Here is a 72,089-nt window from a genome sequence, read left to right as displayed (position 1 = left end):
TTGGGCCTACCAAAGGTATAAAATACTATTTGGTATGTACAAAGGTATGATGAGGTCTTGGCCTTACAAAAATATTGAAACACATAATCCGCCACTCATTCTTTACATACATCCAAAATAATATTAGTTAGTTGCACACAACTGATTAAACACATTAATCATGACCATATCATACCAATACACACAGCTTGATTAAACACATTAATCCTAGTAAATGATATAAATAAAAGGTGCATCTAAAATAAAATATCATGAAATAAAATAATAGGCATCTTCATAGAGGTTACACTCAATTTTGGAGAGACTTATCCAACTGGATGACTGGGAGCTTAAGAGCCCACACTCTCGAACTTGAAGAGGAGGAGGATGAGCCATGCTACTACACTGAGAGCTCGTCTTTTATACCCAAGATAAAAGGATATCCAAAAGTACCCATGAACAAGCTGGAACACTACTTTGAAAACGATGAAATGAACATCAGGTTACCTATCATTTATAAAGGCACAATGGTCTTCGCAATCTTGAATGATGGTGGTGCTAGTGCCTCTTTTTCTTTGATTGCGAAGATGGTGGTGCTAGTGCAAAAAAAAAAAGAGCCACATGGCATCGTAGGCTCCTCATGTGTGCCACATGGCAACGAAAGAGCCATGTGATGATGTAGGCTCCTCACATATACCACGTGGCAACAAAGACTCAAGGGAGCCATGTCATCGCAAAAAAATCTATTGTTTTTTTGGAAAGAAAGTACCACATTTGGTGATGTAGGCTCACGTATGCCACATGGCAATGTAGGCTCATGGGTGACACATCGTTTTTTTTTTAAATCTTAGAAAAAATTTGAAAAAAAGTTCCATGTGGCGACGTAGGCTCATGTGTGCCACCTGGCACCGTAGGTTTATATATGCCATGTGTTGAAAAAACCAAAAAAAAATTAAAAAAATAAAAATAAAGCTTGTTTTTTAATATTTATTATTTATTGAGAGAGAGAGAGAGAGAGAGAGAGAGAGGTGAGGAGAAGAAGAGAGAAAGAGGGCGAGATAGAGTGAGCATGAAAAACTCCCCCAATTGGGAACAGAACCTACGGGGAGAAGAGTCAGTAATGTAACTGGAGTCGGCAAAATGAGGAGAAGAAGAGAGAAAGAGGGCGAGATAGAGTGAGCATGAAAAACTCGAACCTACGGGGAGAAGAGTCAGTAATGTAACTGGAGTCGGCAAAACCCCAAGGATCAATTGGGCTCCACATGTTTCTCTAAGGTGTAAAAACATTCCTCCAACCATGCTAAAATCAAGCGAGGTAGAAATGCCCAGAGGTTGCATACCATGGTCAACATCATTTTTCACCTTGAAGCCGCCGTAAGCTCTACAATGCTTTGATTCTTTCCATCGCCATCGCTATGGTTTAAGCAAATAGGCCAAGTAGTCACCAACTTTTCAAAAAGAGGCCGAAGCAACAATGTTGGCATCTATTTGGCCATGTTCAATAGGGCCATTCATTGCTCATAGTTTACCAATGTACATGCCATATTGGGTGTCCTAAATTATTCTATTTTCATGGATAACCCAATCGAATTCACACCCACCTTGTTATCCATCCTCGCTACTACTATAAAACAACACTTAATTCCCTATTTTAAACCAAATAAGTGTCAAAGAAAGTGGTGTGTTGGAGTTTTCACCAGAAGGAGCTTCTACATAAGCCTACTTTTTACTCAATGCCGATACACAACACCTGCAATATACACACGGAAGGAGTTTTCACTGAAAGAAGCTTCAACACAAGCCCACCTTTTTTTCTAATGCCAATGCACGAGGACACCTACAATATACACACGGGCTCTACATCTAGTAGACACATCAATAGGCATTGATATCTCAAACACCTGCATTAAGCCTCATCATCAATAGGCATTGATATCGCAAGCACCTGCATTAAGCCTGATCATCAATAGGCATTGATATCTCAAGCACCTGCATTAAGCCTCATCATCAATAGTTATCCAAGTATGTTTGTGGACAGGGGGACTATGGTGGGTGCAATCATGGTCCATAGTATAATCACCTTGACCTTTCTCAAATCAACATGAACCTTCCGTGGCCTCTTCTTTGGCCCCATCACCCATTGATTCACATTGCCTCTATCCCTAGTGCTCGTTAATGCCAAATCTCTCGAGCTAGATACATTGTCCATCTCCATTATAGCTTGGGCAAAGCTAGCTTCCATGCATTAACAATCTAATGATCTTCACATCCCAAGAAAAGGGATATCGAGAGAATATCAAAGAAATCAGCAAAGAGAGTCAAGGCAATTAGTTGGGTTAGAGAAATCTTCAAGTTGGGGGAGTACACACATAGGGGCACACCTTCTATTTGTGGCCCATGCACATCACTTGTATATTTTATTCTGGGCATCCCTTGTATATTTTATTCTGGGCATCCCTTGTATATTTCACTATGGGCATCACCTGCATATTTCACTACGCACATCACCTGCATATTTTAATATGCACATCACATGTATATTTCACTATGGGGGGATCATGGTGACGGTACAAGCTTGGGCCACGGTATAATCCACCATCGCCTTTAGAATCCTCAAGGCTTGACCTTGTGTATGTACCTTCAACGCATGCAACCTATGCTACTCCAATTCAACACCAACAAAGCCTCTCCATGGTCGTATTTGCCAACGAAGTAGCCCAATCTCTAGGCATCATGCTATGGGCTGATATCACATGCTAGGAAGATCTAGACCACCATCTACCTACTTAAATCATTCTATGGTGGTCATGGTGCACTCATTACTCATATCATAGGCTAGTGTGCACACTGCTTCTACCAACTACCTAATTTTGAAGCAAGTCATTTTTATAATAGAAGGAGGCCTCACCATGAAGACCTTCTACATCACCATACCTTTTATGCCACCTCGACAAGCTACCTACTACCAAGGCTACCCAAAGTTTCTCATTAATATGCCTTGCATCTGGATCGATCCTAAACTATACCACTTAACCTCGCATGCTGAATTCATGGCGTATCCTAGACAATCCATACCTTTCTACCCGACAGCAACTTCGCCACACATTTACCATAGGGAAGGGGGGCATGTTAACCAATCCGTAGGTTAACATGGTTTCACCCATCGGATCAACTACATAACCTTAAGGCGCTTTGCCATTTTACCCGCTCATAAATGGGCACTTATCTTTTGTAAGACGGTGCTGAAATATATAAAGCGGCCTTACCTAGTGCTTAATGTCACGGGACTTCGTGTACAAACTTGTTTAAGACTAGTAATAGAGGTTGGACCATTTTTAAGTTTGGTCGGCTTAGTGTGAAAACTAGTCACTTGTATATGTCATTTTTGACAATAAGCAATACACAATCGTGCCCTTGTAATATGCTCACCGATTTGGGAACACTTGAGCCTTGCACCATGGAGAGAAGAAGATACAAGGATCTTGTAGGCTTGCACCTCTAGCCAGTCTTGATAGAGCAACCCTCTCTTGAGGAGAGCTAGGTTAAGAATATACTATTGGCATTACACAAGTTGTAACTTAATTATTGACTATCTTCTTTCGGTATTATACAAGTCGTAAGCTCGAACATTTCCCATAATCACTTATATGAAAAGCACTTTGGGCAGTACAATAAGTATGAATTAAAAAGTGATGTTGTGCATTTGGAGTAATGTTAATCAATGGGTCAATGCATGCTTGGGTGTAGCCATTTTTGGTGAGGTTAAGGGAATTTTTTGTATATAGGTAACTTGCCCGACCCATAACTTATACATTGCTTAATGGAATCTGACAAACTTGGTATCCAAGCAGTAGTACACATTCCAATCTTCAATATGAGACCAAAAAAACACAGAAGTAAAATTTATAATCTGATCATTAAATTATTACAAGTTCGATGTGCCATGTGAGGCATGTGTTCTAAATAGCATATGTTGTAACACTTTATGCAAAAACATCAAAAATTTGTCCTGCACATACATGCAACCAAGTAATCATTCTAAAGTACACTACGTGAGCTTCTCCTCAACCATAGGACACATCCAATTGAGAACATCTAAAGGGACCTCCAATGTTGGCTAAAATTTTGCATACCCATTCGAGGGCACGCTCCATAACTTTTTTTTGGTTTGTTGAAAACCTAAACGGATTGAAAAAATGGAATCCACACTAGTGGGACTAGTGCATGGTGGTCTTAAAACACTGATAGTTGGTGATATCGGTATCTTGATTCACCCTGGAATGGAAGAAATTAAAAATGTTCAATTTTTGCATGTGCAAAGATCTTTTAATAAATCCAACACTATTTACAATTTTTCATTGCTTCTTTTTCCCTACAGTTCCTTGCTATATGATTCATAAGCATGTCAAGGGTCATTGCATTTCACATTGCACACCATTAAATCCAATAGCATGCCCTTTGGCCTATTGGTGTTTTGAAGCATTTTAGGCCACATTCTACTTGCTTGGGGGCAAGATTTTGTTGACGTGTATCGCTGGAGGGGGGAAACCACGGCGGTGAAAATTTCAATACTCCGCGGACTTTCAAATTTTCAGGCCTCCCGCTCTGGCAAATGTTTGGAATAAAGTACATAACTTGCCACACTGTGTCAGAACCTACCGCCTCCTATGTTGTAAGGTATTGTGTTTGTTTTCTCTGTCTTCTTTTCTTTACTCTGTAAGACGTCTCCTTTTCTTTACTCACCTCACCAGCTAGCTGGTCTTTGTCTAATCGTCTCCATGGAAATGGCAAGATGCAGCTCGTCCCCTGCCCTATAAGCTGCATGATTTGGTGTGGCATTGTCTTCTTTACCCTGGTAAGTTGTCTTCTTTGCTTTGCTCACCTGACGAGCTCGGTGGTCTCTATCTGATCGCTTTGCTTTGCTAGCCTCACTAGCTCAGTGGTCTCTATCTTCTTTGCTTTACTCGTCTCTTAAGCTAGATGATCTTTGTGTGATCATCTCCATGGCAATGGCAATATGCAGCTGTTCATGGCTTGCAAGAGAACCAGACAAAGGCAGTGAGATAGGAACGCTGAAAAGCTTGGTCAAGGCACAAGGAGCAGATTGCAAGACGAGGAAAGAAATGGCACAGACGAGGAAACAAGCTTAAAGTGGCAACGTAAGACACTTTTGCAACGTATGCAGAGGGAGAAACAACAAGAAGACATGGTGGCACTGGGGCCATCTGATCATGCATTCATCTATGATGTGCCCTTTGCACACAGAGCACATAGGAGCATTCATTTGCATCGCAAAACAAAAGGATATTAATCCGATTTAACTATTGCGGCTATGAGTATCACAATCTGACCAGTCTGACAAGCAATCTGCGTCTTGATTCTTGCCTCTCTCATCCTGAGGGTGCGGATGTTCTCCTTTAGCTCCTCCACTTGCTCCTGACTTTTGGCACAAGCTGCATCTGATTCTACCAGCTCGGCTGTTGAATCTCCTCAAATTCTTTAGCAGTGTCTGCGTAGGCCCGTTCCAAGACATCATTTCTATGTTGGGTTTTAATCAAGATCCGAGACTGCTTCTCAAAACTTTGAAGAGAAAAGCCAAGCTCATCGGCAGCCGCATTGTAGGGTCAATTTCAGGGAATCGAACCTGTCTCGCCAGTATTGGGCAGTCTCATTGTGTCGTTCACTATAGCTGCTTGTTGCCTCTTCTGCATCCTTCCTCGCATTGAAATTATTTTACAGTTCTTGCATCAGTAGCTTGGTTTCTGCATTCTCCTTTCTCAATTTCTCTATCATATCATCTTTCTCAATGTTCAATGCGTTCTGCATGCTATAGAGCCGTTTGTAGAGGAGCTCCTTTTGGCTGTCTGATTTGCAAGTGTCTACTTTGTCCTTTCTAGCTTTTCCTCTGCATCGTCCCCATCTGTTCGAATATCTCGAAGCTACTGATTTAGCTCCTCGATGTGCTTCTCTGCTTCTTCTCTTTTCTAATTTTCTATCTTTGCTAATCTTTCAGCGGCCTCAGCTTGCTCTCGTGCCTGCAAGGCCTTCGCTTCTGCCTCCTCTACCCTCGCTTCTGCACCCTTCCTGAGGGTTCTCATGTTGGGCTACGTATGCTGCATCGGTGGCTTTCATGTTTAGAGTTTTGATATGCTTCTTGACTTGCTCAACGCATTTTTTGAGGTGATTCCCCATCAAGTACATTCCAACACTCATTGCTTGAGGTGATAATTGGGATTTGCCATTCAAGAAATTGTGCAAGTTAAGTCGCACGCTCTTGGAGATCGCCTTCAAGAAAGAGATCGGATGTTTATTCACTATCTCTACTACTGCTTGAACATGCCAGAATTTCATTGTTTCCCTTGTATCAGGAAAGAACTGCCTTATCTTTTTCAACTCTTTCTGATAATCATCAGACAAGCTCGAAACCTTGATTCCATCATCTGCACTAATGTAAGCGTCCGGGAATAAATCTAAAACATCCTTTTTCTTCCACTTCTTCTCCAAGAATTGTGCTTGCAAGTCGCCTCCACCCATGAATTTTTAGCGCCTTTTCAATCAATCCTTCATCGATGTTGATCCTGTTACCTTTACAGATGATGAATCCATCCTTTGTGTCCACTGAATCTATCAACTTGGTGAAGTTGAAAGAGATCTCTGAGGAGGAGCTCCCGTAACTCACGATATCAAGACCGGGGGGATCATGTGAGAAGCTCTCAGATTGTGAAGAGGGGTTCTGAAGGCTGTGTGAGGAGCTCTCGGGCCTGTGCAGAGGGGTTTTGAAGGTTGTGTGAAGAGCTCTCGACCTGTGCAGAGGGGACTGATATGTTTTGGAGCTCGGTGCGTCTGGGGGGATCCATTATGAGAGGGGATAGAAGTTGCAAGAAGAGTGCAAGGGAGTGTGAGAGGGGATAGTTGTTGCAATAAGAAGAGTGCAAGGGAGCAAGGAAATGGAAGAGTGGAGGCTTAAGTAGAGTGGGGAAGGTAATTAGGCCTTAGCCAGCCACCGTGGTGGCATATTGAGGACAGGCCCATTGAATATAATTCACCTTGATTGAAGGTGGCTCATGATTATTTGGACATCTGCCAGCCACCACCGGGCTTGCATGTGATTGAGTGGCGGCTCAAATTTGGCATGTGAAATTAAGTGGCGGCTCGGATTTTGATTGATTGAAGGAATACCACCACCAGGCTTTGATTGATTGATTGATTGATTGAAGGAAGACCACCACAGGCTTTGATTGATTGATTGATTGAAGGAAATTAAGTGGTGGCTCGGATTTTGATTGATTGATTGAAGGAAGACCACCACCAAGCTTTGATGAGACCACCACCAGGCTTGCATGCGATTAAGTTCAGTGCAGTAAATGACCAGTTGCTCAGATTATTCAGACCACCACTGGGATTCCAACAGGATTTGGATCAAAGGTGCAGTCGGCTACATGAGTATTTGGATTTCATTAAGATTAGAGTGCTATTAATTACCTAATACCAGTCATGATCATTTGGAGGGCACCATAGAGTTGATTCGATCACCTCGTGCTGGCATGTGAAATTAAGTGACGTCGGCTATCATTTGGAGGGCACCATAGAGACGATTCAGTCACCGCACTGGCATGTGAAATTAAGTGGCGGCTCGGATTTTGAGTGATTGAAGGAAGACCACCGGGATTAAGTGCCACCACGGTGGCATCCGAGACTTCATTACAAGGCATGTGGCATGGATTTTGATTGATTTCATTAAGATTAGAGTGCCATTAATTACCAGTCATGATCTTTTGGTAGAGCCGATTCAATCACCACGCTGGCATGTGAAATTAAGTGGCGGCGTTGATTCAGACACCGTGTTGGCATGTGAAATTAAGTGGCGGCTCAGATTTTGATTGATTGAAGGAAGACCCCCACCGGGCTTGCATGCGAGTTCAGTGCAGTAAATGACCAGTCGCTCAGATTATTCAAACCACCACCGAGATTCCACCAGGATTTGCATCAAAGGTGTAGTAAATTTCCAGTCGGCTACATGAGTATTTTGGACATTTGCCATCCTATCGAGCTTGCATGATTATTCGGACCACCAGTTTCCATCCTATCGAGCTTGCATGATTATTCGGACCACCAGTTTCCATGAGATTAAGTAGAGTACATAACCAGCCCAGTGGAACTAGTATTATTTAAGAGACTCCTACTTGGCTATTTCACGATACTGCATCACTTACTTTGTGCTACCTCTGCTCTTCACTCTCCTCTACTTTGCTTCATTGCTCATCCTCTCCCTCCATCGCCATGTGCCCATTCGCTCCCTCCATCGCCACACCCGCTCCCTCCACTCCCTCCAAAGCCACACCCTTTCCCTTCAATGACACCATCGTCACGCCTTTTAACTCCACCCAAATGCCTCCTCGTATCACTCTGCCTCCTACTCCTCGTATCAACGTCATCCCCATTTTGTCATCTTCTGCCTACAAGGTGGCCATTTTGCATTCAAACCGGCTCTTGCTAAATTCACTTGTGCACCATCTTTGGACTCTTAGTCAGCTCCCCACAAGACTTTACATCGCCCATTTATGGCAGATGCATGAAGCAGGCCTCTATTGTGTCGTCCTGTATGGATGCCCTGTGGATGTTGACAAAGGGGTAGCAAGATTCATGGAGGAGTGGTCTCGTCTCACATCATGAGACTGTATTGTACATCCATTTTTGTGTACAAATACATTTTATGCTCGTCTCACATCATGAGACTGTATCGTAAATCCTTCTCTGTAAATCCTTTTTGATGTACAAACACAAGGCCAATTTTGCCAATTGTGCGACTACAATATAAAAAGGACAACATTTTGCTGCATCTTTTGTTTCATGCCTGTACTCTCGTAAATTGTTCACTTTGAATGAATCTCTCAAATTGTTACCTTCTGATGAATCTGTATCTTTTGTTCTCTCAAATTGTTAACTTCTGATGAATCTGTATCTTTTGTTTCATACATGTCCACATGTGCGAGAGATAGTATAGTGTTGGCCATCGCGCTGGCGATTGAAGGAGCTAGGATTTATTTGACCCTATGTAATGCCACTGTGCTGGTGAATCATGCGACCATGCACAGTTTTTAAAGAATTGAATTTAATTAATTTAGGAGTGTAGTATCACAATTGATTGATTGAAGGTGCTGTGATTGGAGGTGGCTTGAAAGAGGGCTCCATCTTTGATTGATTCAATTTTGATTAAAGTACCTTCGCTGAAGTTTGTTTTTTTTTCCTGTGGGGCAAAACACAAAAGTTTATTTATGAGAAGAGAAGTTGAAGTTTGTTTCTAAACGAATGTAGAACAACAAATTGAGTGCAAATTTATAAGTATAATGGCGGGAGAGATGGAGATATGCGGAACTACGCGGTGGTTGAAATAGTACTTGAAAATATCACCAGCACGGTTGGAATAGAAGCGTGGTTCATTATTTAAAATAGACCAAGCGCAGTGGAATTACCTGTAATAAACACCAGCGTGATGGTCATTTTCATTAGATTGCATGCAAAAATCAGTGCAGTGGTGGAGAGAGTTAACCAGTGTGCTGGTGGAGAGAGCCATGTAGTGACACGTGTCTAGCTCTGCACAATGGGAAAGACCACTGCGGTGGAGAGAGTCGTTGGTGGAGAGAGCCATGTAGTGACACGTGTCCAGCTCTGCGCGATGGGAAAGACCACCGCGGTGGTCTTTTCTAGCAACAAAGAGCGAGACTAGCGAGGCGCGCGGGCTGTATAGTGACACGTGTCGACCTCTGTGGTGTTGAGAACAGGGAGTTTTGGCAGATTGCATTTTGCATGACGACATTAACTGATGACAAGGACCGTAAAATGTGCACGGAGTAAATGCACATGGTGACGCGTGTCCAGGTCTGCAGTGTTCAGAGCAGAGTCATTAATATGCTAGTATGCCGAAAAAAAACTGGCGAGAGCGCCAGCCCACTCTAAATCCAAAATCTCACCCCCCTGCGCGTCACGTTGCGGCCCCAAAAGTGCCGCGAATGGCTACACCCGATCGTGCATTGACCCCAATGTGGTTACCCTCCTTAATCATAGAATCAGTAGTGAAGCACAAGCTCATGAGTACCTGTCAAAGTGTGGGGCCTTTGTTGATTCAAAGGTGAGGCCATCAAAGTTATGCTAGTATAAAAATTCCACCATAAGGATGATGATGAGGTGGCAGAAGTGAATGGTGATGACAATGTCAGGTTCGGGCACTTAATCATAATCTTGGATAAATTTTCGTATGGTGTAAATCATCCATGTCTTGTCAAAAAAGATGGGTGGCCGAGGTGGAGGTATCCATGGGATGTTGAACTGTAGCTTTGGGTTCTTCTCCAACTCTTTATCAAAGAGATCTCAGGACCACTATCATTCAATGGGAAAATAGATGGGGTTGACTTGGAGGTGTCAGGGTGTATAATAGAATTCTTTAAACTTGGGGTCGAGAAGGTATGGCCCAGTACCAAATAGGTTTCTCCCCCATGAGGATATGCATGATTAGATTAGCTGTTAATGGTGGTCTTCTACATCCACCACCACGGTTCGTTTTATGACATGCCCTTGGCCAAGCGTGATTAGTTAGAGGTCTAGGTGATCCGTGATCTTGTTAAGATCTAGTGTAGGGTTTTGCCTATGCTCCAGAATCCAAATGGCTTGGTCGATGTAGAGGGCATCCAATTGGGTCCCACTAATTGAAAGGATGGTCGGGGGAACATCTACTCATGCTTCCCGATTGGAGGTGCTAGGATTTCTCCTTCTTTGAATCCTCCCAAAAATGAGCCTATTGCTTATGGGGTAAAAGGTGGCATGTGGTCAACTTGCAAGGTGGATGCTTTTGTGAGTCCACTTAGGATTTCTCCTAAGTGGGGTAAAAAAGGTGGTCGTCAATTTGCAAGGTGGAGGCCTTTGTGAGCCCACTTAGGACTAAGGAGGTAATGGGTGGGGGTGGTTTGGGAGATAGAGGTGGGGATGGTGGTGTTGTAGATGGAGGCCTTTGTGAGCCCACTTAGGACTAAGGAGGTAATGGGTGGGGGTGGTTTGGGAGATAGAGGTGGGGATGGTGGTATTGTAGAGGTAGGGGGTGTCACCATTGGTGGACTGGTAGGTGTCAAAGTGGAGGCGATAGGGGGGGGGCGAGGTTGGTTTAGCTTGAAGCTCTTGGGTTTTTCCTTAGGGAGAAGCTTTTGGAGTTGGTGTATTGGAAGATGGGCCTGACGGGGTGAATGGTCCTGAGGTGCCTCACTTGGGCCACTAGCTTTTGAACCTGTAGGGTGCTCCTTTGCTGTTTGCTCTTTGTTGCCTAAACTAATGCATCATTGTTGTCTTTGTCCTTGTCCTTGGTAGTGTCATTGTTCTTTTCATCCTCTTTGCTGCCTAAACTAACGCATCACTGTCATCTTTGTCATGTTCTCCTCATCCTCTTCCTTCACAGAGGGTATTGGTCTCATCGACGTGTAGAACTCATGGGCCTCCCTCTATTCATCATCCGAGACATCTTGGGGCTAAGCCACATGGACTGTGTTAAACAAGTGTTGCTACCTAGTCTTTGTGAATTGGAGTTACTTCCATATTATGTGGTACAATACCAGGATTCCAATGCGTTTAAAATGATTGTTAAGCTACCAGCAAGGTGCTCTCTAATCTAGGCATTCGCGAGTCCATGGAATACCCATGTGAGGTGCTCAAGAGCTTGTCTCTCAAACCAAGCCCTTAAGCAAAGAATAATGACTGTGCTAATCTCCATTGTACTCTAGATGAATAGATAATGAATAACCTAATCTAAGGGAAGAGGGTAACAAGAGGGAATGAACCTAACTAAGGAAATGGAAAACAAGAGGGAATAATGAATGTGCTAATCTCCATTGTAATCTAGATGAACAGATAATAAAAAACCTAATCTAATGGAAGAGGGTAACAAGAGGGAGTGAACCTAACTAAGGAAATGAAAAACAAGAGGGAATAATGAATGTGCTAATCTCCATTGTAATCTAGATGAGCGGATAATGAATAACCTAATTTAAGGGAAGAGGGTAACAAGAGGGAATGAACCTAATGAAATGGAAAGCAACTCAACTCTCACACTATCAGGCCAACACTACAGACTCTCACTCCACACTCACCTCTCACTCACAAAGAAAATGAGAAGCACACATGGCAACCCCACACTCAAGCTCTCAACCACATGCCTCTCACACATGGGGAGTGCTCAAGAGTGAGCAAGCCAACACACCCTAGTTCTCTCATGAGCAAGAACAAGACCTCGCTCAACCCTAAGAAAACCCTAAAAGGAGATACCTTAGCCTCTAAGATGAGAGAGGGGAGCATAAGAATTAATCCTACTACACAAAGGGAAAGAGCACAAGATGGACTCCACAACCTGGGCTAGAGGGGAAGCGAGCTGAGTCCACAAAATGATATACATAAAGCTCATTATTACCCAAATATCATATGGCAAAATATAAGATATGTACACCAAAGTGATATGCATAGACATGTGTATGCACACCATCACATGGAGAAGTATGCAGTGCTAACCTATGGTATAGGAAAAGAGGTTAACATCCCTCACATCTAATACACATCTAGTTCCACAGATGTGGTCGGATAAGCAATGAGTACAAAAATGGAGAGGGGAAGGAACAAAAAAATAGATAAAGTTGATGAAGCCTAAAAAGGCAGAAGGATCATGCTAAAGATGTGTCAATGTAGAGAATGACCCAACCCCAAGAATTCGTAAGATGTGTTGATGAGAAGAGGATCCTCCATTCACCAAAAAATGAAGTGAGGGGAACTCCCCCACCTTAAGAGTGTAGACCATAGAAGTGAGGGGTGCTCTCCCTCGAAAGCTGATTCCATCCGCTGGGATCCCAAATGTAAACAAGAAACTTGAGAGGCTCCCAAAGGTGTATGCTGGGATCCCAAATGTATGATGCTAGAGTCGGTGCTCTCGTAAATGCTAATGAATAGTACGTAGATGTAGAAGGTGATATCAATGAGGCCCATAGAAAGTCAGCGTAGGCTAGTCTACAATCCCACATGAAGTGACTTAAGACAGGTGCCCAAGCAAAGGCTAATTATGAATGATGGTAACCAAACAAAGTAGGGCCTATAGAGCATGGTGGAAAAGATGGAGTTAAGGACTCCAAATGTATCGTGGAATGGAAGGCATGAAAAGGCTCCCCCTTGAAATATGTGACAAGGGTGGAGGGGCGAGGATAAAGTATCTGCCACCCGAGGATCCTAAATCCCAAATGTAAGTGCTTAGAGAGTGGGTGCTCTTGCAAATGTAAGTGATGAATGAGAACCATACAACATAAGGGCGGTGGATGATGATGGAAGTGGTGTACAGGGGTGAAGGGGTGTCCCCAAAAAAGATATGTCAGTGGTAGGGGAAATATCCTCCTCGAGGGTGCTCGGATATAATGCCTAATGGCGAGAATGGTTGAGGTATGGGGTGCTCGTCCCCCCCAAGGCTCAAGATGTCACGATACAAAGTTCGATGATGAGGCCATAAGGAACATGGAGCTCCTCGTGATGCACCATAATATGGCCCAAGTGATGCGGGTAATAGACGTGTGATACTAATAAAACCTACATCACAAGCGATGTAAGGGCCAAAACAAAGTAAGATGTGCATGGAAGAAATCCATGTGACCTTAGAGCAATTAAAAAAAGTGTGGAAAGCCATGGAATGTCATAAAATGCAATGAATGTTAGTACATCATCTCGTAATGAGATGACCATGGCTCCCAACATGATATCAGCTAAAACCTCCTAAGCAACCTCAAGGAACATAAATACACTCCATCAATCCTCGTACCACCATGAAGCTCATGGTGTGGAAATGCTTGCATGGTAGCGGATGGGTTGAGAACATGTGCTAGTGGATGTGGCTAATGTGAAAAGATGTGCGCGGAGTAAATCAAGGCACAAATAAACCTAAAAGTGGGGCACGTGTGTGAGAAAAGATTAAGGCACAAATACATGTGAAAGTAGGGCATGTGTGCAAGAAAAAGAATAAAACCTCTTTTACTTTTTTGGAGTTTTGAAAATTTTTTTGGTTTTTTTTCATAATAAAACAAAAATTTGACAAGGGGTAGTTGGGGAGGTTAGTTAATTATGAGGAGAGTATTTTTTATTTTTTTTAGAGAAGGGGGGTTGGTGGGAAGTAAATAAGGGATGGGAGTGGATTTAAGTGGATATAAGAAGGGAGATGAGAGGTTAATTAACTTGTAAGAGAGGACGAGGAGTGGAGTTAATGGGCTTGTAACAGAGGAGATGGGTGGGCTTAGTTTAAAAAAAAGAGGGTTTTAATGGTTATGTAAGGGGGAGGGGTTTTAATGGTTATGTAAGGGGGAGGGGTTTTAATGGTTATGTAAGGGGGAGGGGTTTAATGTTAAATAAAAGGGGCACTAAGTCAAAGCTTGTGAGAGAGGGGGGTTGGGAGATATTTTAATGCTAATTAAAAAAAGTAGGCATGACATGGCAAGTTTTGAAATGTGTGAGAGAAGGGTGGAAGTGAATGTTTTGGTAGGGACTTTTGAAGGATTTAAAAAATAATAATAATAAGGTACATAGGACCTTTGAATGGCCACAACTTGTCTTCCTTGGCCCTATCCGACCTGGTTTGGTTGGGTGCCAATTTAAAATTTTAAAGTTGATGACATGTTTTTTTTTGGCAAAAACATGTAATGTCTTATCTCTGTGGTGCTGTTGAGCATTATCGTCGAGCTACATAGCCCCGCCGTACGAGACAAAACCTCCTTCTCTATGGTGGTGCTACTTGCTCATAACACCCAAGATCTGTCGCCAGAATTATCTTGCTTTTTGTCGGTGTTGTTACTGAGCGATAGCAGCCACCACCAATACAATGACCTTTGCTATAGTGATGCCAGTGGTGGTAGGGGAATAAGTGGTTGTTGGATTTCGATAGTAGCATAAGCTTTTGAGTTGGATGTGAAAGTAATCTCCAGTTCATAGTGTGTTTGGCTATAGTCTTGGGGTTCCTTGAATTCTTTAATTTTTTCCTTACCCTTTACTAAGGTTGTTGGCTTTCTACAGTAGCATAAGCTTTTGAGTTGGATGTGAAAGTAATCTCTAGTTCATTGTGTTTGGCTATAGTCTCGGGGTTCCTTGAATTCTTTAATTTTTTCCTTAACCTTTGCTAAGGTTGAGTGTGAAGTTCCAATTTCGGGGTTATAGTCTCAAGGTTCCTTGAATTTTTTATTTTTTCCTTACCCTTTGCTAAGTTCATGAACTTCCAATTTATTTAGGTAAGGCTTTTGAAGGAACTTGGTTAATTATCTGTGCAGACAAGTGAAGAATTTACCTCTTTTCAAAGGCATGGTTGAAGTCAGGGTTCCTTTTGGTGGCTCGACTAGCTTTAGCACTTCTTTACTAAGTGAATCGTTATTTTGTGTTGAGGCCTTGCTAGACTTGGTCTCTTCTTCTATCATCAGAATGGTTCCTCAAGCTAGTTGTAAGGTAGTAGTTCTTGAGTCACAGTCGATTTGGCATCGATTATGCCCCATCAATCCTTGTCCAAAAAGTACTTCTTTGTGCATGGTATCTACAAGCATGTTATAAAAAACTTTACTTCCAAGGGGTTATTCCCAATGTGAAACATGGCAGTGAAAGCTCCTATACATGTGCTTTATAACGAGTTCACTCCTTCCACCTGCGCTTTTATGGGGATCAATGATGGTTGATGTAGCATGCACCAAGTCTCATGAGACATTAGGTTATGTGGCTAGCTCTTGTGTCCATGAGCACTAGCTTTTGTTTGAGACTAGTCTTTGTGGCTATGCCCAACCAGAGTTTGGTGGGCTTCACCTCCCAGTCTTCCTCTTCTAGGTCAATGACTTGGGCCATGTTAATGGATATGTGACGGTGTCTTACCTAGCCTTAGCTTCATGTTAAGCCTTTTGTTTTTATCACAACCTCTTTTATTTTATCTTCTTTCTTTTGATGAATGGCCTTCAAAGTCAAAGGACATCTAGGTTTACTACCATTGAAGAGTCCTTTCATTTCCACACCGTTAAAGGACCATAGTAGCGTCTAAGTTTGCTCTACCATAGAAGAATCCTTTCATTTCCACACTGTCAAAGGACCATAGTAGCATCTAAGTTTGCTACCATTGAAGAATCCTTTCATTTCCACACTGTCAGGTGTTTCGATGTGTGCGGATCCTTGAGGGGTGAGATTGCACACTAGGAATGGTTCCATTCCCTTGCACTTTAGCTTATTCTTTTGGTTCTTGGTGTTGTATATGAGAACTATAGCCCTGAATTCTATTTCCTTGTCTTTGAGCTTCTTATTATATCGAGCCATTTTAAAGAATGAAGATTTATAAATAAAGGGTTTCATAAGTTTCCTTTAAAATAAAGGTATGCATGATACATAAACACCCTTGTCACACGACTCCCCATTTAGCATCCTACATAAAGCTAGTGTCACTTGAAAAGGTACGTGGTACATAGACACCCCCTTCTCCTTAAAGCATTTTGCACAAACTTGTTATGTTCATGGGGGCAATGCTAATAACTATAAGCGCTCAATGTTATAATGACTATAAGGGGGGATCATGGGCTTTGAGCATGGCATAGTCAATTATATGGTAAACATGTCATTTAACTCTTTCATGGGGTTTCCAAAAATCGTGCCAAAATCGGCCTAATTGGAAAATTGCTCTCAAAATTATTTGCCTTAAAATTACTGGGAATATATGCATGTCCCACAACCCAATTCCCATGGCTTATTTTAAGAGAGTATGCATGTCCCACAACCCAATTTCCACTGCTTAGTTAACTAGGCCATGTGACAATAGATATGGATTTCTTCTTGGACAAAGTTACAGCAGTTAGGAACCCTCACCACATACACTTCACCTATCCAAGGTTCCATGCATCTAATTTAGCGATCAGTTCATGATGAATGACACTTTTGCAATTTCAATTAAAGTAAACCCTTCAATCATGCTCCCATATCCCATGGTCCCATGCACACATATAGTCTAATTAAACGTCGCTCCCTGCATATGTCTGTGAGACATGCAATTTCAATTAAAGTAAACCCTTCAACCATGCTCCCATGCACACATATGGTCTAATGAAGTGTCACTCCCTGCATGTGTCTTAGCCAATCCACCCATGGGCACAGATGAAACCAAGGACTGCTGTGGCATTCTCGCACCACAACGCCGGTTGGGGTAACACAAACCTTTGGAACACTTACAATTACACAGAGCAAAACGAGCCAACAAACCTTTGACGTTTGAACACTTACAATGACAAAAGCGAAACGAATTACTTTAACTTTATTGAATTATGGGAGGCAGGCACGGAAGAGGGGACTAGACATTTATCAAATTTACTATTTTACTTTGTTGAATTATTGGAATTGAAAGAAACCATCGTGGCACGCACTGCTATGTTTTTACAAGGATGACAATGGATGCAACAGCAATAAGGGTAAAAGTGAGGAAAGCTATGATGGCGCTACTGGTTCTGTTGGCCAGAGTTGGGATAGTGATATCAGGTTTTGCGTCGCGAACCTTGATTTGCTTCCATGAGGGGGGCAAAGTGTCGTGTAATTTGAGCAGATCATCCAGAAGGTATTGATGTTCGTCTTCCAAGATGTGTTCTTTCTTCGTCGACTCGGGATCCCTTCGCAGATAGGTGTTCACCTTCTCGTTAGGGTTCTCGCCATGCAGAAGCATTAGAGCTTTGCCTGCCACCACTGCGACTGTTCTCTTCTTGCACGATTGCTCCTTGAACACCTCATCCAAACTTCGAACCAAATTTCCTCTATGCCGTTCTAGCTCTTCCTTTCTATGTCGTACTGTTAACTCTAATTCCTGGCTCTCCGGCCGTAAACAGCAGCTTCTCCAGCAGGTAAATCAAAGCTTTGATGTTGATGAACACAAAAGCTTTGTTGTGCTTTTTTGTCTTCACCGCCTTTCCTGTGCACTCGATTAGAATGAGAAGTAGACTTTCCTTATGTTGGTTTTCCACATCCAGCACCCCTTTAGGATCCACCTTGGCCAAGCTCTCGAAGCTGCAAGTGGCCGCCCGCCCGGTCTCCTGGTGGTCCAGCGCATCACGAGCTTGGTGAGGCCTCATCTGCAGGCAAAGGGTGCGACTGGCTCCGGCCACATTAAGTTCTGGCCACAGACCCATGATGTTTGCTGTTGCCTCTTGCTCGCAGTTCCAAGGCGTCGAAACCTCGATTGTGGGTGTAGATGTATTCAATGAGGTCTTGGTAGAGGCTATACACTACTTGCGCCCGGAGGTTCCTCCTGTACTCCTCGACTTGTGTCTTGAATGCAAAGGCCAGGAAGTCGAAATCGATCGCGTACAGAAACCCCTTGTCCATGCCTCTCCACACCACACATGGTCGTAGAACCGGCGTAGGGCTGAACGTGTTCTCGCGAAGAAAGCAAAGAACTCCCACCACAGCGATGACCGCGTTGACCATCACCAGAATGTAGAAGATGCGGAGAGAATTGGCAAGCCCATCGAAACGCGACTACTACGACTGATGCTCGCCCACATGTGGTAAGCGCTTCACTGGCAGAACCACACTCACGAGCGAGCACCACCAGTTGAACCGCCTGGTCCACAATCCTCAACACAGCCAGTATCAAATGCCTGGTCCACAATCCTCAACACAGCTAGTATCAAATGCCTCTTCTTGTCATCGTACACTATCGTGTCCGGATTTGTGCTCCTATACACCAGCTTGCGAGTGGCAAGGTTGCCGAAGAAGGTAGCCGCAGCCAGACGGACTGCCTCCAACAAGAGTAGTCCCATGCGCTCATCTCGGTCACCAGGCCGATCTACTGTAGTAGTCCCATGCGCTCATCTCGGTCACCACGCCGCCCAAGATCACTGCCGACGCCCAGGTGAGCGCACACAAGCCCAAAAACCAGTTCAAGCTGTATAATGCAGTCGAGTTGCGAAAACCTTCACTTTTCACAATTTAGCATCATACTCTCCCACAATTTTGTCCCCGTCTCGCGGTCCATTTGAATTGCCGCGGGTCGGCTTTACTCTGCCTTGAATTGCCTTCTAAGTCACCCAGCTCGATCGTCTGGCCATCTCTCTCTCTCTTGCTCTCTCGGGGACCAACAAAGGAAGCATGAACCCCGTGAGTTTTGAGAGAGAAAAGAAGAGCTCGTTGAGTATACACTATACAAGCGCGTGCGAATACGTGTTGAATTTTTTTTCCTTTTTCTTTTTTTTTTGGGGGGAAAAAATCATGTCTGGTTTGCGTAGGAAATCTTATGTATTCTTTGTACTTTTGTTTTTCAAAATTTTTAAATTTGTTGTATCTATGTTTTTATTAGCCTTTATTAGCATGGTTATATTTTTATAATGAGAGTTATATATTAATAGAATAAGGAAAGAAAAATACATCAGCTGCCAATAGGCAAGGGAGCATCAAACCACCCTTACAATGTTTCTAGATAGGATTACAAATAATGCCGGGTTACAATTTTGGGATTTAATTGCCAGCAGCACCGAATAAAAAAGTATACCAAAATTCGTGAAGGCCAGTTCTAAAGCACCCATTCTTGTAGCACATCTCGTAGCCCATATTTGCGTAAGCACCATCGCTCGAGCAATGTTCCATGGGCCCCTCACAAGTTTAGGTTCAGGTATTTGGTTATGTTGAAGGAAACTTTTTGTTATTGGTTTATTGAGCTTATTATCTTGCTTAATTTTGTGGTGATTAATATTTAATCATAGCATTAGGTTGATCTTCCCTAGGTTAGTGAAAAAAATATTATTGTGCTTAATTCTTGGTGATTAATATTTAATTAGTAGGTTTATTAATCATAGCATTAGTTGTATGTTAGGTTAGTGAAAAAGTAAATCGGTTTGAGAGCCTTCCAAGGTTAACTCTTACAAGTGTAACTAGGGTTTTAATAAAGTTTAGGGTTTAGAATCCAACTTTGCAAGGCCATGAAAACAAAAACACCACACAGTTGCGAATTTTACATCTAACTTGTATATAACACACAAAAAAAAACACCACACACAGTTAGGCAAAGCCCACTAAAGGATAAAAAATGTAATATTTTTGAATAATAATACATATATATATATATATATATATATATATATATATATATATATATAGGTAAAAAAAAGAGAGAAAGGACGATGAACATAAGCAGAATAAGAGATAATAAATCATCCCACTTAAAAAATATATGTATCTTTTTTCAAAGGGAGAAAAGACTTTGAAAATCTCAAGAAACCTCCTTTTCCTAAAGAAAAAACATAGAAATGAGGGAAGGAGAATTCACTTAAATGGAAAATGACGGAGGACTCCTGCCTTGAATCGCCTTGTAGCTCAATGGATGACTTAGAATTGGCAACAGTTGCAAAGTCCGTCGTCTGGCTCTGTCGTGTGAGTTTGGATAGAGAGAAAAGAAAGAACACTATACAAGCGCGTGCAAATACGTGTTAAGTCTTTCTCCAGTTTTTCTTTTTTCTTTTTCTTTTCGTTTTAAATCCACTCTATAGTCAAGAGTGGGTTTTTGTTCTACTCAAAGCTTCTCTTGGTCAATCATCATGGGATCAAGTGGCGGAGGAAAGGTTATGAATTCTTTGTATCAGTGCTCGAGAAAAATGAATTTTTTAAAAATTGGAAAACCTTTATATATAAAATTAAGAAATTATCAATGAAGAGTTTTTTTTAATTTTTGAAGGTATTTGTACTCAACTTTTGCAAGTATTGGCACCTTCAAGCTATAAAGTTGTAGGTATTTTTTAAAATTTAAAGGTGATATTACACTAAACCTGGTTTTTTTCGAGCACTGCTTTATATATATGTTTTTAAAAAAAATTATTGTAGACATGTTTTTATTAGCCTTTATTAGCATGGTTATGTTTTTAGAAAGAAGAAGGAAACTTTTTATTTTTTGTTTATTGATCTTATTTCTTGGTGATTTAGTAGGTCAACTAATCATAGCATTAGTTGTTTCTTTTGACCTTCCATTTGGTATCAAAGCCTTTTAAGGTTCTCTTAGTAATATAATATATGGATGGCTAGACGCTAGGGTTTTACCCTCCTTATTCACAGTTAAAGAGAGAGAGGAGGATGAACATAAGTAGCTTAGAAGATAATAAATCATCCCACTTAAAAAATATATATCTTTTTTTAATAGGAAGAAGGCTAGTTTGTTGAAGGGACTCAAAGGGAGAAAAAGACTTAAAAAAAACCAAAAGTGGGTTTTTTATTTTATTTAATTATGATTTTTTTAATGATTTTATGTTTTTTTATGTTTTTTACTTTTTTTTAAATTTAATTACAAAAATTATGAATCACACTAAAAAAGATACTAATTATGCACAAAGTTACAAAAATTAAAAAATGCAAGAAAATACTAATTATGCAAAAAATTTAAATGAAGAATTACAAAATATGCACAAAGGTAGACTCCTAAAAACACTTAAAAATTTATTTATTTATTTTTAACTTTTCTTTTGTTTTTTTTTGTTTTTTGTTTTTTTTAAACTAATAAATTTCGTGCCTAATTACCAAAAATATAAATCTACTAATTATGCACGTAATTACAAAAATAAAAATAAAAATTGCACGCTACTTTACTTATGCAAAAATTTAAATAATGAACAATGGATTCAAAAAAATAAAATAAAAATGGTTTTTTTTAATTTAATTGTTTTTCCTCTTTTTTTTTTAAATTTTTTACTATTCTTTTTTTTTTCTTTCTTTTTTTTAAATTTCTTTTTCTAAATTTAATTGTTTTTCTTTCTTTGTCTTTTTTCTTCTCTTTTTCTTTTTTTTAAATAAAAAAAATATTATTTTTTTGTTTTTTTTAATTTAAAAATAAAAAAACATGAAAAATTAATAAAAACAAAAAAAATAAAAAAAAATGAAAATTCCACCTACCTTATCCTCCACCGTTTGCAGCTCACACGCCAGATCCTTCGCTGGCGCGCGTGGGTCGCCTTCACGCTTGCACGACCACGCTCTTGCTCCTTCTTCAATGGCCACCTCTTCTACTGCAGAGCTCACAGTGCTGTCGTCCGCCTACTCCTCTGCTCTTTTGCTGTCATCTGCTGCAGGCGCACAATGCAGACCGCCTACGCCAACGCCGCCTCTCGTCTTCTACTCTGCTCCTACTGCAGGCGCACAATGCTCCCGCCTATGCCAAGCCGCCGTCTCACGCCTCTGCTGTCAGCTCTGCAGGCTACGCCCAAGCTGCTCGCCGCCGTCTCACTCCTTTGCTGTCGGCTGCCTCTGCTGTCGGCTATGCCAACGCCGCCTATCGCCTCTGCTCTGCTTCAGTTGCTACGCTTCAGTCCGCCTACGCTTCAGTCCGCCTACACCAACGTTTCCACCCGCCTTTCGCCTCCTCTTCTTGCTATAGCCAGCCTTCGTCCGCTACTCCACCTCTTTGCTTACTTGCGCCCTTCGCTAGCCAGACGACCAACAGCTTCGACGCCCGCTGCTACTCAGCTGCAGCACCCCTTTCGCCTGACGCCTTCAACGGATGCAGCCGAGACCTTTATCCACGCGGCCAGCGGTTTCCAGCCACGCAGCCACCTCTCAGTTTTTTTTTTCTCCTTCACACCGGTTACCTCCACGCCTTTCCTTCTTGCTTCCACTTGGCCGCCTACCTCCACGGCCACTCTTCAACAGCAGCCGCCTCCTTGGCAACCTTCTTTCTCTTTCACTTCTTGGCTCCGCCTCCACCTACAGCCAACCGAGCCCACATTTGCAACTCCACGCTTCTCTTCCTACGCTTTCCATCTTTTTTTATTTTTATTTTTATTTTTACTACTAATTACATGTTTAGCAAGAAAAGCTTGAAAGCATGAAATGACATTAAAAAAAAACAATGAATGTAAGCTTACTGACGGTACTTGAAAAGCAATAAAACATAAAAAACAATGCGGGAGAAACCTCAACCTTCAATGGTTTTTTTTTCTTATCCTAACCATATCCACTCACACCGAGATCACACACCCGAACTTAACCTAATCACTCAATGGTTTTGCAACCAAAAGAGGAAATAGTGGTGGTTTCCACACACTCTCAACCGGATTTGAGTCTTCTCCCCGGCAGCGGCGCCAATGGAGAGACGGAAAAACTCTCTCACTTGTAGCAAGAGTAGTATGATCCACACTTAGCTCAATCCAATGGGATTTGCATCCCTTTCGGAGCTAGGGATTCAACCCGTACCGGTGCACAAAAGCTTATCCATTTGATGGAGAGAATGCTAGGAATACTACTACTATTGACATAGACTCAACACACACTCAAGCTCAATCTTGCTATTGCTCACTCAACTCCACATTCCACTCATCCATACATCCAAGCAAGAAGAAAGCTTAGCTATTGCTTACACAAGATCAAAGCATTCTTCATTCTCAAATACTCATTTCCCTAGCATGCACACAACCCTTGAAGCTATCAATAAGAAACATGCACACTAGAGAATTGACATGAGAAGACAGACAAATATCAACTCATTGCATTGAATTAACAAAAGAATAGAACTTACAACAATGTAGATGGGGAGAGAGAAGAGCTTGCACCTCTATGGAAGAAGAGGGAGAGCTAGTCTCAAGAGAGCTCAAACATGAGTTTTCCCAATGTGTCCATAGCTCTCAAATGAGCCACTTTTTATACAAAAACTCTAAAACTCCCAAAAGTTCCCATGTGGGATTATTGTCAAACCCACTCCCACACTCATCCACAACTTGGAACTCTTTTCAAGAGCCCTAAGTGTCTTTTTTGTTGCATCCTTGTATTGATCTTCATTCGTCATGCAACAGTGGTTGTTGGATTTCGATAGTAGCATAAGCTTTTGAGTTGGATGTGAAAGTAATCGCCAGTTCATAGTGTGTTTGGCTATAGTCTTGGGGTTCCTTGAATTCTTTAATTTTTTCCTTACCCTTTACTAAGGTTGTTGGCTTTCTACAGTAGCATAAGCTTTTGAGTTGGATGTGAAAGTAATCTCTAGTTCATTGTGTGTTTGGCTATAGTCTCAGGGTTCCTTGAATTCTTTAATTTTTTCCTTAACCTTTGCTAAGGTTGAGTGTGAAGTTCCAATTTCGGGGTTATAGTCTCAAGGTTCCTTGAATTCTTTATTTTTTCCTTACCCTTTGCTAAGTTCATGAAGTTCCAGTTTGTTTAGGTAAGGCTTTTGAAGGAACTTGGTTAATTATCTGTGCAGACAAGTGAAGAATTTACCTCTTTTCAAAGGCATGGTTGAAGTCAGGGTTCCCTTTGGTGGCTCGACTAGCTTTAGCACTTCTTTACTTAGTGAATCGTTATTTTGTGTTGAGGCCTTGCTAGACTTGGTCTCTTCTTCTATCATCAGAATGGTTCCTCAAGCTAGTTGTAAGGTAGTAGTTCTTGAGTCACAGTCGATTTGGCATCGATTATGCCCCATCGATCCTCGTCCATGGTATCTACAAGCATGTTATAAAAAACTTTACTTCCAAGGGGTTATTCCCAATGTGAAACATGGCAGTGAAAGCTCCTATACATGTGCTTTATAACGAGTTCACTCCTTCCACCTGCGCTTTTATGGGGATCAATGATGGTTGATGTAGCATGCACCAAGTCTCATGAGACATTAGGTTATGTGGCTAGCTCTTGTGTTCGTGAGCACTAGCTTTTGTTTGAGACTAGTCTTTATGGCTATGCCCAACCAGAGTTTGGTGGGCTCACCTCCCAGTCTTCCTCTTCTAGGTCAATGACTTGGGCCATGTTAATGGATATGTGACGGTGTCTTACCTAGCCTTAGCTTCATGTTAAGCCTTTTGTTTTTATCACAACCTCTTTTATTTTATCTTCTTTCTTTTGATGAATGGCCTTCAAAGTCAAAGGACATCTAGGTTTACTACCATTGAAGAGTCCTTTCATTTCCACACCGTCAAAGGACCATAGTAGCATCTAAGTTTGCTCTACCATAGAAGAATCATTTCATTTCCACACTGTCAAAGGACCATAGTAGCATCTAAGTTTGCTACCATTGAAGAATCCTTTCATTTCCACACTGTCAGGTGTTTCGATGTGTGCGAATCCTTGAGGGGTGAGATTGCACACTAGGAATGGTTCCATTCCCTTGCACTTTAGCTTATTCTTTTGGTTCTTGGTGTTGTATATGAGAACCATATCCCTGAATTCTATTTCCTTGTCTTTGAGCTTCTTTTATTATCGAGCCATTTTAAAGAATGAAGATTTATAAATAAAGGGTTTCATAAGTTCCCTTTAAAATAAAGGTATGCATGATACATAAACACCCTTGTCACACGACTCCCCATTTAGCATCCTACATAAAGCTAGTGTCACTTGAAAAGGTACGTGGTACATAGACACCCCCTTCTCCTTAAAGCATTTTGCACAAACTTGTTATGTTCATGGGGGCAATGCTAATAACTATAAGCGCTCAATGTTATAATGACTATAAGGGGGGATCATGGGCTTTGAGCATGGCATAGTTAATTATATGGTAAACATGTCATTTAACTCTTTCATGGGGTTTCCAAAAATCGTGCCAAAATCGGCCTAGTTGGAAAATTGCTCTCAAAATTATTTGCCTTAAAATTATTGGGAATATGCATGTCCCACAACCCAATTCCCATGGCTTTTTTAAGAGAGTATGCATGTCCCACAACCCAATTCCCACGGCTTAGTTAACTAGGCCACGTGACAATAGATATGGATTTCTTCTTGGACAAAGTTACAGCATTAGGAACCCTCACCACATACACTTCACCTATCCAAGGTTCCATGCATCTAATTTAGCGATCAGTACATGATGAATGACACTTTTGCAATTTCAATTAAAGTAAACCCTTCAACCATGCTCCCATATCCCATGGTCCCATGCACACATATAGTCTAATTAAACATCGCTCCCTGCATATGTCTGTGAGACATGCAATTTCAATTAAAGTAAACCCTTCAACCATGCTCCCATGCACACATATGGTCTAATGAAGTGTCACACTGCATATGTCTTAGCCAATCCACCCATGGGCACAAATGAAACCAAGGACTGCTGTGGCATTCTCGCACCACAACGCCAGTTGGGGTAACACAAACCTTTGGAACACTTACAATTACAGAGAGCGAAACGAGCCAACAAACCTTTGACGTTTGAACACTTACAATTACAAAAGCGAAACGAATTACTTTAACTTTATTGAATTATGGGAGGTAGGCACGGAAGAGGGGACTAGACATTTATCGAATTTACTTTTTTACTTTGTTGAATTATTGGAATTGATTGAAACCATAGTGGCATGCACTGCTATGTTTTTACAAGGACGACAATGGATGCAACAGCAATAAGGGTAAAAGTGAGGAAAGCTATGATGGCGCTACTGGTTCTGTTGGCCAGAGTTGGGATAGTGATGTCAGGTTTTGCGTCGCGAACCTTGATTTGCTTCCATGAGGGGGGCAAAGTGTCGTGTAATTTGAGCAGATCATCCAGAAGGTATTGATGTTCGTCTTCCAAGATGTGTTCTTTCTTCGTCGACTCGGGATCCCTTCGCAGATAGGTGTTCACCTTCTCGTTAGGGTTCTCGCCATGCAGAAGCATTAGAGCTTTGCCTGCCACCACTGCGACTGTTCTCTTCTTGCACGATTGCTCCTTGAACACCTCATCCAAACTTCGAACCAAATTTCCTCTATGCCGTTCTAGCTCTTCCTTTCTATGTCGTACTGTTAACTCTAATTCCTGGCTCTCCGGCCGTAAACAGCAGCTTCTCCAGCAGGTAAATCAAAGCTTTGATGTTGATGAACACAAAAGCTTTGTTGTGCTTTTTTGTCTTCACCGCCTTTCCTGTGCACTCGATTAGAATGAGAAGTAGACTTTCCTTATGTTGGTTTTCCACATCCAGCACCCCTTCAGGATCCACCTTGGCCAAGCTCTCGAAGCTGCAAGTGGCCGCCCGCCCGGTCTCCTGGTGGTCCAGCGCATCACGAGCTTGGTGAGGCCTCATCTGCAGTCAAAGGGTGCGGCTGGCTCCGGCCACATTAAGTTCTGGCCACAGACCCATGATGTTTGTTGCTGCCTCTTGCTCGCAGTTGTTGGGGGAGTCCCAGGCCACGCGAGCTGCGTCGAAACCTCGGTTGTGGGTGTAGATGTATTCAATGAGGTCTTTGTAGAGGCTATACACTACTTGCGCCCGGAGGTTCCTCCTGTACTCCTCGGCTTGTGTCTTGAATGCCGAAATCGGTCGCGTACAGAAACCCCTTGTCCAGGCCTCTCCACACCACATGGTCGTAGAACCGGCGTAGGGCTGAACGTGTTCGCGAAGAAAGGTACCACGCCCTTGGAGCAAAGAACTCCCACCACAGTGATGATCGGGTTGACCATCACCAGAATGTAGAATATGCGGAGAGAATTGGCAAGCCCATCGAAACGCGACTACTACGACTGATGCTCGCCCACATGTGGTAAGCGCTTCACTGGCAGAACCACACTCACGAGCGAGCACCACCAGCTGAATCGCCTGGTCCACAATCCTCAACACAGCCAGTATCAAATGCCTGGTCCACAATCCTCAACACAGCTAGTATCAAATGCCTCTTCTTGTCATCGTACACTATCGTGTCTGGATTTGTGCACCTATACACCAGCTTGCGAGTGGCAAGGTTGCCGAACAAGGTAGCCGCAGCCAGACGGACTGCCTCCAACAAGAGTAGGGCCGAGTAGTAGTCCCATGCGCTCATCTCGGTCACCAGGCCGATCTACTGAAGTAGTCCCATGCGCTCATCTCCGTCACACCAGGCCGCCCAAGATCACTGCCGACGCCCAGGTGAGCGCACACAAGCCCAAAAACAGGTTCAAGCTATATAATGCTGCGAAAACCTTCACTTTTCACAATTTAGCATCATACTCTTCCACAATTTTGTCCCTGTCTCGCGGTCCATTTGAATTGCCGCGGGTCGGCTTTACTCTGCCTTGAATTGCCTTCTAAGTCACCCAGCTCGATCGTCTGGGCCACCTCTCTCTCTCTCTTGCTCTCTCGGGGACCAACAAAGGAAGCATGAACCCCGTGAGTTTTGAGAGAGAAAAGAAGAGCTCGTAGAGTATACACTATACAAGCGCCGTGTTGAATTTTTTTTCCTTTTTCTTTTTTTTTTTGGAAAAAAATCATGTCTGGTTTACCAAGTGGCGTAGGAAATCTTATGTATTCTTTGTACTTTTGTTTTTCAAAATTTTTAAATTTGTTGTATCTATGTTTTTATTAGTCTTTATTAGCATGGTTATATTTTTATAATGAGAGTTATATATTAATAGAATAAGGGAAGAAAAATACATCAGCTGCCAATAGGCAAGGGAGCATCAAACCACCCGTACAATGTTTCTAGATAGGATTACAAATAATGCCGGGTTACAATTTTGGGATTTAATTGCCAACAGCACCGAATAAAAAAGTATACCAAAATTCGTGAAGGCCAGTTCTAAAGCACCCATTCTTGCAGCACATCTCGTAGCCCGTATTTGCGTAAGCACCATCGCCCGAGCAATGTTCCATGGGCCCCTCACAAGTTCAGGTTCAGGTATTTGGTTATGTTGAAGGAAACTTTTTGTTATTGGTTTATTGAGCTTATTATCTTGCTTAATTTTGTGGTGATTAATATTTAATCATAGCATTAGGTTGATCTTCCCTAGGTTAGTGAAAAAAAATATTATTGTGCTTAATTCTTGGTGATTAATATTTAATTAGTAGGTTTATTAATCATAGCATTAGTTGTATGTTAGGTTAGTGAAAAAGTAAATCGGTTTTAGAGCCTTCCAAGGTTAACTCTTACAAGTGTAACTAGGGTTTTAATAAAGTTTAGGGTTTGGAATCCAACTTTGCAAGGCCATGAAAACAAAAACACCACACAATTGCGAATTTTACATCTAACTTGTATATAACACACACAAAAAAAAACACAACACAGTTAGGCAAAGCCCACTAAAGGATAAAAATGTAATATTTTTGAATAATAATAATACATATATATATATATATATAGGTAAAAAAAGAGAGAGAAAGGACGAGGAACATAAGCAGAATAAGAGATAATAAATCATCCCACTTAAAAAATATATGTATCTTTTTTCAAAGGGAGAAAAGACTTTGAAAATCTCAAGAAACCTCCTTTTCCTAAAGAAAAAACATAGAAATGAGGGAAGGAGAATTCACTTAAATGGAAAATGACGGAGGACTTTGCCTTGAATCGCCTTGTAGCTCAATGGATGACTTAGAATTGACAACAGTTGTGCAGAGTCCGTCGTCTGGCTTTGTTGTGTGAGTTTGGATAGAGAGAAAAGAAAGAACACTATACAAGCGCGTGCAAATACGTGTTAAGTCTTTCTCCAGTTTTTCTTTTTTCTTTTTCTTTTCTTTTTAAATCTAGTCTATAGTCAAGAGTGGGTTTTTGTTTTACTCGAAGCTTCTCTTGGTCAATCATCATGGGATCAAGTGGCGGAGGAAAGCTTATGAATTCTTTGTATCAGTGCTCGAGAAAAATGAATTTTTTAAAAATTAGAAAACCTTTATATATAAAATTAAGAAATTATCAATGAAGAGTTTTTTTTATTTTTTGAAGGTATTTGTACTCAACTTTTGCAAGTATTGGCACCTTCAAGCTATAAAGTTGTAGGTATTTTTTAAAATTTAAAGGTGACATTACACTAAACCTGGTTTTTTTCGAGCACTCCTTTATATATATGTTTTTTTAAATTTTTTTTTATTGTAGACATGTTTTTATTAGCCTTTATTAGCATGGTTATGTTTTTAGAAAGAAGAAGGAAACTTTTTATTTTTGGTTTATTGATCTTATTTCTTGGTGATTAATTTTAATTAGTAGGTCTACTAATCATAGCATTAGTTGTTTCTTTTGACCTTCCATTTGGTATCAAAGCCTTTTAAGGTTCTCTTAGTAATATAATATATGGATAGCTAGACGCTAGGGTTTTACCCTCCTTATTCACAGTTAAAGAGAGAGAGGAGGATGAACATAAGTAGCTTAGAAGATAATAAATCATCCCACTTAAAAAATATATATCTTTTTTTAATAGGAAGAAGGCTAGTTTGTTGAAGGGACTCAAAGGGAGAAAAAGACTTAAAAAAACCAAAAGTGGGTTTTATTTTTGAAAATTCTTGGATGTGGTGTAGATATGTCTTGATTAGCATTTATTAGTTGTGTAAGTATCTTTATTGTTGACAATAAGAAGTTCTTCATGCAAAGCAAGAGTAGAATAATAGTTTGTAGTTTTTATTTCTTCAAAAAATAGAGTCGTTTATACATATGTTTTAATGAGCATTCCTAATTTATGTAAGTATACATGGCAAGACACTCTTTTGCAAATGGGTGTTTGCAACTTGTTTTCTAAAAGTGTGATGGGTACAAAATAAGACTCCATAAGGATAGTTATGGAGGCCACTATGTCCCGTCCATGTCGTAAAGACCTCCCTTACATTTTGATACCACTATTATCTTTCTCCATGTTCTCAAACCACCATAGGTTTACAAAGGCCCAAAAATATGGGCCTATTCTCACTTGGACTGCATCGTGCTTGAATTTCTACCATCATGTGGAGAGGAGCCACCCAAAAGTACACGATTATAAATCTTTATCCAATTCTGTTATATTCCCGTAACGCCGCTACGGGTGTTACCACAGGAGGGGACGGCCTCTGGCTCACCACCCAGCCATAGAGGAAGAATGAGGATTGCCCCTCATCCCCCAGGCTATATAGTGTGTGGCCTGTCATCCACACTAGCCTGGCCGCCCATGACTCCGCATGGGCGTCCTCTCCCACTAAACCCCGGACATGGCCATCCGGTCTGCCCGCCGTCGGTCACAGGCATTACAGCCTACGTGACAAATTCTTAAATACCTAGACTTTAAGGAGCTTTTGTATAGTAAAGGCCAAAGAAAAAAACTCTAGACAAGTGTCCTTTGTAGCTAATATTGGAATAATGCTTAGAAAAGCATTTATTCCAATATTAGCTAATCTCATGACTCCCATCTCTTACCTGCAAACCCCACTCCCTCCTATGCCCTCTCCCTCCTCTCATCAACCATGTGCTACACACTCCTCTCCCCCTCTTCTCTCCCATATGCTATGGTTGCATATGTAGAGATTGTTGAGATATCGAGCTCGTCTAGTGAGGCGGTGGCCACTGATGACCCGCCTGGGGGATAGGCCCCACACTTACACCACTGGCATGGTTGGTGAGATCATGGGAGATATGTGGCCAGTGGGATGACAGGCTGTGTGACAGCCATTCTAGAGACTGGCATAGTTATAGCGCCAGCTCATTTAGTCGGGTTCACATTATAGAGAACCCGTGTATGTATTTGGTTGAGTACCTTTCATATTGTGTGTACTCTTATTCTTGTATATGGTGTGTTGAGTGTTGAGTAGAGAAGAAGAAGATTTTTAGCCTCTCACCTTGTGTGTTCTCTATTAGGGTTTTGTGAGTGTGTGTGTGTGCTTGCAAGAGCTCAAGCTCTCTTCCCCCCCCTGCATCCTTTCATAGTATCAGAGCCTGGTTCGTGCTAAGGGCTGAGCTGCAAGCAAGAGAACCACAGGAAGCGGTACGAGGGTAAGAGCTTCAACTACTCTTCCCTATTGTGTTGGTGACTACACACTTGTCGGGAGCTCTACGGGAGGCACCGACAAATGATCTATGATTGAGGAGCTTTCTTCACGGGAGTAAAGCTATAGGGCAACTATACTGTCCTATCGAACGACGTTTTCTAGGCCGAAAACGCGTTTCGGGTGCGTCTGGACCTCCGTTTTTCAAAAAGCAGGCGATTTCGAGCACTGCGGGTAAGTCATCGATTCTCTGCAGAACTCTGTTTTAAGAACTGCAGGAAAACAGATTGACTGTGCAGATACTGTGGGTGCTGCAAAGAGGTCTACAGTTGCCATTGGGTGTATGTATGCACATTGAAGTCACTGGTTGTGACATTTGAGAGTACTACAATACCGCTGTGCAGAAAATACAGTAGTTTGTGCAGAAAAACCAGAGTGCAGGTTCTGGTAAAATTGTGTGTTTGGCAAGATGTCAAATGATGGGGTAACTCAGATTGTGGCTGAGAAGCTTGATAAGAATAACTTCCATGCTTGGAGGTTCAGGTTGACGAATTTCCTGATGGGAAAAGGCTATTGGGACTACATAGAAGGTGAGCATGAAGAGGCACCGGAGATACCGGATATAAATCCGACTGCTGCAGATGTGAAAGAGTTTAAAGACTGGAACCAAGGAGCCAGGAAGGTTATGTATTGGCTATCCATTAGTATACAGGACACCATGATTGGGCACATTCAGGATGCCAAGTCCCCCAAGGAGGCGTGGGACACCTTGGTAAAGCTTTATGAAACAAATACCAAGGCACGCAAGATACAGTTGAAGAATGAACTTCATACTGTGGAGAAAAAGAGCACGTCTGTGAATGACTATGCGTTGAAGATAAAGGGTATTGTGGAATCCCTTGCATCTATTGGTGTGTCAGTAGATGATGATGACAAGGTGGAAGTCTGTCTACGTGGTCTCGGGCCACAATACAAGGCGTTCAAGACGTCCATTCAGACTTGGGAAAACATTCCCAACTTTACAGATTTGGTGTCTATGCTGATTATCAAAGAGAAGAGCTTGGGTGAAGACCAACAGTCTTCACAAAGCAAAAACAGTTTAGAGCAATAGGCCTTCTACACGAGTTCAGGAAGAGGACGAGGCAGAGGAGGCCGTGGATGCGGTCAAGGAGGTGGCCGAACAGGTAATCAAAATTATGGCCAGCAGCAGCAGCAGCAACAACAGTCCCAGAATCAACAACAACAACAACAACACGTAGGTGGAAGAGGCAAATTCAGAGGCAGGGGGAGTCAAAGAGGCCGTGGAAATTGGCAAAGGCAGTATAATGATGCACGTGAATGCTATTATTGTGGTAAGCCTGGACATGTGCAGGCAGAATGTTATAAGAAGCAGGCTGACATGCAAAATGGGAAAGTGCAGCAAAACAACTATGCATCCTCAAGCAGAAATAATGAGGATAATGAAAGGTTGTTTGTTATGCAGCATGTCGTGAATGCCATGTCTAAAAGTGTTGATGCAGCACAAAAAGATAATGTATGGTATGTGGATTCAGGTGCTTCGAACCACATGACGAGTCATGGGGAGTGGTTCAAGGAGATGAAAAACCCGGAAAGACCAGGTTTTGTGGAAACAGGGGATGACACTGCTCATCCAATTGCCCACGTTGGAGATGTGCCATTGTCTATGCAGGATGGCAAAGTGAAGTACCTTGTAGATGTACTTCATGTACCGAACACAACAAAGAATCTGATTTCAGTTGGCCAGATGATTGAGCAGGGTTTGCAAGTTTGGTTTAACCCTGATGGGTGTTATGTTGAAGATTTCAAGACAAGTGCAGGTTGGTTGCAAAAGGCAACAGAGTGGACAGAATGTTTACGTTAAATGTAGACATGCCTGAAATGTAGACATGTTTACGTTAAATGTAGACATGCCTGAAATGAGTGCTGCGATGTTTGCAAATGGTTCAGGAATTGTTGCAGACACAGACATATGGCATAAAAGAATTGGACATGTAAATGTGCAGAGATTGAAGTCTATGCAGACAAAGGGAATTATGACAGGGCTGCCAAAATTTAAAGTGGAAGGTATGCAGAAAATATGTGAAGCATGCCAATTTGGGAAGCAAACAAAGCATGTGTTTCCACGTAGCAGATATGTGAGCAAAAATGCACTAGATGTTGTGCATTCAGATGTATGGGGTCCTACGAAGACCATATCTATGGGAGGCTGCAGGTACTATGTGACTTTTATTGATGACCACACAAGGAAAGTGTGGGTATATTTCATGAAGGAGAAGAGTGAGGTGTTTCACTCACTTTCAGAATTTCAGAGTTTTGGTTGAAAAGCAAACAGGGAAATATGTAAAGTGCCTAAGGTCAGATGGAGGGGGAGAGTACTTCTCCAATGAGTTCTCTGAATTTTTGAAGAAGAATGGTATTCGGAGACAGTTTACATGCAGATACACTCCGCAGCAAAATGGAGTTGCTGAGCGAAAAAACAGGCACATTGCTGAGATTGCGCGAGCATTGATGGAAGAGAAGAATATGCCGCATTGCTATTGGGCTGAGGTTGTTTCTACAGCAGTATACATCATGAACAGGACTCCAACTGTAGCCATACATGATGTAACTCCAGAGGAGAGGTTTATTGGCAGAAAACCAGATTTGTCTCATCTGAAAGTCTTTGGATGCATTGCATATGTGCATGTGCCAGATGAGCTGAGAACTAAGCTGGATCCGAAAGCTGAAAAATGTGTGTTTATTGGATATTCCCTTGAGCAAAAGGGATACAGGTGTTATAACCCTGCTACACGTGAGTTGAGAGTAAGCAGGGATGTTGTCTTTGATGAGATGAGCAGCTGGTATGCTGCTGAAAAAGAAGCTGTCTCGGGGCTGATGTGAGTGGAAGTGTGGTTGCACAGAATGCAGGTCAGCAATCACAGTCTTTGAGTGGACCAGGAGAGTCCTCATCTAGTGGGTCTGTTGATAGACCATGGAGTGGCAGGCATGGAGTGGCAGGCTGCGTCATAATACCAGTCCTACAAATGTGATTAGTATATCACGTAAAGGAAAAGAGAAAGTGGTTGAGCCCCTTGGTATGCGTGACATTTCTGCAGGGCATTCTCATGTTGATGGAGAGTCTAGTGGCTTAGATATGAGCCTTGATGAGGAGCTTGGGATCCCAACTATGAGAACACCTGGTGTAAAGAAGGCTATGGAAGCCATGAATGAAAAGCTGCGAAGATTTGGGAGAGTGAAAAATCCTGTGCAGAGATTTACCTATGATGGTTATGTGGCACATCACTATGCATATATGGCAAAGGTTGTGCAGGTTGTAGAGCCCACATGCATTGATGAGGCTATTGGAAATGTGTGTTGGGAGAAAGCTATGGATGAGGAGATGGATGCACTATATGGAAATGAAACTTGGGATTTAGTGCAATTGCCTGAAGGCAAGAAAGCCATTGGATGCAAGTGGGTGTACAAAGTTAAACATAACAGTGATGGAAGCATAAACAGGTACAAGGCTAGATTGGTAGCCAAAGGATATGCGCAGACATATGGGATTGATTATGAGGAAACTTTCAGCCCAGTTGCCAAGATGGCAACGGTGAGAGTTGTGATAGCAGTGCTGCGTCAAAGCAATGGTCTTTACATCAGATGGATGTAAGAATGCATTCTTGCATGGGGATTTGCAAGAAGAGGTGTATATGTTGCAGCCACCTGGTTATGAGGATGTGGGTCACCTCGAGCATGTTTGCAGGTTGAAGAAAGCCTTGTATAGCTTAAAGCAAGCACCAAGAGCATGGTCTGACAAGATTTCTGAATATCTTGTCACTATTGGCTTTCATGTAGCCAATGCAGATTTCTCATTGTATGTGAGACATGGTGATAGAGGGGTTGTGCTTGTTGTCATCTATGTAGATGACTTGATCATTACGGGGAACCATGATGCAGAGATCTTTGATGTAAAGATCTTGCTTAGACAGAAATTCGAGATGAAGGATCTAGGGGAGCTCAGATATTTCTTGGGCATTGAGGTGATTAGTGCTGCTGTGACTTGGAGCAGCAAGAAGCAGCCTACGGTTGCTCTATCGAGTACAGAGGCCGAGTACAGAGGAGGTGCTATGGCAGCATGTGAGGTAGCTTGGTTGAGAAAGCTACTTGCAGATTTGGGTCTATCAGTGGATAGACAAGTTGTCATTTTCTGTGACAACATTAGCAGTATACAGTTGGCCAGGAACCCAGTCTTTCATGCTCGTACGAAGCACATAGAGGTCCACTACCACTTTGTCAGAGAGAAGGTCTTGGCAGGAGACCTTGACCTTGTTTATGTCAGCACAGAGGATCAGGTAGCTGACATCTTCACCAAAGCATTGGGTACAGAGAAGCTCCACAGATTCAGGGCTTCGCTTGGTGTACATGAGATGGAGTTGAGCTCGAGGGGGAGTGTTGAGATATCGAGCTCGTCTAGTGAGGCGGTGGCCACTGATGACCCGCCTGGGGGATAGGCCCCACAGTTACACCACTGGCATGATTGGTGAGATCATGGGAGATATGCGGCCAGTGGGATGACAGGCTGTGTGACAGCCATTCTAGAGACTGGCATAGTTATAGCGCCAGCTCATTTAGTCGGGTTCACATTATAGAGAACCCGTGTATGTATTTGGTTGAGTACCTTTCATATTGTGTGTAGTCTTATTCTTGTATATGGTGTGTTGAGTGTTGAGTAGAGAAGAAGAAGATTTTCAGCCTCTCACCTTGTGTGTTCTCTATTAGGGTTTTGTGAGTGTGTGTGTGTGTGCTTGCAAGAGCTCAAGCTCTCTTCCCCCCCCTGCATCCTTTCAGAGATAGACATAGAAGGAGTCGTTCTCATGTTCATAATAGGCTAGCCTTCTACCTCGTTTAGACACAGCCTCCAAACTTCTATTGTAGCCTCCTCCCCCTTCAAACTTTTCCAAACAGATGCTCTCAGTAAGCTTTGTTTTGCTCCTTATCTGCACTCAACATGGGCACTCTCCTACCAGAGCCATCTCTCTCTAGAGAGAGAGAGAGAGAGAGAGAGAGAGAGAGAGAGAGAGAGAGAGAGAAGCAAGCACACTAACTCATGAATAGGGCAAAATGAGATGAGAAGAGAGATATGATCAATGAGAGAGAAAACAAATAATCTTATTTTCAGATGGCTCTCTTAAAAATATTATTCTACCCTCTTAGAGAATTTGGAGATGCAATCATGAACCCTCACCATCAACACTTCACCTATCCAAGGTTCCATGAACCCTCGCCACATCAACACCACCTATCCAAGGTTCCATGCATCTAATTTAGCGATCAGTTCATGAGATGAATGACACTTTTGTAATTTCAATTAAAGTAAACCCTTCAACCATGCTCCCATATCCCATGGTCCCATGCATGCATATAGTCTAATTAAACGTCGCTCCCTGCATATGTCTGTGAGACATATGCGATTTCAATTAAAGTAAACCCTTCAACCATGCTCCCATGCACACATATGGTCTAATGAAGTGTCCCTCCCTGCATATGTCTATGATAATAACAAGCCCATGGCCTCATGCTAGACTGTAAATTCATCATTGCATTTGTATCTCCCCATCATCATACGGTGTGCCAAAATGGTTTTATTTAATTTAAGTCATGTGATTTGCTATAGTAATGGTTTTCTTAAAGGAAAGGTCAAGTTTTCGTTGAGTTTTGTGAGCCTTAAAAAAAGCTTGCAAGTGTTGAAAGGGTACGAAAAGAAATAATGTCGTATAGACTTTATACCTGGTGAAGGATTGAACCTAGGATGTTTGCATTTCTGGCGTTATCTCTTAGCCAATCCACCCATGGGCATAGATGAAACTGAGGACTGCTGTGGCATTCTCGCTTACCACCACAACGCCACTCGGGGTAACACAAAACTTTGGAACACTTACAATTACAAAGCAAAACGAGCCAACAAACCTTTGACGGTTGAACACTTACAATTACAAAAGCGAAACAAATTACTTTAACTTTATTGAATTATGGGAGGCAGGCACGGAAGAGGGGACTAGACATTTATGGAATTTACTTTTTATCTTTGTTGAATTATTGGAAATTGAAAGAAATTGCATTGGTACACATCTTTAACAACAATAAATCAGAAGATAAATGGTCCAAGATCTGGATGTACGATCATGAAGGGTGTTTTGTCATGATCCCTATCGGCAACACTCACATCTTTTCTCTAAACATTCGATTTTGTCAACTCATGGAACAATACAAAATTATTTGAGGCCCTAAAGAATCAAAGATGACCCCACAGTTACCCGTGGATACTTTCTTTACTACGCATTTAAATTATCTTAAATCTAATCTCCCACCGAAAAAGATATTTAAATTATCTTAAATCTAATCAAAGATGACCCCATAGTTACCCATGGATACTTTCTTTACTACGCATTTAAATTATCTTAAATCTAATCTCCCACCGAAAAAGATATTTGTCGCACTTCATACACATCTTTCGAGAGGACTAAAAAATAACAACTTTCACATTTTATTTTGTAGCATATAAACCATGTATTAAATGTAATATTTTCTTATTCTAATAACATTTCTTATTTAGATTTAATTCTAACATAGATCTTCTTTACCATTCCATTATTTATGAATTCTTCTAAACGAGTTTAGGAGAATTCATAAATGGGTTTTGATTGGGATGCCTTTTTAAATCCGAGCGATCGTAGCTTACTTTATACGTACATAGGTAATTCCGTACATACATGAGAGTATGAGCTGTATTATCTTGATGTTATGAGTTTCGTATGATTATTTATATTTTTAATTTATTAATTTATGTAAGTACAGATCTATACATGGGTGAGAATATGAGTTGCATTGTCTTGATGTTATGAGTTTTGTATGGTTATTTGTATTTTTATCAATTAATTTATTAATTGATTGGCATAGTTGATGTAAGTATAGATCCTTGGGTTAGATAATGGAGGCGTGCTGGTGGTGGTGGTCATGAAGATTTTGAGACACTCGATTTTGGGGTCGACATAATACTATTTGATTTTGTGACAACATGCGCCATTATTTCATTTTGGGTGCCATCCATATTATCAATGTATGCATTTATTGGGATATGTGAAAGCTCCCTTATGCATATTTGATTTTACAAGAGATGTACACAGTTACATGGTATAAGGTTTGCACCTATTTTTGAGTAGTTTGACTTGCACATCTAATAAAGCAAGCTATTTTTGTAGAAGTTGACATATTTGTAAAAGTGGATACTATTTTGAGCCCCACAAGTTTGTTGAAATGAGTGATGTTAAAGTGCCAAGTCACCTAGTCAAGTTATCCAACATGAGCTATCAAAGCTTTGTTATAATCAAGCAAGCTTTCGAGCCTCTTTATGAGCACAAGTCTTAATCTTGTAACCCAATTGTTTTTGAGTCTAAATCTTAATTAGTGTAGGGTATTCATCATGTTTGTGTTTAGGTATCATCCTCCCTAGCTTAGATTAGCACTAATTTCATTGTTAATTAGTATAGGATTAAGTCTTTCTTATCATCATCATCCCCGTGGGAGCTTGGATCCACAAGCTTAAACATGGTATTAGAGCCAATCTCTTGCTCCCCATATCTTAGCATTCATCTTCTCTAGCATCACATTGTATTAATCTAAGATTATTAACCATTTGCACTCACTTAAGTCCAACCTTATCTTCAGCTCTCTTGCAAGTGCTCATACCCATCAGATTCTATCATTTTTGTAAGGTTCAGGCAACCAGCTTTTAGCTGGTTGAATGGTGTTGTTTTCTATGCAAGCTTGTCGTGCCAAGAAGAAGAAGACTACTATTTATATAGTGAGTTGTTTTCTCCTTGCTTCCATCTAGCCAGTAGCACCATTTTTTCTTCTACTTCCAACCAACCAGTAGTAGCCACTGCTAGAGGCACACACATGCGGATTCCTAGACGATTACGTATTGTGCACAATAGGCAACTCACAGCTACGTATAAACATTTAGCCAGGGAAAACATGATCTTGCAGTCTACTTCCTGACACTGGGACAGTTGATCCCGATGATGTTGCAGCCTCTGCCGATATTGGCAATGACGTCCTTGCTGATGTGGACGTTAAAGGGAACCACACTGCATAGACAGGATGGAGGTGCTGACTTTAGTACCTTGTAGCAACCGTGTTTGGTGATGTTGCTGTCGCGTGCCACTAACTGGAGATAAGCGGAGATAAGTTGCGATTGAAAGTTGCGTAGCCATGTCAATTTTCAATCTCTTTTCTTTATTTCTTCATTATCTTCTCATTACCAAAAGCCTTGTTCACACACATGTGCCCAAAAGTAAGCCTTTGAAAAGCCTTGTTCGCATGCATGTGTGCCAAAATTAAGCTTCGGACTTAAAAATCTTGCATTACCACTCATTTTTTGTGTTGGTTTTTGCTGAAGACAAAGTTGATTGCCATAATGTTCTAGATTGCCTAAGCATTTCAGTTACTTTTTTTTATCACTTTGATTTTTCAAAGTTGGTCACCTAGAAGAAGATTGCTATTGCAAAAAGAAGCAGGCAAACTACATCGAGGTCAAAGACGCTCTCTTCTAGAGAAAGAACCATTGTATTTTACACCCCTCTTGTCTTTACAAAAAGTGTGATGTGATCAACCTCTAAGGCCATATGATGTACTCAAGATGAAATTCATAACCAAAGTAACTATAATGCCAAAGTAGCATAAGGACCAGAGTAGTTTAAAACAAAGGGAAAGAGAGAAAGAGTGAAAGCCTAAAAATTGTACCCAATCTAGTATCAAGGGGGAGGTTTTGAAATGAGTGATGCTAGAGTGCCAAGTCACCTAGTTAAGTTATCTCACACATGCTATTAAAGCTTTGTTGTACCTCCCTCATATAACAAGGGTCATTTTCAATCAATGGAATCAAGCAAGCTCTCCTAATTATGCTTGAGTCTAAAGCTTAATTAGTATAGGATATTCATCATATTTGTATTTAGGTATCATCCTCTCTAGCTTAGATTAGCACTATTCACATTGTTAGCACTAATATAAGATTAAGTCTTTCTTGTCATCATCATCCCCATGGGAGCTTGGATCCACAAACTTTAACAAAGTTATTTTAAGCAATATGATTTAAATACACTAAGAGGAAGCGTGGGCTCACTCTTGTATGAGAGTTAATTGGACCCAATCTTGTGTTATATGTAATTTTTATTCTATGCTTTGGATAATAGCTTGGCAATCATTTTATTGGGTCATTTTCCTCCAATAAGTTGCTAGCTCCAATCTCTCGAATCTCCTTGTTGTCATCTCTAAAAAGTTAGCTTCACTTCCTTGCAAGGACTTGCCTCTCTCACTCTTGCTCACTATCACACAACAAGTACGAGACACATGTACCAAGGATCATACACTCTACTCTCAACTCTCTCTCTCTCAGACACAAGACTAGAGTACAAGAGAGCAAGTAGATAAGCAAGACTCAATTGGTACAAAGGAGAATTGTGTGTTTGCATTATGAGAAATTCACTTATATACAACTAAAGAGTGTATGTGGAGAGAGAGAGAGAGTGTGTGTTTGCATTAGTGTAAGTGCAAGTGTGCATATGTGTGTGTGTGTGTGTGTGTGAGAGAGAGAGAGAGAGAGAGAGAGAGAAAGAGTTTCAACATTTTTGAAAAAAAGTATGTGTGTGTGAGAGAGAGAGAGAGGGAATATGTGCATGTGTGTGTTTTTGAGAAAGAGAGAAAGAGAGACATTACATGTAAGATGCATTTGATCGAGAGTGAGCACACCTCATCATGCATGGACACGTGTATACATGTGTGTGTGTGTGTGTGTGTGAGAGAGAGAGAGAGAGAGAGAGAGAGAGAGAGAGGATGCATTTACATGTGTATGTGTGTGTTTGAGAGAGAAAGAGATGGAGAGTGAGAAGGGAGCAAGCCTAGAGGAGAGAGAAAGAGAGAATTTTTGTGTGAAAGAGTGTACATGAGAGGAGAGATTGTGTTTGCATTAGTGCATGGACACGTGTATACATGTGTGTATGAGAGAGAGAGAGAGAGAGAGAGAGAGGATGCATTTACATGTGTATGTGTGTTTGAGAGAGAAAGAGAGAGGATGCATTTACATGTGTATGTGTGTTTGAGAGAGAAGGGAGCAAACCTATAGAGGAGACAAAGAGAGAAACACAATAAAAGTAGATTTTAATAAAATATAAATATAAATAAAATTAAGTTAAATATATATATGTATGTGTATGTATATATATATGTGTATTTTTAATTTCATTTATAAATACACATATATATGATATGGATATATATATATATATACATACACAAATGTATGTACGTAAATATAATATAATATATATATCTAAACTATCTTTGATGTGCAAGTTTTTGGGATGGGAGGGAACACCTCACAATTTATTGGGATAAAGGAAAGAGACAAGGTGTGTTGGGGAAGGAGGGAGAGAGAAGAATAACCCGAAAGAGAGGAGTGTAGGCATATGCTGAGGGGAAAATAAATAAATAAATAATACATTATAAAAATATAAGATATATAAGGAATAAGTATAAAATATATATAGAATACAAATATATATAATAACAATATGTAAACATGTAATAAGTAAGGATATATACATATATATATGTATATAATAACAAATATGTAAACATGTAATAAGCAAAGATATATATATATATATACACATAAGTATAAATAAGAAAATTAAAAACATATATACATAGTAAATATGTAATAATATATTATAAATATGATAATTTAATATAACTATACATAGAAATATAGACAATGATGTAATATAAATATATGTGAGAGGGAGACATGTGCATTTAAATGAGACACATAGACACATGCACACATCTACACATATACATGTACACATATACACACACGTATACCGTGCAGCATACAAACGCACACACTCATTCATACACACGCATGTAGTCGCCCACTTACATACGCACGTACATATGTAATGAACATATGCATACAAGCATGCCGTAGCAACACCTACGTGGACAGAGTTACGCTCACTCGTGTATCTGTTTCCTCCACAGATTGCGCCTCCAGGTTGGATACGTTCGATCTCCTTGTTGGGGCTAGGGAATGCTTGAGACAAGGCAGAGAAAGAGATCGTGTTGGTTAGAGGGCCCTTTAAGGCGGGAATTAAAAGCAGTTCGCAAAACAGCTAACCCACGTAAATTTTAGCCTTTAGACCACGACAGCTAAAAGGCACAATACGAAACTCCATTCTAAAGAGCGAACGGACTGAGAGCCAGCTGGTAGCGCACAATGGGAGGGAACGTGGCACATCTGGCATCCAGATCATCAATCACAGTGGGGACCACTTCAAAGTTGTTGCAAGATTCAAGAACCAGAGAAGATTCAAGAACCCAAAAAAAAATCTCATATTATCCATATTAAATTAATCCAAGGAACATGCTGCTGTGTTTTATTTTGTATGGGTTGAAAATCACGGCCAGATTGATGCTGGCCCAGGCAATTGCCTCGGTTAGTGCAATGTACATGTTCTATCTAATCTAGCTTTCTATACATAATACAGCCAGTACAAAAGAGAGAGAGAGAGAGAGGGGGGACATCCGCTGATTGTGGTCGTTCTAGCGCTTCTTAGGTCTCCACTGCGTCCGGCCACGCAGCACCTCGCTGCCGCCGCTCTGCAGCCGGAGAAGGTGTGTGAACTGAAGGGGGCGCTCGGCCGTTGCAATGCTGTCGGGTGTGGGTTCCATGACGCAGGCGTCCGGACGCGCGAGAGACTCCACTGTATCGGCGCGGCCGCACTCCCGCCTGTATTCAAGTGTCACTGTCCTCAGCTCATATGACACCAGCAGCGGCTGCGGGACACTCTGCAAGCAAGCAAGCATTCACGCCGGTAGAGATTATTGAACATGGCATGTGCCCACATGCTAACACTACCAACTCATTTATTGCCCGGCACGACAGTGAAACAAAACGGTCTTTGCACGTTGCAAAAAAGGCTGCTCCAGGCTCCAGCCTGCACACCTTTTCGATAACTCACTATATGGTAATAACTCCATATCTCACCTCCAAAAGCCAGACGATGTACTTCACATGATTTACATGCTGATTCATGTCCAAGTCGTGAAGCTTTGGCTGCAAATTTCAAGAGTAATAAACGTTTAAGTGCAAATTATTTTACTAGCAACTACACCATAGGTAAACTTAGCTAGAAAATTAGATAAAGGTGGATTATTTACCGCTAGACCAGTTGTTCTGCAAGGTGCAGAGTCATCTAGCATGGGAATTCTCCTACACGAATCTTCATCGTCCATGACAGACCTGTCGAGAAAACTAGGGGAAATTTCTGCTCTCACAGAATCCGGCATCTTGGACAACTTTCTTGTGTCTTGATTCATCATGGCCCAATTGCTGCAACACGGGCAAATGAAGAAACTTAGCAAACACCCACAGTGTAATTTACATCCTAGCATAACTTTAGGAACATGATCAAGGTTACCTCGTCGCACGTGCAAGGACGAGGCCTGTACAGTAGTCTCGCACAATGAAGTCTCTCCGCATGCCATTCTTGCCAGAGCTGCTAACCCAAGAGTCGATCTGGACCACGTCCCCCCTGCGCTCTCATCCACACACCAATGCTTGGCCAAATTAATATTCCCTTTTAATATCAGCTTAATTCACAAGAAAATTAACTTATCCATATTGCTATGCTCCGTGCAGTGCTCTGTATGCATTGAGAATGGAAAGGACAACTGTGCCAGTAGTAGCACCAGACAGGGTAACGGATCATTTCGATGTGCATTCTCGTCACAATCCAGATGAGCCGGTTTTTCATCATGGCATGGGTGGTTCCCATCCCATCTCCCACATAGTCCATCATGCCCACATGGTTCAGGGCCGTTTCCTGTGAAATTAACAAGGATCGCAAGTTAAGCTATACATCCAAGGTCTGTAATTAACAGAAGATCACTAAATTAAGTTATTAACCCAAAGTCTTAGACTCATCAACATGAATCCAAAGTCTTAGACTCATCAACATGGTTTTGAGTAATGAAGAAACGCAATAAGAACTATAGGGCTAAAAACGGCAAACAAAATGGCAACAGCTGTGGACCAAGTGCAAGATCTAGTAGCAGCAGAAAAATGCACCTGGAAGAGGTTAGTGATGGTCTCGATGGGGGCAGTTTTGTCGAACCCGACTTCGTAGGAGCGAATAACGAAGACCTGTCTGTAGACAAGCATGTTCTCAACTAGCCTGCCCTTGCCCAGCACATCAAGTGGGATTTCTTTGTAAGCTTCTTCCTTGTGAAGCTTCTGGCTTAAACGGGCTACATCCATGGCGGAGACGGCCGCATCCAGATGGTCTGCTGATACTGTTGACTTAGCAGCACCATTAGTTGAGCTTTCTAATTTGTCAATTTTGGTGTGGTTGGCCCTAGAGTTCACCTTGGCAAAGTCGCTCGCCACCGATCTGATGGTACCCCTATTCGAAAAGCGCGCTCTTCTTGTGGGGGTGTTCATATGGTGGGAAGACAGGCCTGCTTGGCTCCAGAAACTGTTGCCACTGGTAATGGTTGCATGTGGCTTGAGAGAGAGAGACATCTCCTTGGATCCACAGTTGGAGCCACTAGCAAAGAAAGGGCAAAAAAAAAACTCTTGCTTGCCTTGGCGACTCAGAAGGTCGGAGGCTTTGCTTGTGCAGAGATGACTTACACAATCCTGGAGGGTACTCGTAGTAATCGCAGCCCAGATATTATGGGTAACAATGCAGGTAGGAGAAGAAGTAAGGGAGCAAAGAACACTGGGGGGTACGTCTCTCTCTCTCTCTCTCTCTCTCTCTCTCTCTTTCCACTAACCTGCCTGACTACAACCTTTTACACCGATTACCCACTTCTTCTCTTTCCAAATCACCTCTTCCTGCCAAAGCAGAGTTAATCAGCACTCCCTCTCTTTACAAATCACCTCTCTAGCTGCATTCGATCAAGATCTAAAGCACACAAACTAGCTATCCAAGAGGCCAACGCAGATCTGTACTCGAGCCTGTGTGTGTGTGGGGTGGGGGGGGGGCGGGGGAGGGAGCGGGCGCGGGCGCGGGCGCGGGGTGTGTGTGCTTTAGAACGGGCGGATTACCCAAAGTGGCAACTACTATGGGAAGAAGGAGCGGGAGTATTTCAATACGTGCTGGAGGGAGTTGCCTCGTCAAATGCCATTCTTTTCAGGCTTCCGTCCGCGGACTGTCTCAGCGATTTCTCAACGCCCTCTCAACTATCACATTGACTACAACGCCAACCCCCCACCCCACACAATAAATGGTCCTCCACTTTGCACCCCCTTTCCTTACTCTTGTTGGCCTGCACCCACCTGCTCCACCCACCTGCCCTCACATTGCCATCGTTGATAATAAAACTAACTTATCCCCATACGCAGTGTGTGCTCCAACTGCCTTTTGAGTTGTCGATCTCCATCTTTACCCCACATTATGCAAGCAATCGTATCTTAACGTAAGCCTATCCTCCAACTCTTTGATTTCTCCTTGAGCCTAAACCTTTAAATTTCATAAATTCACTAGAGTTACATACAAACTTCTCTTACACTTATGGAGGATTACCACATCCAAAGAAGGATGCCCTTCATGCTTATTTCCCCCCAAACTTGTAGGAACACTTTATCCCGACTTTCCTCAAAACTTATGCCTATCTACTCTAATCATGCTTAAACTCATTAAGTTTTTTCACCCACCAGTTTACATTGCACCTAAGGATGATAGGATCAAGCTTCATGCTAGTGTGGTGTTTTGTCAGTCCTAGCTCCCTATTGTGCATAGCCTATCCATACTAGTCAACATGTGTCACAATGCTATGCCATGTTGAACAATCATCCGTAGAAGTTTTCCCCTCATAATCACTCTAGGTCCCCTCATAACCATTCTAGGTTCACCCCTCCGTCCTACCCTTCTTCCTCACATCCCCCAACCTCTCTCTCTCTCTCTCTCTCTCTCTCTCTCTCTCTCTCTCTCTCTCTCGATAAAATTGACCTTAAGCTTACCCTCTGACTTTAATTCAACTTGTTCACCACACATTCACATCTCCTTTGTCTGACAAAGTCATAGAAAAATTGCATCAAGTTCTTTTGATTTAAGACAAATTGCTTGGTAGATTGCTACATTCTTAATAACCTCTAAGAGTGAACTTGGTGCTTTTATAGGACTTGTTTAAATCTAGCCTAAATGTAATTATATGATCTACACTTTGATATTTTGGGAACTTGTATAGACCTATCTTGAATGTAATTGTATGATGATATGAACTTTAATAATTCAATTCCATTTTTTAATAACTTAATTTAGCTCTAGTGCATTGAAAGCTTGTTGAAAGATTCAACCTAGAAAAAGGCACATCTTAGTGACTAATTCTAGAACTTGCATTATCCTTCTTTACATACCAAACCACACGAATGATAAAGATTCAAGAGGAAAGAGATGCTTAGTTTTTTAAGCTCAATTTTATGCAATAACTAATAAAAGCAATCAAATTTAAAAGATAAAAGGTGAGTAGGGTTTAACTTATAAGAGAAAAATAGTAATTTAACTTAATAACCTTTGCTTTTGTAGGACTTGTAATTGTATGATCTTAACAGTTTGGGAACTTGGTGCTTTTATAGGACTAGTTTAGACATAGCTTGAATGTTATTGTATGATCTAAACTTTGATAATTTTATTCCATTTTTAATAACTGAATTTACCTCTCGTGCATTGAAAGCTTGTTGAAAGATTCAACCTTGAAAAAAGGCACATCTTAGTGACAATGACTAATTCTAGAACCTGCATGCCTATCCTTACCTATCCTTTTTTACATACAAAACCACATGAATGATAAAGATTTATGAGGAAAGAGATGTTAAATTTTTGAAGGTCAAGTTTATGCAATAATTAATAAAAACAATGAAATTTAAAAGATAAAAGGCAGTAGGGTTTAAGTTATAAAAGAAAGATAGTGATTTAAGACATCGATCTATGAAGAAAGATAGTGATTTAAGACACATTTCTTCATCTCTAAGAGTGAATTTGGTGATTTTATAGGACTTGTTTAGATCTAGCCTCAATGTAATTGTATGATCTAAACTTGGTCCTTTTATAGGACTTGTTTAGATCTAGCATGAATGTAATTGTATGATCTAAACTTTAATAGTTTGGACCTTGGTGCTTTTATAGGACTTGTTTAGACCTAACTTGAATGTAATTGTATGATCTAAACTTTAATCATTTAATTCCATTTTTTAATAATTAAATTTAGCTCTAGTGCATTGAAAGCTTATTGAAAGATACTACCTTGAAAAATGCACATTTTAGTGAGACTAATTCTAGAGCTTGCATGCCTATCCTTACCTTATCCTTTTTGACATACAAAGCCACATGGATGAGAAAGATTCATGAGAAAAGAGATGTTAAGTTTTTGAAGGTCAAGTTTATGTAATAATTAATAAAAACAATGAAATTAAAAAGATAAAAGGTAGTAAGGTAAAGGGGCACATGTAACCTCCCAATTTCGCACAATAGTAGGCTCTAGTTATGACAGGCAACCACAATATAACTTGTTAAGATCTCATTTATTGATTTTCTATTATAAATTAGAGAAGATATACCTCTATACACGACTTTTAAAACCTTGATACCAACATGTGTAGTTTGGAAGATCTAGATTGGATAAGATATACCTCTATACACGACTTGCGAAAACCTTGGTACGAGCATGTGTAGTTTTGGAAGATCTAGATAAGAAAAACTATGGAAAAAAGCAAGAAGTTACTTATAAGAGTAAAGGGACGAGAATTATGTGATCTTCATCATTAAAAACATGTCTATTTTGACCATTAATAAATTATATCTTTGGCATTTCTAAGTGCTCTTAATATAGGCCCATATGCCCTAAATAGTGAAGATTCAATCAAACACATATGCTAATTAAGTTAATGAAAATAGTGGAGCCTTAAAGTTTTGGGGCATGGAGGGGGCATGGAAGGTATCCCCTAAGAATAAGCCATCACATGGGGTAAGTGTAGATTGAGTGAAGATTTTTTTATGCACTTTGATTTTTTTGGACCATCTAACTAGTGAAAGAAGAATAGGTGAGTATAACTATAGAATGTACTTTCGTGCACTTTAATTTTTTTGGACCATCTAACTAATGAAAGAAGAATATGTGAGTATAACTATAGAATGTAACCATATCTTGACAGGTGAGGCCTAAAGATCATTTTGTTTCCCACTTCCCGCTCAAAGGATAATAAAAATTTAAAGTTCATAAATTTTAGAAAGAATAAATCATTTATATTGGCAAGCTTTAGTTTCACTAACCCATCCTTAGTTTTATCTTTAGTGGTAAATCACCGCGATATCTCTTCGTCAACCTTACTTTGATTACACGATTCAATAGAGCAAAAAAAGAAAAAGATCATGTTTACACCTCATTGAGCTATAAACTTTTTTTGCATCATTATGTCTTTAGGGATTTCTTTTAGCAAAAGGGTCCCCAAGCTCATAAATAGTCACCATGCCAGCCCATTCCAACTCTTCCTTATCATGAGCTTGGGGACCCTTTTTTTGATGAAAGGGTCCTTAAACATGTAATGATGTTTCAAAAAATGGTTCTAAATCTCAAACCATACCTCAAATTATTGAAAAGCTATAAAAAGGAAAAATGATATATTTTGTCCTCCATCAAATCATATAATCAAAATAGGGTCTTCAAACCTTGTGTGTATATGTATGTATGTATGTATGTATGTATGTATATATATATATATATATATATATATATATATATATATATATATATATATATATATATAGAGAGAGAGAGAGAGAGAGAGAGAGAGAGAGAGAGAGAGAGAGATCTAGATGGTTTCCATACTATTCATGAGCATGGTAATGATGATAGTTTCCATATATATATATATATATATATATATAGAGAGAGAGAGAGAGAGAGAGAGAGAGAGAGAGAGAGATAGATAGTTTCCATACTGTTCATGAGCATGGTAATGACGATAGTTTATAAATTCTGTATGACTAGGTGATGATGATTTAAAGTCTTTGAAATTCATAATTTCTTTAAAAAATGGCATATTGTTAACTTTACATGATTACATAAAGAAAACAATGATGTTTTTTATTATTTGCAAAGTAAATTCTCTAAATATGTTTTGAGTAAAGAGTGCTCTATTGCAATTTGTTCATAGATGTGGGTATAATTTATTTCTTTGAGAAATGATTATAAAATTTAGTAATGAGTGAGCTTGGAAAAATTTGATTAACACTTTTTGCTCAATAAATTTTTGTATGCATAGTGTCATTGGCATTCCATATCACCAATGGTACCTATGGGCTAGATCATTCTTTTCATTAGTCTCAACAACTAAGACTCCTAATTATTTATGTATTCATTTGTTTCCTTATACTTAATGATTTGATTAAGCCTTATCCCCAATTCATAAATTAGGGCACATCATTTGTGCCTTCACCATTTTTAAAAATAAAATGAAAAATTGCATCTTTAGGTGCTCCATCATTAATTCGAGTATAACTTTCTTTCTAATAAATAAAATACTCAAACACAATTTGGTACAATTTTAATGACTTGCCTTTTCATAAACTAAATACTCAAATACAATTTGGTTACAAAGTTAATAACTTGTCTTTCTTATAAATTTAATACTCAAATACGATTTGGCTACAAAGTTACCTTTCTTGTCAATCTAATATCTTGCTATGTTGGATTTAACCTCTCCTCTAACTAGATTTCAACCTACTCACATGAAAGACTTGATAAATACTAACCTCATTAGGTAATTTTATTAATTAGGCCATCTCTTCCACTTTCCTCATAATTTGGTAAGGCCTTCTATATTGTTGGGATAGCTTGTAATGTTTCTCATTGTGCATTCCTTGTGAGTCTTTAGGGGTAGGTAAATCCAATCACTCCCTTGGAAAATTAATGGTGCAAATCAAACAAGAAATTGGCTGCCTTTTATATATGTACTCCCTTAATTCTCAACAAGAGAGGATGCTAGGGTTGAAACTTGTACACAAGCATAAAACGAGTTTGATAAACATGTTTATGGATATTTTAAGAAAATTTGATTAATTGGAGTACTACAACAAATGAGGGACATATCGACACACTCGTGTTTTACAAAGAGTTAGTATGCATTTACCTTTTTATTTTCTATTTGCACCCATTAGCAGTGCCATGGAAAAAATTTTGTCACACAACCGTGTGCACACTTTTTTTTTGAAAAAAACCCTTGGTTGAAATTAAACTCTTTGAAATTCATAATTTCTCTAAAAAAAGGTAGATTTTTAACAACCATGCGCATGCCTTTTTTTTAAAAAAATCCCCTAGGTTCTAAGTCACTTGAAATTAAACTCTTTGAAAAATGGAGGATAGTTAACTTTAATGATTACATAAACAAAATAATAGTGTTTTTCTTACATAGTAAATTATTCAAAATATGTTTTATTTACATAGTAAATATTTAAAATATGTTTGACTAAGAGTGCTCTTAAAATATGTTTGACTAAGAGTGCTCTTAAAATATGTTTGAGTAAGGGTGCTCTTGTATAATTTGTACTTAAATGTGCATATAGTTTATTATTACTTTGAGAAATAATGGATTATAAAATCTAGAAAATTCTCTTTTTTTTTTTTTGGTTTTCATAGTAAATTCTTCAAATATGTAAGAGTGCTCTTATACAATTATACTCCTTGAAAATCATAATTTCTTTGAAAAATGGTCAATTCTTAACTTTACATGATTACATAAAGAAAATAATGATGTTTTTTATTTTTATAGTAAATTCTTCAAAATTTTTAACTATGAATGCTCGTGTAGGATTTGTTCTTAGACTAGTGAGCAACTCGTGCTTCACATGAATATAGAGATGTGCATATATGCCATCATTTATTTGAGAAATGATGGATTATAAGATCTAGTAAATTCTTCAAATATGTTCGAGTAAGAGTACTCTTATACAATTAAATGCTTGAAATTCATAATTTCTTTGAAAAATGACAGATTATTAACTTTGCATGATTACATAAAGAAAATAGTGATGTTTTTTTTAAATTGCATAGTAAATACAACGTGTTCTTAAATGTGGGTATAGTTTATTATTTCTTTGAGAAATGATGGATTATAAAATCTAGCAATATGTGTACTTGGAAAAAGTTGCTTGGAATTTTTTTCTCCATAGATTTAGGTGTTCACAATGTCATTGGCATTCTATATCACTAGTGATATAGCTAACCTAGTCATTGATACCTATGAGCTTGAGATCTGTTAGAATTAGGGTTAGGGTTGCAACAATGCACACACACAAGATAGAGAAGCTTGAGAGCACACAAACTCACTAAATTAGAATGAACAAATGTGTGCCAGATACAAAAGATAAGTACACACCCCAAAATGAGTAGATAAGAGGGTGTACATACGCACGGGGGAAAAAACCTCCTAGTGAGAGAAAAAGTGTCCCGATGGTCCTAAGTGTGCTCACACACATCACTACCATATAATGTTACAAATCCCCCCTAGAGTGATGATGTGAGCATGTACAAGGTATGGCCAATCAATCCTGAAAAGGCAGTAAGCCCAAAGCTTTACGAAAAGCTTCGAACTTTTCACGAGGAAGAGCCTTCATGAGTGAATAAATTTGCCATGTTGTCATGTGTAGGCACATAGACCAAGCTGATCTCTGCTTGCAGAGAGTCTTTCCCTGACATAGTGGTAATGCACCTCAATGTGCTTAGTGCGATCATGAAACACTAGGTTTCTCACAATTGCTAATGCGCTCTAGCGTCAGTGAACATCATAGTGCTAGACGACTGTCAACACCCAAATCTTTGAGCCACACACACTCAACTGTAGCTGTAAAAGCTACCCTCCTGTACTCAGCTTCGTAGCTGGAAGTGGCCAATGTAGGCTGCTTCTTTGCTGAGCCATGATATACATGAATCACCAAGACGAAAGCAAAACCCACTAGTGGACATTCGTGTGTCATAACATCCAACCCAATTTGAATCACTAAAAGCATGCAATTGTGACTCACCTCCTTTTGGATAAAATAATCCAAAATATTGAGTGCCCTGTAAATAGCGAAAAACTTGCTTAACAGCCTAATAAAGCTTCGTACCTCGGCTATGCATAAATCTGCTCAACTGTGAGACCGCATACTGTATACCTGGCCTCGTGTTGCATACATAAAGAAGGGATCCAATAGCCTGCTGATACAAACTAGCATCAAAAGAGTCTCTTGCATCTTGAAGACTAAGTCGGGTACCTGTCTCCATAGGTGTAGCCACAGGTTTACAATCTTCAAGATTAAATGTCTTCAATAGCTTCTATATATATTTAGACTGCAACATAACACTGCCATCATTACGCTGCATAAACCGAATCCCCAAATAATAATGCAAGGGCCCCAAATCTGACATCTCAAACGATGACTGCAAATCAGCCTTAAAAGCTGAAATCTGATCTATATCTCGGGTCTCATGGAGCAGCATGTCATCAACGTATAGAATGAAACTTTTTTTCTCTGTTCTTTTTCCCTCAATCTTCTATGAAGAAGAATATGTTGAAGTAGATTCTTTTTCCTCTTATTTTTATTTTCTTCTTATTTTTCTTATGAGATTTATTTTCTTCTTCTTCCTCAATAAGGAAGAAGAAGAATAAAGAGAAGAAGAAGAAAAAGCTGATAATATTTTTCTTATGCTGAGGATGTCCCCCAAAATCTGAATGAGTATTTTGGATATCTTTTCTGTAAGCCTTGTTTCTATAAAAGGCTCGGTTCCATTTTATCTTATTTTCCCTACTTTGTTAGGACCTTTAAGACACTTGGAAAAGAAATTCTAATTCTCAAGCACAAAAATTAGAGCATAGTATAGACTTGCCTAAATTAAAAGGCATAAAGCTTCATAAATAAAACTAAATAAATAATAGAACTTAGACAATAAGAAAGTGATCATCGTAGACATAAGATTAGGTTGAATCTCCCCTAAATGAGTGTAGCGCTTGTACCACTCACCTATATTTATATGTATTAGAAAGCTTTCTTTTCAAAAAGATAACTCTAAAAAAAAAACGAAAGTGCTTTTGAGCATAAAAGCTCTTACAAAAATATAGCAAGCTACAAATATAAAGTTTTGGGCCTACCAAAATTATAAAATACTAATTATATTAGTCAGTGCACACAACTGATTAAACACATTAATCCTTAACTATATCATACTAGCGCACACAGCTGATTAAACACATTAATCCTTGTACATGTTGTAAATAAAAGGCGTATCCAAAATATAATATCCTAATATAAAATAATGGACATCCCCATAGAGGTTATGACTAATATTTCCTCTTGCTGTGTCATACCTGTTGTACGGTAATTTCATATTATGGTTTTCTATACTCATAGACAATCCACATTAGTTAAACAATTAGTTGAAAACATCAGTTAATCCTAATGTCATCATGGATTAGTTAAACAATTAATTAAACACGTAAATTAATCCATGACGATGTTGGGATTAACTGATGTGTTCAATTAATTGTTTAACTAACATGGAGTGTGTCTATGAGTATAGGCAACCATAATATCAAATTACACATACTCACACAGATGGCACACACAGACATCAGTGATATAAAATAAGAAATATAATTTCTAGGAAACAAGAGTAATTCTCATAACAATTTAATAGGTGGTGGTGGGTAGTGCATCAAGGGAAAGAAAGAAAAGGCCACCAATGAAATTCGTGAAGACAGAGAGAAAAAAGAAAATAAAGAAAAGGCTACCAATAAAATTCGTGAAGACAGAGAGAGTAAAGAAAATAAGTGGCTATGGCAAAATTTATCAAAAAGGGAGGAGGGAAAAAAAAAGAGAAAGTGGTCATGGGCAGTGAAATAGGAGGATTATCGAAAGAGAAAAAGGTCGGTAGGTCGCTAGCACATAGGAGGATTGCTGAAATTTTTCTTTTGTTTTTTTTTTGAAATCTTTATGGAGGAAGCACCCCACACCGTTTAACAAAGATTTTTTGGATTAGAGATATTTTCAAATTCTGAGAGTAGGAGAAGAAGCCTCAATCTTTGCTGATTCGATCCATATGGCAGGATTTCGGAGAGGTTAAAGGAATCAGAAGGTGGTTTTAGAAAGAGGTTTTGAAAAACATGGTGGAGAAGAGATATTATCCAATGGTTAAGGTATTTGTGCTATTTTCGAATGGTATGGAAATCAACCTTTCACTTCACCACTTTTTGGGAGTGTCTTCTCCCTTTTGCTTGTGCAAGTATTCCTTCTTTGTTTCAAGCTTTAATATTTGTCAAAAAATCAAATCCTTGACTTTCTTTGCTCTAAATAATTATGCAAAATTTACTTTTAAATTTTTCTTCAAAAACCCTTCTCCTTGAGTGGTCCCCAAAGCTCCGATACCACTATTTGGATCTTTAAGACGGTTGGAGAAGAAAGTCTCATTCTCAAAAGCACATAAATTAGAGCATAGCACATACTTGCACAAATTAAAAGGCATAAACCTTAATAAAAAAATTAAATAAACAAGAGAGAACTTAGACAATAAGAAAGAGATCACCGTAAACGTAAGATTATGTTGAATCTCCCCTAGATGAGCGTGGCCGTTGTATCACTCACCCATATTTATATGTATTAGAAAGCTTACTTTTCAAAAAGATAACTCTAAAAATAAAGCGAACGTGCTTTTGAATTTTTGAGTATAAAAGCTCTTACAAATATATAACAAGCTACAAATATAAATTCTTGGGCCTACTAAAAGTATAAAATACTAATTGGTATGTATAAAGGTTTGAGACCTTAGCCTTACAAAAATATTAATACCAAAATATGAAACCATAATAGAAGTTCACATGTATTCCAAAATATGTCATGGTGATCCAAGACATTTTTCACACGATTAACACATAATTCGCCACTCAATCATCGCTTATATCTAAAATAATATTAGTTAGTGCACATAGCTTATTAAACACATTAATCTTGACTATATCATATACTAGTGCACACAACTGATTAAACACATTAATCCTTGTACATGATATAAATAAAATGCATATTCAAAATATAATATCCCAATATAAAATAATGGGCATCCCCATAGAGGTTACGACTAATATTCTCTCTTGCTCAAGTTACAATTGACTGCAATTGCATGGATGGTATGAGCGGATGAGTTTTGGTAAGAATGGAAAAACTTTTCTCGCATCCATTTGGAATATAATCTTCAATAGGATGAGTTTTCAAGATCATAAGATACTTAACATAAGTGTTGCATATGCATATAGTGATGGTATCATGGTCAATGATAGACTCGGGCACAAGATGTTTTTGCTCTATACTTTTGTAAGATGCATAAAATCTAGGAGCTAACTTTACTACATGATTGGTATTTATTACGAAGCTAAGTCTCCTTTCTTTATAATAGGTTTAAGCATACCTGGATGATCAAAAATATTCTCATGTTCTGAATTACCGTCTTGTTCGAGAGATAAGTCATCATCATCATGATTTACTTGTGTAGAAAAAGATGTCGAAAAAGCCCATAAGGTGGAGAACCTTGATGCTCAAATTCCTTTTAAACCCTTGATTTATTCTCTAAAAAGTAATCCTTTGAAATTCCATTCTTGCTTGTAGCTCTTGATGCTTAATTTGCTTTTAGTAAAGTTTTGGGTAGTGAGAAAGCTTTAGAATACTTTAAAGAGTTTTAATGTAGAGCTTTTTGAACCTTGTAAAGCTTGGGAGCTTTAATAGCTTTTAATGAATAAAGGTTTTTAAAGCATAAACCTTAAATCTTTTTAAATGTAAGTCTTAAAAGCTTGTAAAGTTTTATGGCTTTTTATGAAATTTGGCTAGAGTTAAGAAAAGCTTGAGAATGCAAAGCTTTTTAAGAGTAAAGCTTTAAAAGTTTTAAGCTTTGTAAGATATAAGGTTCTTTGAATATAAATTTTAAATCTTTTAAAATTAAAGCTTTAAATATTTTAAGATATAAAGTGTTTTAAAGCTTATAAGCTTTTAGTTATTAAGCATTTATAGCTTATGTTGTAAGATTTAAGATTTAATATTACGAAGGCTTTTAGCTAACTAATTGGTGCAACAAGGCGAGAAAGAAAAAAAGCAAGCACCAAGATGGTCAGTGAAAAATGAGAAGAAAAGATAGCCAGCAAAGCCAAAACACGAAAAGAGAAAGAGAGAATTTATGTTATGAGAATTGCTCTTGTTTACTCGGAATTATATTTCTTATTTTTTTATCAAGGACGCCTGTGTGTGCCGTGCCTGTTATATGTAATTTGAAATTATGGTTGACTATATCTCATGACGAGGTTGGGATTAATTGAGGCGTTCAATTAATTGTTTAACTAATGTGGATTGTGTCTATGAGTATAGGCAACCATAATATCAAATTACACGTACCAGCACAGCACATACGTGCATCCCTGATATAAAATAAGAAATATAATTGCCAGTAAACAAGAGTAATTATCATAACAATTTAACAGGCGGTGGTGGGTAGTGCATCAAGGGAAAGAAAGAAGGAAATAATGAAAAGGCCTGCCAACGAAATTTGGAAAGAGAGAGAGAGAGAGAGTAAAGAAAATAAGCGACATTGGCGAAATTTATCAAAAAGTGGGGAGAGAGAAAAAAAGAGAAAGAGGTTGGCAAGTAGTGCAGAGGAGGATTGCCGAAAGAGAAAGTGGAATGGAGTGAATCATAAAGCTTAGATTAGGGACAATACAAGATTAAGGATAATCTCATACAATGGCCATGATGCCTAAGTGAGTTAACCTCCAACCAAGAGGATGGAAACAACCTTCCATATGCCTAGGTTAAAAGCCATGAGGCTCCAAGAGTCATGAGATGACTAATGTCAAAAGATGTAAAGGTGTCAAAAAGGTTCAGTGATAGTCCATGAGCCCCCTTTTATACTTAAGCCCATGACCAAGGTTTTAGACCTAAACTAAAAGGTGTTGCTTTCATTACAAACCATCCCCTCCTATAATGATTTCATCCTCAAAATCAAAGGATGGTCATGCCCAAAGAAAAGACGTATACAAGTAGCTATGTACAAAAGACATCCATGGCGGAAGGTCAATGTAGCCGAAGACCCATACATGAATCATATGACCCCCAGGGGTAAATGGAAAGGATGAAGGACTCTCATCGATGACGACGCTATCTATGTAATTGCGTCGATAATGAGGCTATGTATGCATCTGCCTGGATCGAAAGGAACTCCGAGAGGCATGAAAAATCCAAGAATATGATCCCATATTAATCTAGCGCAAGTGGAGAGGATAAGGAACCACTGTCAATGAGATGAAGCTAGTCGAGTATCATTAGGGATCAAATGGAAAAGATACTAGTATCACCTCGAAGATGAGGTAATCCATACAAGTGTGACCACATATATGGAATGTAAATCCAAACCATATAGGCTCCAAAGCAATGACTCTCAAACATCCTAGATCGAATGGACACTGTAGAGAGTCAATGTTGATGTTGTGGGTGGGCAATCCTCCTGGATCGAATGGATAGACACCCATGTCGATGATGTAGCTCGCTATAACTTCGCCTGGGTCAAATGGATATCTAAAATGTAGATCATCTAACCATGGAATAAATGTGTGACCACTTGGATCAAAAAGGAAGTATCCAAGCTCCTCGTCTAAAGTGAAATGGCCACCAAAAATATCATCAAATCCATGGCCCAAATAACTGCGCCTCAGGTGAGAATCTGGATGTGATGCATGTAAATCCACATAATGCACCATATAATCAGATACCATGCATCCCAAATGACATATACTGTATCCAAAAGTAAATGTAATGGCCCCAAAGAAAAGAGGATCGTGTTGACATCCGTAGGAGCCAAATGAACATAGCTCAAGGTCGGCCTCATTTAGAGTCAAATGTGAACTCATGCCACCATCACATGTAGCACCACTCGAAAAGTCGAAGGCATGATCCACCATATCAATGTACACATCGCATGAGTATGATCTGACCCATGCATAATATCTCCATGTGTAAGACACTATATATGTGTGTATCCCTCTATGATAAAAGCTGGATATCGTCAGAGATCATCATCACTAAATACTAGCAAAGTGTCTACACAAAGAGAGAGAAGTGGTATCAACTGGCTCACTATCAATGGAATCCCCAAGGCCACTAAGGTATAGACAAACTCTATCATCACTGATGTCCCTATATGACCTAAATCCCATGATAAATCAATCTGCGCAATAACACCTAGATCAAATGTAAAGCTCTTGAGGTCAATGTCATAGGATATGCTAAAAATATGATTGATATGCATACCCCTACGATGTCTCACCTCTATAAACTCATCACTAGTCTCATGCACTATCCCTAACTGCTCAATCACAACAACTCAATCCACATGAATGCTGCCAAGAATGCTATGAAAACTAGGAGTAGTGGTCGTATCTGAAATCTCTCCACATGTAACAACTCTAGAGGAGTAGCCCAACACATCTAATACTAGAACCTTGGGTTTATGCTCCTCATAGGCTATGATGTGCTCATCAACATGTGAAGTATCATCCCCATGATAGTCTAATGCATTACTAAGATCCACTGGAAGGTAGGTAGACATAGGCATATCAATAATCACAATGCTCGAAATGCTCACTGCCATCCCTCCCAACAAGATCATGCCCACATGATCTGACTCACACACATCACTCTCACTAACACTAATACATACATCATCATCATGTGCATATGTGTGAGTGGCAACATGTGCACGTGTATCACTATCATCATGTGTATGTGTGTGCGATACATCAATATCATCATGTGTATGTGTGCATGATACATCATCATAGGTATGTGGGTGTGATACATCAATGTCATCACATGTGTGTGTATGACCATCACCATGTGTAATGTGTCAACATCAATATCCACATCATCATCCATTCGCATGTCATAATGATACCCATCCTCAGGTATATAGTCATCTCTACTCACAAATGTAGGGCACTCAATCAAGTCCCCACATACATCATCCCATTCAAGCAATACCAAACCATCCATGTAAAGATAACCATATAGATCCTCAACAAAATCACCATCTGTAGAATGTATGGACCATCTGGCACACGGACATCCTCCTCATCAAATAAGTGTCTAAACTTGCTAGGCAACAACATCAGAAGCTCAAACATCCATATGTGACATAAATATATAATGTGTCATCATAGCATGATGTCGGTGCAGAAGGATCTAGAGGTCAAAGCCGCGATGTGCCAAATGTATGTATGAACTCGGCAAATGATATCCATCTCCTCACTTGAAATGGCAAATCAAAATGACGGGCATAGAGCCAGAGTAATGGGGTATGGGCGCATGCCGCACGCTCTACGTTTGGGATGAAGTCATAGTGATGTCGACGACGATGATGGTGGGTAGCACGGCGATCATAAGCAGGGTAGAGGTAGTAATGGATCCCCATGTCCTCTTGCCAATGCCCGAAAGTGTGGAAACACTCCCAAATGTGCAAAATCCCACACCGCGTGTGGAAAAGGCACCAATATGTTTTAATGGTCAAAAGTGTGCGTGTGAACGCCCAAAAATAAACCACATGGTCAAAAGTATGTGCGTGAATGCGCAATGACTAGGGGTGAGGTGTGAAAAGCAACCCAAAAGTGTGCATGTGAACAAAAACTACAATGCTCCAATGCATGTGAACAAAGGCCAAAACAATGACCCAAATGCACCAAATCCACACGGCACACAAACCACCTAGACGAAGCTCAAACCATGTGAACAAGCCCCAAAAAATACGAAGCGTGTGAATAACACTCACAATGTATGTGAACTACCCACACGTTGACGTGCTGCACTACCCACGTAAGATGCGTCACATTGTTGCTACTTCCTTCGTTTGCTTGTGCTTCGGCTGCGTGCTGTGAAGGCCTGAGCTTGCGTCTGCTTGTTCACTACTTGCTGCAATGTTTTCTAAGCTCTGCAAACAACGAAATAATTCCAGTGCCAAAAGCCATTCCTTCCGCAACAACAATGACACCCCCAATGCCTCCTAAGATTGATCCACCGTTGCTTTGTTGCACAGGAGCTGGAGGGGGTTGAGTGGTGTTAACTTGGCTACAGAAGGGCGAGGGCAGCTTAACACAACTAAGTGAGCTTGATGTTTGTATTGTGATAATTCTAATTACTTGGATGCTTTATGGCAGCTCAATGATTACTATCTTAAGTGTGATTAAGCCGGTTCTATGATGCCGAGCCTCAGAGGGCGATGAAGCGATGAATTTGAAGGCAAAATAACTCGCCGATGGCCTATTGTGCCGACCCTGTATTGCGCTTAGCCTTGAGCAAAGTGATAACCACAGTTAACGCTTTACATTAGCACACTGATGCGACAAAATGCTAATGTGCCAGTGATGTATAGCTGAGGCAAAACGAAGAATGAAATGATAAAGTTAAGCATGCGTTGACCGTGTTGATGTGTTCACTGGAAATACCTCAGTGCCATTGAAACGCTGTTGTTGTGCTTGGTGAGCTAAACCTTATTAAGGCTTCCTAAAACTTTAATAAAATCTTGGAGTCTATTAAGAACTTAAATGGCTGCCAAATCCAAACACTTATAGCAGACCTTTTGTGCTTAGCTGAGCCTTGCAGATCAAGGTGGCGATGCTATTTTGTAGCCGGTTGGCACCCTTGTTTATGAAGGATTCAAATGTATTAGCCTTCATAATGGATTTGTATGTATTAGCCTTCATAATTTTGATCTGCATGTGATTGCTCCTCTCTTAGCTTGCTTGCTAAGCCCCCACAAGGCCATGATGCTTTGAACCAGGCCAAGCCTTGAATGATAAGGGTTATGAAGCCTTACACTGAAGCTCTAGTCTGCAGATTTTGCCCTATTGATGGTGCTTTGCACTATGTCTGAGAGTTGCTAAATCTCAATATTGAAGAAATTGTGTGAGCTTGCTTCTGTGGATGTGCACCTTCTCAAATTGTTGCTTGATCTTTTTAAAGTCTTTGGCCAGTTCAAGTCATCTTGTGCCAGCTAAGGCATCCATGAGAAAGCTTCCCTTCAGAGCTAGTCGAGAAAACTAGGGACTCTTGTGTTGATGTGATAGAATGCTCATACCATAGTCTCTCTTTCAAGCACTCACTTGAATGCAATTCTCATGCTAGGGTCTCTTAACTTTGGAAGAGCAAGTACTACAATGCTGAGCTTTGAACCAACACCAAGGCAATAAAGCTGTTCCAAAATTGCACTAAGAACTGCGTGTGTTCGAATTTCTGCAAAAGATTTAAACTTTGCACACTTCTTTATCCATCTACATAGGAGTTCTTCACTATGCTCTATTTCTTGACAGCCTTTCCTTTCACAGAACTGGTCCTTTAAAGAATCTGTAAGAGATCTTCACACTCAAGGAATCTTGTATGCAAGTTAGGAGAACCTTGTGGTGTATGGGGCACACTGGCTCATACCAATGGATTGCGTTCAATACCCAACAAGGCCATATTTGCAAACACTATGAACTTTTTGAATTTTTGCACTCGAAATTGTAAAGCTTGTAAACTTTTGTATTAATTAGTTATCAACATACTCTCTACATAATATTGATGCTTAGATCTGTAAATAGAATAACATGTTATACATCTTCTTGATGACAATGTGCTAAAATGTTGTAAACCAGGGTATGTGCTTGTAAACAGTGTTTTCTCAACACTTTTCTTGCTTCCTTTACTTTTAATACATCAAGATTTATACTAATTTGTGTAGATTTGTACTACTTCAATAGATTTGTAATCTTTGTCTATCTTCTTTTCAAGAAAGTATCAAGATTAGAATGATTTGATCAAGAATCACTTACTGTTCTCTACATCAAGATTTAATTTTAGCACAATAAACTTTGCATAATCTGTAAACTGCTCTTTGACAATCTATATCAACTATACATAATCTTGAAATCTGCACCAAGATGGTGCATACTTTCTTGAAACTGTATCAAATTTTTGCACACTTCCTTGGAAATGCACCAAATTTCTGCAATGTTTCTTCTAAGAACTCAAGATCTAGGAATCTAGGGTTTATTCTTGAAGAAATAAGAGCTTAAAGAATTAATATTTGAAACTGTAAGCTCTCTAAACAAGATAATGCAAGAAAATCCCTCAATATTGGTTGCTAAAATCTCTGTAAATCATAATCTCAAAAATCAAGATCAAAAAGATTAAGATGTTCAAGAGATCAAACAGTAAAGTGGATTAGAGTTTTGAGAATAGTGTGTTTAATACAAATTCAAAAATGATTAACATAAATATCATTGCTAATCTTGTCAAACAAGAAATTAGCAAATCTAAAAACTGTGTAAAAATCAATTTTAAAAATGATTAACACTAATCAAGATTAAGAAAATACATGTCAAAAAATTAGATTAACAGTAATTCAAAAATGATTATCATTAATCAAGATCAAGAAAAAGCATTTTGAAAATTGGATTAAGCATAATCTGACAATGATTCACTAATCACTCCCTAAGCAAAGATCTAAGCCAAGGACTCTAATCCTAGGGATCTAAGCCAAGAGCTTTGATACCAATTGGAATGGAGTAAATCATAAAGCTTAGATTAGGGATAAATCATCATGGATTAATACAAGATTAAGGATAATCTCATACAATGGCCATGATGTGCCTAAGTGAGTTAACCTCCCGCCAAGAGGATGGAAACAACCTTCAATAGGCCTAGGTTGAAAGCCATGAGGCTCCAAGAGTCATAAGATGACTAATGTCAAAAGATGTAAAGGTGTCAAAAAGGTACAATGATAGTCCATGAGCCCCCTTTTATACTTAAGCCCATGACCAAGGTTCTAGACATAAACTAAAAGGTGTTTATTAACTACAGAAAGAGATCGGTAGGCAGTGCATAGGAGGATTGCTGAAATTTTTCTTTTGTTAAAAAAAAAAGCTTTATGGAGGAAGCACCCCACACCGTTCAATAAGTATTTGCTAGATTAGAGAGCTTTTGAAATTCAGAGAGTAGCAGACGAAGCCTCAATCTTTGCTAATTCGATCCATATGGTTGGACTTTGGAGAGAGGCTGAAGGAATCAAAAGGTGGTTTCAAAAAGAGGTTTTGAAAAACATGGTGGAGAAGAGATATCATCCAATGGTTAAGGTATTTGTGCTATTTTTCAATGGTATGGAAATCAATCTTTCACTTCACCATCACTTTTGAGAGTGTCTTCTCCCCTTTTCTTGTGCAAGTATTCCTTCTTTGTTTCAAGCTTTAATATTTGCCAAAAAATCAAATCCTTTACCTTCTTTGCTCTAAATAGTTACACAAATTTACATTTGATTTTTTCTTCAAAAATCCTTCTCCTTGATGAGTGATCCCCAAAGCTCTGATACCACTGTTTGGACCTTTAAGACACTTGGAGAGAAGAAGTTCTAATTCTCAAGCACAAAAATTAGAGCATAGCACATACTTGCACAAATTAAAAGGCATAAACCTTAATAAACAAGAGAACTCAGACAATAAAGAGATCATCGTAAACGCAAGAATATGTTGAATCTCCCCTAGATGAGTGTGGCCCTTGTATCACTCACCTATATTTATATGTATTAGAAAGCTTGCTTTTCAAAAAGATAACTCTAAAAACAAAGTGAAAATTCTTTTGAGTTTTTGAGTATAAAAGCTCTTATAAATATATAACAAGCTATAAATATAAAGTCTTGGGCCTACTAAAAGTATAAAATACTAATTAGTATGTATAAAGGTTCGAGGACTTAGCCTTGCAAAAATATTATTGCTAAAATATGAAACCATAATAGGTGTTCACATGTATTCTGGATAAAATATCTCATGGTGATCCAAGACATGTTTCAAGCGATTAACACATAATTCACCACTTAGTTATCGCTTATATCTAATATAAATTTAGTCAGTGCACACAACTGATTAAACACATTAATCCCGACTATATCATACTACCGCACATAGCTAATTAAACAAATTAATCCTCGTACATGATATAAATAAAAGATTCATCCAAAATATAATATCCCAATATAAAATAATGGGCATCCCCATAGAGGTTATGACTAATATTCCCTCTTGCTCAGGTTACAATTGACCTCAATTACATGGATGGTATGAGCGGATGAGATTTTGGTAAGAACGAAAAAACTTTTCTTGCATCCATTTGGAATCTTCAATAGGATGAGTTTTCAAGGTCATAAGATACTTAACATAAGTGTTGCATATGCATATAGTGATGGTCTCATGGTCAATGGTAGACTCAGGCACAAGATGTTTTTACGCTATACTTTTGTAAGATGCATAAAATTTAGAAGCTAACTTTACTACATGATTGGTCTCTACGAAGTTAAGTCTCCCTTCTTTATAATAGGTTTAGGCATACCTGGATGATCAAAAATATTCTCATGTTCAAAATTACCCTCTTGCTCGAGAGATAAGTCATCATAACCATGATTTACTTGTGTAGAAAAAGATGTCGAAAAAGCTCGTAAGGTGGAGAACCTTGATGCTGCTCAAATTGCTTTTGAACCCTTGATTTATTCTCTAAAAAGTAATCCTTTGAAATTCCATTCTTGCTTGTAGCTCTTGATGTTGAATTTTCTTTTAGTAAAGTTTTGGGTAATCAAAAAGCTTTGGAATACTTTAAAGAGTTTTAGTGTAGAGCTTTTTGAAGCTTGTAAAGCTTGGGAGCTTAACTTTTAATGAATAAAGATTTTTAAAGCCTAAACCTTAAAGATTTTTAAATGTAAGTCTTAAAAGCTTGTAAAGTTTTATGGCTTTTTATGAAATTTGGCTAGAGTTAAGTGTTGGAATTAGGGTTGCAGGAATGCACACACAACTTCAAGAAGATGAGGAAGCTTGAGCACAACACAGTAGTGTATTATGAGTACCAAAAATGAAAGATGATAAGCCCTAGAAGATAATGGGCGTATATACAATGCACGGGGGAAAAAACCTCCTAGTGAGGGAAAAAGTACCCCGGCGGTCCTAAGTGTGTTCACACACATCACTACTATAATATGGTAACAAATCCCCCCTGGAGTGATGCGGTGAACAAGAGCTAGCACTCATGTATAGGGAAGTGTCTAGCTATGTGGACGAATCCACAAAAGGGAGTAAGCCCAAAGCTTTGCGAAAAGCTTCGAACTTCTCACGAGGCAGAGCCTTTGTGAAAAGGTCTGCAAGGTTATCCTGTGTTGGCACATAAGCCAAACTGATCTCTCCTGCAGAGAGTCTCTCCCTGACATAATGGTAGTGCACCTCAATGTGCTTCGTACGAGCATGGAACACTGGGTTCCGCGCAACTGCCAATGCGCTCTGACTGTCAGTGAAGATGGTGGTGGCAGATGGCTGCCCAACACCCAAATCAGCCATAAGGCGTCTGAGCCACACACACTCAACCGTAGCTGTGAAAGCTGCCCTGTACTCAGCTTCACAACTAGAAGTGGCCACAGTAGGCTGCTTCTTGCTCAACCATGATATGCATGAGCTTCCAAGCATGAAGCAAAAACCACTCGTGGACACGCGTGTGTCATAACAACCAGCCCAGTCAGAATCTGAAAAAACATGTAAATCTGGCGGCAATGATCCCCCCTTGGGATAAAACAACCCAAGATGCCGAGTACCACTCAAATAGCGAAAGATACGCTTCACTGCCTGCCAATGCTTAATGCCTGGGCTATGCATAAATCTGCTCACCTGTGAGACTGCAAACTGAATGTCTGGCCTCGTAATGCATACATAAATGAGGCAACCAACAGCTGTCTGATAGAGTGTGACATCAAAGTGATCTCCAGCATCATGAAGACTCAACTTCAAACCTGTCTCCATTGGAGTAGCAATAGGCTTGCAGTCTTCAAGGCCAAATCTCCGCAACAATGTTTCAATATACTTTGTCTGACACAAAGCAATACCTCCATCACACTGCTTAAATTGTATCCCCAAATAATGATGCAAATGCCCCAAATCTGACATCTCAAAAGAGGCATTCAAATCAGCCTTAAAATCAGCAATATGACTCTCATTTGGTCCTGTGAGCAGCATGTCATCGACATAGAGAGCAATGATTAGATGTACACCATCCACACGTTTAACATACAAAGTGCTTTCTGTTGGACTATTCTGAAACCCATGTGCAGTCAAATATGCATGTATTTTTTCATACCAAGCTCGTGGAGCTTGCTTTATACTATATAAAGCCTTTTTTAACCTGCACACTTTGTTTTCCTGCCCTCTTTGAACAAAACCACGAGGCTGCGATACATACACCTCCTCATGCAAATCTCCATTTAAGAACGCAGTCTTTATGTCCAGCTGATGTACATTCCAACCATTATGAGCTGCTAATGCACAGATGCTACGAACAGTGGTCATACGACATGTGGGAGCAAAAGTCTCATCAAAATCAATGCCCTTCTCTTGAGCATAACCTTTTGCAACAAGCCTAGCCTTATGGCGATCCACTGTGCCATCAGGCTTACGCTTCAATTTGTATACCCACTTAGTGCCAATGGCCTTCTTGCCAGGGGGCAAGTCACATAAAGACCATGTACTATTCTTCATAATAGCATCGTATTCTGCTTGCATAGCAGCCATCCAATTTTCTAAACTTTGTGCCTCATCAAATGAAACAGGCTCACTTTCATCGCACATACTAGAAACAGCCAATGCATAACAATCTGACGCATAAGAGGCACCATGAGAGCCAGAACGAGTGCGACTAGACAAAGGGGCATCCAACTTGCTGTCACGCAAAGTCTGCACCAGCCATCTAGGCATGTTCCTAGAGCCCTCAATCTCTTGTCTCTCATCCTCAAGTGCATCATGCACATCTGCATCAGATATAGGCTGATCTGTGCCATCATTTAAAACCTGCATAGGCTGAAAAACTGCCTCATGAGGTATTGCACTTGACTGTGCACCACTGAAAAGAGGCAACAATGTATCATAGACATCACGTGAGCTGATATCTGTCTCCTTAGTACATGAAACCAAGGGCTGAACTGCATCTTCCACAAATACAACATCACGGCTAACCAAAATGCGCTTTGTCTGTGGATGATACAAACGATAGCCTTTGCTCTCAGCACTATATCCAACAAAAATACATTTGACAGCTTTGTCATCCAATTTTCTGCGATGTTGCACAGGCACTAATGCATATGCCAGGCAACCAAAAACACGTAAATGGCCAACAGATGGCTTGCGGCTATGCCAAGCCTCATATGGAGTGACAACCTGTAATGCTTTGGTGGGACACCTGTTTAGTACATAAGTGGCACACATGACAGCCTCAAGCCAAAAACCATGTGGTAGACTTTGACTCTTAACCATACATCTTGCCATTTCCATGAGAGACCTGTTTTTTCTCTCAGCCACACCATTTTGCTGTGGTGTATACGGCACTGTACATTGGTGTTTTATCCCACGCTCAGCCAGAAATGCATTAAATTCTGAAGACATATACTCCCCCCCTCGATCTGAACGGAGGGTGCCCATCTTACTTTCTGACACATTTTCAGCCATAACCAAAAACTGTTTGAAGCACAAAAACACTTCGGACTTTGCCTTCAAAGGATATACCCATGCATGCCTGGTAAAATCATCAATGAAAGTCACGAAGTAAAGGTAGTTTCCAAATGATGGAGTTTGCATGGGACCACAAACATCACTGTGAACAAGCTGCAATCTGCGTTCAGCTCTCACTGATCCATCTTTGGGAAAGGAAGCACGCTGCATTTTACCCAATATGCAGCCCTCACAAACATGCTTGACAGGTGCCTCAAGCTTAGGCAAAGAAGACACCATTTCAGATTTCTGCAGGCGCAGCAAACTTGCAAAATTCAGATGACCAAAACGTGCATGCCACAGTTTTGCATTTGAAATAGCCTGCGTATCCATAATAGCACATGCTGAATCCTCTACACATTTGCCATCCATATTGAGCTTATACAGCCCTCGACATAGTGAACCAGATGCTACAATGATGTCACCACAAGAGAGATCATGAACAGTACATCTGTCATCCACAAATTTTACAACCAAACCTGTTTTGGCAAATGCGGAGACTGACAGCAGATTCTTTTTGATCCCTGGCACATACAATGCATCAAAAAGTGTAAAGGTGTTGCAATTTGCAACATTCAGCACAATCTGTCCAACTCCTTTAACGGGATAAGAGGAGTTATTGGCACAAGTGACAGTATTCCCTGTGGGAGCAGACTCAAGGAAAGTGAATAAACTGCGCTGCGAGGTGATATGCTTAGTGGCACCACTGTCAAAGTACCATACATCTGAATCTACTGCAGACATACATGTGTCATGCAAAGATGGATCATAACTGCACTGCGCATTGAATGCCCATTCTGTATCTTGAACAACATTAGCAGATTCATTGTTAGAAGGAGAGGCATCTGCAACAGCCATACCAGCCTCTTTCTTCTTAGCCTCTTTCGCAGCCAGCTTAGGACACGCTTTGATGACATGATCATTTCCCTTACAGTACTTGCAAAATGTCTTCTGTTTGTCACCCTTCTTCTCATCTTTGTCTTCCTTCTTTGGTTGCGCAGCATTTGCAGATTTCTGCTTACTAGAAGAAAAGCCAGCTTTACCTTTCCCGCTTCTCTGACTAGCAACGAAAGCTTGATCTGCGACACGCATAATATTCCTGTTTTGCCTTGACTGGTCTTCTTGCAGCAAAACAGAAACTAACTCCTCAAATGATAAGGCATTGGGATTGCCTTTCATCATCAAGCGAAGAGTGGAAGCAAAACCCTGATAAGAATCTGGTAGACCATTCAAAACAGTCTGCACAAGTGAACTGTCTGACAGGATTTCATCTGCAGAAATGAGCTGCTCTTTGAAATCCTTGATCTTTGTCAAAAAGCTATCCATAGAATCACCTTCGTTCATATGCTCACTCTCCAACTGTTTTCGGAGGTAAGCAACACGAGCCTCATTTCTTGCCTGATACAATGTGGCAAGTACATCCCAAGCATCCTTAGAAGTCCTGCAGGAGCGAATATGTGGGATAATGGTACGTTTGACAGACAGCGCAATCAAGGCATGAGCCTGCGCATCTCTACCATCCCAACGAATCTGCTCTGCTGAAAGTGGTGGTTCTCGAACAGCTGCTACAGCACTTGTGCCTGCACCATCATCAACAGTACCTGTTTCTGATGTGTTTGCAGCATTCCCAGCCACAATAGGACGTGCATCAATACCCTGCACAATGTTCCATAACCCCTTTGCTACCAATACATGTCGCATCATATATGCCCACAATGGATAGTTGGTGCCATCCAACTTATCCTCAGCAGCCAACATGCGGAATACATCATTGTTGTCAGCCATGGCCAATGACTGTACTACTAGATGTAAATGCTGTCTGTAAGAGGTAAACCTGTATAAAATCGACCTGTGCTATATAGCACAGCCCAAAACAGACGAATGGGCACCTGTCCTGCAGATTTTAATCTTGACAGAAAATCTGCACAGTAGGACGATTTTGCCTGCGCAGTACTTGGAATGCAAAAACGGAGGGCGAAATGACTTCAGATCAAAATTCTGAAACGAACGAGCCCTACGGGCTCACCCACGGCATATACTAACCTGCAGACGCTCGTGAAACCTCGTCGCAATCGGAGGAGATGAAGCGGCAGGTGCCGGTGATGCTGCCCGGGAGGAGGAAGCCTGCTCTGATACCAATTGTTGGAATTAGGGTTGCAGGAATGCACACACAACTTCAAGAAGATGAGGAAGCTTGAGCACAACACAGTAGTGTATTATGAGTGCCAAAAATGAAAGATGATAAGCCCTAGAAGATAATGGGCGTATATACAATGCACGGGGGAAAAAACCTCCTAGTGAGGGAAAAAGTGCCCCGGCGGTCCTAAGTGTGTTCACACACATCACTACTATAATATGGTAACATTAAGAAAAGCTTGAGAATGCAAAGCTTTTTAAGAGTAAAGCTTTAAACATTTTAAGCTTTTTAAGATATAAGGTTCTTTGAATATAAATTTTAAAGCTTTTAAAATCTTTTAAAATTAAATCTTTAAATATTTTAAGATATAAAGTGTTTTAAAGCTTATAAGCTTTTAATTATTAAGTGTTACAGCTTATGTTGTAAGCTTTAAGCTTTAATATTACAAAGGCTTTTAGCTCACCAATTGGTGCAACAAGGCAAGGAGAGAGAAAAAAAGCAAACACCAATGACAGCCAATGAAAAATGAGAAGGAAAGATAGCCAACAGCCAAAACACGAAAAGAGAAAGAGAGAATTTATGTTATGAGAATTACTCTTGTTTACTGGGAATTATATTTCTTATTTTATATCGAGGACACCTATGTGCGTGTAATTTGATATTATGGTTGCCTATATCTCATGACAATGTTGGGATTAATTGATGTGTGTTTAATTAATAGAATTACTCTTGTTTACTGGGAATTATATTTCTTATTTTATATCGGGGACGCCTATGTGTGCTGTGCCTATTGGTACATGTAATTTGATATTATTGTTGCCTATATCTCATGATAACATTGGGATTAATTGATGTGTTCAATTAATTATCTAACTAAGGTGGATTGTGTCTATGAGTATAGGCAACCATAATATCAAATTACATGTACCAACAACAGGCATGGCACACACGGGAGTCCTCGATATAAAATAAGAATTATAATTGCCCAGTAAACAAGAGTAATTCTCATAACAATTTAACATGTGGTGGTGGTGGGTAGTGCATCAAGGGAATGAAAGAAAGAAAGAAATAAAAGGCCCGCCAATGAAATTTGCAAAGAGAGAGATAGTAAAGAAAATAAGTGGCTATGGCAAAATTTATCGAAAAGGGGGGAGAGAGAAAAAAAGAGAAAGAGGTGAGCGGGTAGTGCATAGGAGGATTGTCAAAAGCGAAAGAGGTCGGTAGGCAGCGCACTGGAGGAGTACTGATTTTTTTAAAAAAACTTTATGGAGGAAGCACCCCGCACAGTTCAATAAAGATTTAGTGGATTAGAGAGCTTTTGGAATTTTGAGAGTAGGACAAGAAGCCTCAATCTTTGCTGATCCATATGGTTGGATTTTGGAGAGGCCGAAGGAATAAAAAGGTGGTTTTAGAAAGAGAATTTGAAAAACGTGGTGGAGAAGAGATATTAACCAATGGTTAAAGTATTTGTGCTATTTCCCAATGGTATGGAAATTTTCACTTCACCATCACTTTTTGAGAGTGTCTTCTTCCCCTTTGCTTGTGCAAGTATTCCTTCTTTGTTTGAAGCTTTAATATTTGCCAAAAATCAAATCCTTGACCTTCTTTGCTCTAAATAATTACGTAAAATTTATAT

General features: G+C 39.9%; 1 protein-coding gene across 1 annotated transcript; it reads right to left on the bottom strand.

Annotated features, from left to right (window-relative positions):
* Positions 1-43,024: 43,024 nt before the first annotated feature.
* On the bottom strand, positions 43,025-45,950 carry LOC147641992 (acyl-[acyl-carrier-protein] hydrolase FATB2, chloroplastic-like). The gene is made up of 6 exons (XM_086801764.1): positions 44,782-45,950; positions 44,403-44,536; positions 44,132-44,245; positions 43,872-44,043; positions 43,699-43,767; positions 43,025-43,499 (listed from the first exon to the last, which is right to left on the bottom strand). The coding sequence occupies exons 1-6, from the start codon at positions 45,232-45,234 to the stop codon at positions 43,254-43,256; spliced, it is 1,188 nt and encodes a 395-aa protein (XP_086657890.1). The 5' UTR covers positions 45,235-45,950; the 3' UTR covers positions 43,025-43,253.
* Between the last annotated feature and the right edge of the window lie 26,139 nt (positions 45,951-72,089).

The sequence above is a fragment of the Cibotium barometz genome, chromosome 1 (assembly GCF_041138505.1).
Source record: "Cibotium barometz isolate CiBa-2024 chromosome 1, ASM4113850v1, whole genome shotgun sequence".
Taxonomy (NCBI): domain Eukaryota; kingdom Viridiplantae; phylum Streptophyta; class Polypodiopsida; order Cyatheales; family Cibotiaceae; genus Cibotium; species Cibotium barometz.
Note: the sequence above shows the minus strand (reverse complement) of the source record. Positions and strands in the feature narration are given on the sequence as shown.

Coding starts and splice junctions, on each gene's coding strand:
- LOC147641992 (XM_086801764.1), bottom strand. CDS start 45,234: ATGTCTCTCTCTCTCAAGCCACATGCAACCATTACCAGTGGCAACAGT. Junction 44,537..44,781: donor CCATCACTAACCTCTTCCAG/GTGCATTTTTCT, acceptor TTAATTTCACAG/GAAACGGCCCTGAACCATGT. Junction 43,768..43,871: donor GCAGAACAACTGGTCTAGCG/GTAAATAATCCA, acceptor TGAAATTTGCAG/CCAAAGCTTCACGACTTGGA.